The sequence below is a fragment of the Oryza brachyantha genome, chromosome 5 (assembly GCF_000231095.2).
Source record: "Oryza brachyantha chromosome 5, ObraRS2, whole genome shotgun sequence".
NCBI lineage: Eukaryota > Viridiplantae > Streptophyta > Magnoliopsida > Poales > Poaceae > Oryza > Oryza brachyantha.
Genome location: NC_023167.2, coordinates 12,095,907 through 12,158,436, shown reverse-complemented (window position 1 = coordinate 12,158,436; position 62,530 = coordinate 12,095,907). Strand labels below are relative to the sequence as shown.

The 62,530-nt window shown below is 38.6% G+C and overlaps 5 protein-coding genes and 1 long non-coding RNA gene across 9 annotated transcripts; 1 reads left to right on the top strand and 5 right to left on the bottom strand.

Moving 5' to 3' along the window:
* Nucleotides 1-4,776: 4,776 nt before the first annotated feature.
* Nucleotides 4,777-5,691, bottom strand: LOC107304267. The gene is made up of 3 exons (XR_001550294.2): nucleotides 5,484-5,691; nucleotides 5,302-5,402; nucleotides 4,777-4,995 (listed from the first exon to the last, which is right to left on the bottom strand). It is a non-coding gene; the product is annotated as an uncharacterized LOC107304267 (long non-coding RNA).
* Nucleotides 5,692-5,783: 92 nt separating this feature from the next.
* On the bottom strand, nucleotides 5,784-12,474 carry LOC102705257 (SNF2 domain-containing protein CLASSY 4-like). 3 transcript variants are annotated; one of them, XM_015837825.2, is made up of 5 exons: nucleotides 10,276-12,474; nucleotides 9,546-9,698; nucleotides 7,436-9,456; nucleotides 6,452-6,565; nucleotides 5,784-6,323 (listed from the first exon to the last, which is right to left on the bottom strand). In XM_015837825.2, the coding sequence occupies exons 1-3, from the start codon at nucleotides 12,436-12,438 to the stop codon at nucleotides 7,519-7,521; spliced, it is 4,254 nt and encodes a 1,417-aa protein (XP_015693311.2). In that variant the 5' UTR covers nucleotides 12,439-12,474; the 3' UTR covers nucleotides 5,784-6,323; nucleotides 6,452-6,565; nucleotides 7,436-7,518. The 3 variants fall into 3 exon arrangements, with proteins under 3 accessions (XP_015693311.2, XP_015693312.2, XP_040380038.1); XM_015837826.2 differs by having other exon boundaries at nucleotides 5,784-6,339; nucleotides 7,485-9,456; XM_040524104.1 differs by having other exon boundaries at nucleotides 7,485-9,456.
* Nucleotides 12,475-15,531: 3,057 nt separating this feature from the next.
* LOC102704982 (cyclin-dependent kinase D-1) lies at nucleotides 15,532-21,501 on the bottom strand. Its single transcript, XM_006655222.3, has 7 exons — nucleotides 21,090-21,501; nucleotides 20,034-20,332; nucleotides 19,862-19,970; nucleotides 18,998-19,123; nucleotides 16,677-16,912; nucleotides 16,262-16,582; nucleotides 15,532-16,108 (listed from the first exon to the last, which is right to left on the bottom strand). The coding sequence occupies exons 1-7, from the start codon at nucleotides 21,219-21,221 to the stop codon at nucleotides 16,045-16,047; spliced, it is 1,287 nt and encodes a 428-aa protein (XP_006655285.2). The 5' UTR covers nucleotides 21,222-21,501; the 3' UTR covers nucleotides 15,532-16,044.
* Nucleotides 21,502-22,649: 1,148 nt separating this feature from the next.
* LOC107304225 (EEF1A lysine methyltransferase 4) lies at nucleotides 22,650-26,012 on the bottom strand. 2 transcript variants are annotated; one of them, XM_040524295.1, is made up of 8 exons: nucleotides 25,633-26,012; nucleotides 24,133-24,246; nucleotides 23,980-24,048; nucleotides 23,847-23,866; nucleotides 23,699-23,751; nucleotides 23,572-23,602; nucleotides 23,407-23,488; nucleotides 22,650-23,214 (listed from the first exon to the last, which is right to left on the bottom strand). In XM_040524295.1, exons 1-8 carry the CDS (start codon nucleotides 25,838-25,840, stop codon nucleotides 23,000-23,002), a joined length of 792 nt encoding a protein of 263 aa, XP_040380229.1. In that variant the 5' UTR covers nucleotides 25,841-26,012; the 3' UTR covers nucleotides 22,650-22,999. The 2 variants fall into 2 exon arrangements, with proteins under 2 accessions (XP_040380229.1, XP_040380230.1); XM_040524296.1 differs by having other exon boundaries at nucleotides 23,980-24,040; nucleotides 24,209-24,246.
* Nucleotides 26,013-29,383: 3,371 nt separating this feature from the next.
* LOC102704706 (NAD-capped RNA hydrolase DXO1) lies at nucleotides 29,384-37,099 on the bottom strand. Its single transcript, XM_015837101.2, has 13 exons — nucleotides 36,478-37,099; nucleotides 35,205-35,434; nucleotides 35,061-35,126; nucleotides 34,851-34,929; nucleotides 34,152-34,231; nucleotides 34,046-34,069; nucleotides 33,609-33,730; nucleotides 32,930-33,137; nucleotides 32,795-32,848; nucleotides 31,230-31,276; nucleotides 30,196-30,280; nucleotides 29,823-29,886; nucleotides 29,384-29,688 (listed from the first exon to the last, which is right to left on the bottom strand). The coding sequence occupies exons 1-13, from the start codon at nucleotides 36,893-36,895 to the stop codon at nucleotides 29,567-29,569; spliced, it is 1,599 nt and encodes a 532-aa protein (XP_015692587.2). The 5' UTR covers nucleotides 36,896-37,099; the 3' UTR covers nucleotides 29,384-29,566.
* A 3,739-nt stretch (nucleotides 37,100-40,838) lies between these two features.
* On the top strand, nucleotides 40,839-52,976 carry LOC102704424 (E3 ubiquitin-protein ligase KEG). Its single transcript, XM_006655220.3, has 15 exons — nucleotides 40,839-41,720; nucleotides 43,605-43,955; nucleotides 44,032-44,262; nucleotides 44,506-44,631; nucleotides 44,706-45,039; nucleotides 45,112-45,269; nucleotides 45,455-45,612; nucleotides 45,946-46,067; nucleotides 46,220-46,354; nucleotides 47,523-47,647; nucleotides 48,470-48,574; nucleotides 48,713-48,946; nucleotides 49,710-50,043; nucleotides 50,795-50,983; nucleotides 51,081-52,976. The coding sequence occupies exons 1-15, from the start codon at nucleotides 40,981-40,983 to the stop codon at nucleotides 52,641-52,643; spliced, it is 4,905 nt and encodes a 1,634-aa protein (XP_006655283.2). The 5' UTR covers nucleotides 40,839-40,980; the 3' UTR covers nucleotides 52,644-52,976.
* The last annotated feature ends 9,554 nt before the right edge of the window (nucleotides 52,977-62,530 follow it).

The window sequence follows — 62,530 nt, the reverse complement described above, 5'->3', positions numbered from 1 at the left end:
ATAATAAATAAATCTATTTTCAATTTTTTAATATCATATTTCTCGTTTTGCATTAGGCCAATCGGCTAATTCTAAGTTTCTCACCTCTGAAAAAGAACGCACCCACTAAGGCCGCGTTTGTCCCAATAAGCCCTATTATTTTTCACACGCACGCTTTCTAAAGTGCTAAACGGTGTATTTTTTGCAAAAATTTTCTATAGAAAAGTTGTTTTAAAAAATCATATTAATCTATTTTATATTTTTTAATAATTAATTAATCATGTACTAATCTATTACTATGTTTTCCATGCTAGGATAAGTTAACTTACCTTACCCATGCCGAACGCGACCTTAAGTTTTCTTTGCCTCGACCATATTCATAGCATTTCTAATTATGTATCAATATCTATATTTTAGAGAGAGAAAAGTGTAATTCGGTTTTAATAAAAAAAAGTAAGTGAAATCCTGCTCGTTGTCCCAAGAAATTTACAAGACAAAATACTAAACATGATGTGCAAGTCATCTTGTTTTCTAAAGCCAAGGTAGCTTGCCTTTGGATCTCTATGCAATTTGTGTACAAGTAATCATGACGGCATCTTGGGAGAATTGGAGGTTAGCAATAACCCTTGGAAGTTATTTGAGAAGGAGGGAGAATGTGACAGAGAATGAAAATGACATGATAAATACAATTTAATTTGGTTGTTGCTAGAAAAATTAGGCACCGCACACCTTAAACAAAGTCCAAAAAGAAGTCCCTAACCCATAATGTCATATGACTAAATGCATGACTAGCTAGTAGCCACCATGGTTGTGACAAACCAAATAGATACTCGGAAAACTATGGGAACCGAGTGTTGCTCGGTTGGCTAGCGTAGCCGTCATACACAGAGTCACCCGGGTCACCGGGTTTGATTCTAAGTGGATCACAAATTTAATTTGGTATCCTACCAGTGACTGTGTGTATATATGCACATCACACATTCACATATGCACGTAGTTAAAATACCAAATCACTCGGTCAATCATACTCCAAATCAAATAACCAAAATATAAGTTATAACACAAGTAGAGAAGTGCTCGGGAGATTCTCGTTACAATATAGTCTAGCTAGGGTGAGTCGCGATGGTTTGTGAGTTAGGTTCCAAAAACATATCAAATTATCTATAAATTTTGATTTATATGGCTCAATAGATTCTTTATATCAAAATCTTATAGCACGAAAAAAATTTCTATTTTAAAGATTTTTTGGTATTTGTTTTAGATTTTTAAAATATATATATAGCAAAACTAATATGTACACCCTCTAGAATAAGCTATTATATGCCCCTCATATGGCCTAAACCCACCTATCATCCCCAATCCCCTTTTAAGGCCCCAAAACCTCTTTCCTGGCCTGGTCAAAGCTCTCCCCCGCCGGTCAAACCCGGCCTTTGACCTTCCTACACACCCCACCTTTATCTAGTCCCGTCTATCTGAAAAGTGCAGTAGCACGAAGACAAAAATACAGTAACATGCCTTATAAAATACAGTAACAACATAGATATTTCTTAAGATTTCAAATTTTAAACAACTTTATCTCTCATCTCATATATTACTTTTTAAAAATGTTTGTAACACATTGTTAGAAAAAATGCTTTTAAAAAGTAGATCCCTCATGGGTATGTTTCGACGTTATTACTGTAAATTAGTTATCGTGTTACTGTATTTTTGCAGAATTCCTGTGAAACGAGAAGTGAGCTTAGATAGGCATAAAAAAAAGCCCATAAAAGGTTGACCTACGGGGAAACCCTTTGGCCAACCTTTTAAATGAGGTAGAAGTGATTTTTAGAACTTGAAAAGAGAGGTGGAACGTGGGATGAATCTTGGGAGGCCTGGAAAGTGAGGGGTATAGAATAATTTATAACTAAGCCTAAGCGGGTGTGCATATTAGTGCTGCTCATTTAGAGTAACTTATGCTAAGCGGGGTGCTAATGCATCCTCATATAATATATATATATATATATATATATATATATATATATATATATATATTTGATTGTCTATTTCTGCTTAAACATATACTACTAAATAATAATCTTACATCCGCATTTCGAGTAAGAAAATGTCTGAGGAACTTCGAGAACATGATGAGCTCCTGCATATGCTACTTTGTCGAGGGGCAGACCCTGACCAACCAGCCTATCTAAGGATGCATTAGAACCCACTCTTCCATCTAATACTATACTTACACTGTTTACAAATATAAGCATTTCTTTTTTTTAAAATTTATTTTATAATATAAGTATTTTAAAAAACTATTTGTGGTACTGTTGGTTACATTAATAACTTTATATTTAAATTCATTTCCACTCATGTCTATTCATTTCATATTTATTGAGAGACAGAGGCTTAATATCTATTAAAAAATCTAAAAGTATTTATATTTTGAAATGTAGTATGACATATTTTGACTACCCAGAAGCAAGTTTTGATAGTAATTTTTTTCTTGCACTGTTTTATATAGTGTCTAAAAGATAATTATGAGAAAGTACTTTTGAACATGACCCGACAATACCATTGTCTATGACAAAATCTTAATATTATTGGATTAATAATTGAACAAAGCTCATAAGCTCAAAATTGGATAATGAAACTATGTCCTATGTGGGCAAAGGGTCGGCGCCAACTTAATGGACTTTTGTCTTGGTCAGGATATCATCGCCGAACGTCCCTAAATCTTAATATATTTTGGCCGACTACTTGGTCGGCCCAGCCAAAAAAAAAAAAAAACATCGCCGAATGTTTCTACTGCCATTTTCCTCATGGTCACCTTGGGTTGGATTATTACAAGTCCTTTTAGAACTCTTAGCATAAGTCTAATATATATGTTATATTAGATTAGATGATTAGACGAAGGAGAGAAGAAGAGAGAAGTCACCTCTTATATATCGCCAATCTCTACCTAAATTCAAAAAAGATATAAATAAAGAGTAATGGATTATGTGCCAATGGATAAAATAAATAGTTATGGTACATTGGGACTGATGTATTATAGGTGTTGCATTGTATATTGGAGTATGTGTTAATATTTAATTTGTAAGTAGTAAATTATACGAATTAAATGAGAGACATCAATCGCCTCTGCCGTTAGACTTGCATTCCGAGTGTCGAAGAGCAAGGACAGATGTGTGAGTTCCCCTGCTACCCACAATGTTTACGTCTTTAGGAGTATCAACTGTTTATTTTTGTCACCCGAAGTCCAAAGATTCGATTGACGATCGTTATGAGCGCAAGTGGTACTATTTGGGTTTTTTTAAAAAAAAGTCAAATAATATATTTGTAAATATAAAATAATTTATAAATAAATTTTTATATATGTGTTCTTATCAATCTAATAGCTAAGACTAAAAAATAAATTACGATAAAAAACAATAAAATCAAATCTAAATTTAAATTTAAAATTAAAATTTTGGCTTAAGCAAAAGTGAGAAGATAGGAATAAAAGTTGAGGATGGTAGAGACTCTCACGAGCTAATTCACTTTTATTTTTTAGTTGAGGAGGAAATATAGATGGTATAAAAGGGCACTATAGGAACCAATGCACCGCTTATTTCAAGACCTTCGTTCGTCGTCGGTGCAGCCTCGACCATATCTGAGATTAACATATTGTCATATTCAATTACTGAATCTGCTTAGCTATCTCGTCGATGATGTGTTATCGATCTTACCCCGACGAAAACAAATAAGCTCTTCCATTTCTTTAAAAAAAAAAAAACTCCAGGTTGCCTACCAGCGTTGTCCGTTTAGACCAATCACCAATGTGTAAAGCTGTCTACGAAATAATTCTTGTGCAGGTACAATACCGTTCATTTTTTTTTCCCGATTACATGAAAAGCATATCACAAATCATCCGTAGTGCACCCCATAACACACGCTTAAAGATAAAACACCTTGCATATCATTTTTACGTACATAGTACATATGCCATACACGTGCAGACGTACACCCCTAACACATTTAGAGATACATATGCCATCCACAAATCTCTATCGTCGTTAAATTTTCTATTAAAAGAGCACATGTGTAATAATTATGGCCACCAAGATTTAAATCATAATAAGTAAAGTCATGTGCCCACAAGGCAACAAATCTACCCCAGCACCACCGCGCCACCCAAAAATTATAATTTAGGTGGTGTTTAGTTTGCAAAATTTTTTTTACAAAAACATCACATCAAGTTTTCGGATACATATTTGAAGTATTAAACGTAGTTTAATTACAAAACAAATTTCAGATTCCGGCTGAAAACCGCGAGACGAATTTTTTAAGTCTAATTAATCCGTCATTAGCACGTGTTGGTTACTGTAACACTTATGGCTAATTACTTTCTAATTAGGCTCAAAAGATTCATCTCAAGATTTCTTCCGTAGCTGTGCAATTAGTTTTTTGGTTTATCTATGTTTAATGTTTTATTTAGGTGTCCAAAGATTAGATATGATGTTTTTGGAAAAAAAATTGAAAACTAAACAACTAAACAAGGCCTTACTGTTTCATCTCAAAATAAACGAATTTAAGAGTTTTCTGTATCGAGCGCTTGACTATCCGTCTTATTTAAAAAATATTAAAAATTAAAAAATAGTCATACGTAAAGTACTATTTTGTATCATGTAATAACACTAAAAATATTAATCATAAAAAATTTCAGATAAAACAAAGAGTCAAAAATTCTATCAAAAACTCGTAAATTCGTTTATTTTAGGACGGGGTTTGTACCATCTACAAACCTCTAGTTGAAGATTGTGAAACGCATTGCCATTGTCCTGTTTGCATCATGATACCAAGTTTGAGCGTCGATTTGCCAGAATAATCCAACATTTTAAATATCATTGTTTGCGTAGTAGACATAGAAATTTCGAAAGAAGACACTAATGACCTGCAATTATGGCCAGATAAGGTCGTATTTGGAATAACGAATTTTTTTAAGATCATATCGGAATTGAGCCATCTCCTGTAAAATTCATGTGTCTCCCTGCACTCCTGCAGACGATTGAACAGAAGCTCTGCGATTATAAATCAAGGATATTGCCAACTGCAGGTTAGAAAAGTTGAGGTGCCACAGGCCCACAGCTATCTCCCATCTGATCTAGATTGCGATTTCTAGTATTCTTCCCAGTCTTCACAGCGGTCAGTAAGCCTCAATATCTTAGAGATCTCCATAATCAGGTGGACAATACATTAAGCTTGAGGTTGTTTAAATAAGCGCACACAAAGCAAGGAGATTCTCTATTTGATAAGTCTAGTTTTAGTGGTTTTATTTTCAAATGAACTGTCTAAAGAAGTTACCTTGGTTTGAAGATAGCCTCACTTTAATTAAATCATCACCATCAACTTAGCTGCACAGGTGAGCATCTGACAACAACATAACCTGTCATGTCCGAATTGATCTGCACGTAATACAGCATCATAAGGTATGGTAAAATGTAGAGCAAATAATCGTCTGACAGTGTGAAGTGATGCATTATAACCTGATTGGACCATATGATGGCCAGATAGAAATACAAGAGAATCTTGAATCTTTGCCATCTAGCACCTTGCTTTTACACCTTTCTGACAGTCTGATGGTTTTCTCATTGTATAATGATAAGTTAGCTTAATATCCAGGTTCCATAGGTTGACACCACTTGGTATCCTCCAGTTGGACCCTCTACATAAAGCATTTTGCTGTTGCAACAAAAAATCTATATGACTACGCTTCAAAAGAGCTAAATAAAGAAAAAAAGTTAGGTGAGAATCTGATCACCTAAACATAATAAATGCTCCTCTCCTGGCAATGAGGACTACACTGGTCCATATTTATGGCAGGATAACACTGGTCCATAAATAAACATCTCTATTGCATAGATTTAAAATTTAAAACTACAAACGCATAAATTTACCTCTCAATAAGCAGCAATGCACAACCAAATTTCAATTATACCCACATAAATATGTAAGCAAATTGCCACTCTTATTGCATGGACAAGAAGAGACAGCATCAGTCACACCAAGTATAGCTTAAACTAGTCTGTTTATTATTCATATTAAGATTGTCTTTTATTTCAAGAAATATATTGGACCACCTGAAATGAACCAATAGCATTATTATACATCGCATCTTGAGAACATTATACACAAGAAGATTTCTCAGCCTGTGACCTTGTGTCCATTCTGAGCTCATTGACGCTTCTTTCTTTGCCCACCCCATTATGTAAGAATTGACTGTTGTCCTATTTGATCATGCGTGACCTTAATGCAATCACAGATCCATTATTTGATGAAGTATAAGGACACTACAGTCTGCTGCATCAGGAATTCCGCTGTATGTCCTACAGAAACACATATCTGTCCATTAGAAAAACAAAGAAAAAGGATCAGCAAGCATCTGACTACTAATTGAATGGAAGTCAACTAAATAAAACCGAGTAAAATAATGAGGTCAGTGGAACAAACTTACAATCAACTTGGAACTTTTTTACTCAGGAGCACGGATGCCTTAGCAATAGCATATTATTATGTGTTTCAAGTGCGATTACACCAAGAGTTCCCCTTATAATCAATGAATCACCATCTGCAATAAAAACAGCTGAAAAAATTATGGCGTACTTCCTCTATCCCAAAATATAACAACTTCTACCATTCAAAATTTGCCCAAAATATAACTTATACACTTGTATTCTCTTTTCAACAAATCAGAAGCTTCCGCCACTAAAGTTTCCACTTACTTCCTTCTTAACCAACCATAACTTTTCCCCATTTAATTCCATCAATTTTCATAATACCCATGTCAAGCTCTAAAACTTTTCATATTCTGGGATGAAGGGAGTATTAGGTCTCATTTGTAACCATGAAACTGTATCCTGTGCTACACAAGGACTCCTGAAGAGCATTCGCCATAAAAGAGAATACACATGCACATTGTGTTACATCAATATCTGATCATTCTAGAACTAGCCATGGCAGCGATGCTTACATAAATTGACAAAATGCTTCAAGCACAGGCAGTGCATTGCACAGAATCATCGCAGTTCACAATATACACTCACACTATCCTCATATGTAGACACAAAGCCTACCTTGTATCAACTATAATAAGGAATTTCAGGAATCATGGTAGCGTAAAGAGTCTGCTTTGATTCACTTTCAGTAGGCGCACTAGGATAGAACCCTGAATTTTATTTTAACAAGCATGCAAAAAAGTACATGATCACTAAAAAAATCACTGTAAGACATGAGACGGTTATTGCTTATGCTATCACACAAAACAAAAGAAAATTTCAAGTAAATAGTAATTGACGGATGACAATATAATTAATTTTCTCAGACCTCACAATCAAGCATGCTACAAAGAACCAAGAGAACTCATGTAAACAGAACAGAGGGACACACCAATAACAGTTAACACTATGTAAACAGAACCAACAGAGGGCAACATCAATACCAGTGAGACACTTCAAGTATATGAAGTCAAAAGTTTGAGAGCGCCACACCTTAAAGAATAAATCCATCTTACGTCAGTCGTTATCAACTTAACTCAGGAGCAATCTGGTTGTAAGTAAAAACAATGTTTGACTCAGTTGGTGGATAATGAATCTTTAAAAACATGCCTTTCAGCTGATCATGGGAAGTCATTTCCTCAAGAACCTTATCCTCAGATATCAGCTTAGAACAATGCTCCATTTCAGCTTTTGATAGCATGTTCCTAACATTATTGAACTCATCTTCTGTAGAGAAGACCAATTTGGACAGGTGATCCTTTTCTGCTTGCCTATCATATTTGTCACCTTCACCTGTTCCATAAGTTATTAAATTGTATGTATATACAAATTTCTTCTGTCCTATCCTAAATGCTCTGCTGATAGCTTGCCTTCCGACAGCTGGATTCCAAACAACATCTAGAAGAACAACTCTCGAAGCCCCTGTTAGACTAATCCCTTCACAACAAGCTCTTGTAGATGCAAGTAACACCCTCGCCTCACTATCTGGATTATTGAAAACCTCAATTGAATTCTGACGATATCTTGGAAGGATCTTACCATCCATTTGGAGAATCTCCTTTCCTTCTCTCCATTTGAAAAACTTACGAAGATGTTCCTTTATCAGTTCCAATGGCTGAATAAATTGACTAAAAATCAATACTTTTTCTTTCAGCGCTTCACATAGACGAACAACTTCCATTACAAACCTTGTTTTTACCCCTTCATAAGGATTAGACCTTAATCTTCCAAGCATTGGTTTATCGATAAGTGAAGCTTCCTCTTCAGACATGTTGATAGCAGTTACAAGTGAAGGATGTGTGGAAGCTAAAGAAATAACGTATTCATGTTCAAAATTGTTACCAGATCCAATGTTTTCCACCTTTCTAATGATACTCTTTTGAAGTGGTAGAGGTTTCAGAACAATCACACACTCTCTAAGCCCCGGAAGAGTTCGAAGAATAGTCCCATTATGAATATGAACGAATGGCTTCAATATTGATCTTACCTTTTCTGCATTATCATCAGTTACATTACTAGTTAAGGATGCCCAAACTCCTTTCTCATATTTATCAGAAAATTTATCCCGTTGCTTCTTAGAGACATGATGCCTTCGACCCACTCTTGTTTTAGTCAAAAACATTTCACCAAACCTGGGCCTCACCAAACAGAGAATATTGTAAAGCTCAAGAAAATTATTTTGGAAAGGAGTTCCAGATAGAATTATACGCTTCTCAGTTGTAACTTTTCCTAGTGTCTTCCAGATGACACTGCGTTCATTCCTAGGTGTGTGCCCTTCATCAAGAACAAGCAAACCAGGGTTCTCAAGAAGAATGCTTCTCACTTTGTTTTCTCCAGTGCAGCCAGACTTTTCAGATGTTAGTTTCATATATAGACCATAACTTATTCCAAGAACACCGTGACCCTTGTTCCATGAAAACAGTTTTACAAGCCGAGTCAATTTTTCAGTCCGATGCTCTTTCTTTATTAACCTACATATGTCTCTGTCTTCCTTCCCAGAGTAATCAGTGGTGTTCATTATATGAAAAGGAACATTGACATTCCATTTCTTGAACTCTTGTTCCCAAGCAAACAACATCCCACGAGGTGCAATAATCACTGGTCGGCAATCTGGGAATACCTTCATATATGTCTCGATAAACACAATAGCCAAACGGGTCTTTCCTGTGCCTGGGGCGTGACAGATCACACATCCTCCAACAACATCAGCCTTAGCGCCATGCTTTATTTCATTAAGCCTAATATCACCAACTAGATTTGTCCACATAAACTCAAATGCCTCACGTTGATGCTGATACATACTAGTAATGACCCCAGGAATGAGATCCCACACAGTCCCGTTTATATGAAAATCTTGAGATTGTCCATCACCAGCCCCTGTTTGCTCATAAAGATCAGGACACATTAATGCAGTCTTCAAACAAGAGCTATTTCGCCATGCAGGTTTCTCTGCGAAATTGGAGGCCTGGAATGAAAGAACAAGATAAGCAACAGAACTCATCAACTTGTGTTGTGGGAAGTAAATCATAAGTTTTGAGAAAATACTGAACTCACCAGTAATGGTAAAATAAATCTGATTTCCAGATTTACCAAGGAGCAGTATTTGCATCTGATTCCTATTTGCTCGTCGATAATGAATTCGTGCTTCCCTCTAGAACAAGGTGTAATAGGAGCAAGCGCAAGATCTAGCAGACTGCTCTGTTGACCCTACAAAGCAACAGAAGCTAATCATTTCAATTTGGTTGCCTCAACTAGATGACACCAAATATGGAAGCATCCAATTTGTCACACTAGAAAATTTTGGAGAAATACAGAATATAATACAGTTAAAAATTGACCAAAATCTCCTGCTGTCAACCATCAAACGGTGTTCTGTTGTCGACAACATTAAGGAATATTTAGTCTCCAAACAAATAAAGATATGTTTATTGTTAAAGAGTTCAAATATGGCAGTAGCACAATGCACGCATACAAACTTTATTGAGAACTATCTATACACTAGTGACTGTGTCAAGTTGTGCAGTAGCACAATGTTCCCAAATATTGGTACCACTAAAATAATGGTAAAATAGAATGTAGCAAATTGTGCAGCAAATGTGATGAATGATTAACAAAACCTGTCAATACCCCAGCTTATTTTCTCTGCAAAGATTAGTGCAATAAACATTTGATACCTATAGGGTGGCATGTTCCATAATCAAATCAATATCATTAACAAAAAATAGTAGAATGACAGCCATATGCCAGCAATGTCAGATAGATTCATGCAGCAAAACAAAAGTACCTCGTCATCATAATAAGTCCCAATATTCTCCGACTCTAAAGTGAAGTCTAAATCAGCCCATAGCATGTCTATTGCAGCAGCTGGCTCTGGCCTATCAGTTGGTATAGGATCGTCGTCCCCAAATGAAAAAACCAATGGATGCAAATCCTTGAAACTATACTCAATCTGGGGATTCTGGTCAAAAGGAGAAGACTTCCTATCATCATTGCTACACATCTTGTCCATCAGAAGCTTCAGGAGAGATTGTCGCTTTAGCATGCGGCTGGATTTCTTATCAGACTTTGATAATAGATTCTTCCTTTTCCTCCCAGTTCTGCGATCACCACTCCCTTGGCATCCATTTTTTTTATTCTGGCTAGAACTGGATGAGTTGGAATCGGATTCCAGGTCTCGTTCATATAAACGATGGTTCTTCATTATTCCAAGCTTCAGTTTTTTCCTCCTCTCAAGCTCCCATGTAAATCTTGATCTCTTCTGTTGCTCTGTGAAAGCCTCGCTGCCAACAGGGGCCTCACTGCCATATTTATTAAAGTTAAGTGGTCGAGTAAAATCAACCTCTGGGTAATCATCGTCCTCCCAGTCAATGCCACAATCTACAGCATCATCAATCATCTCATCATCAGATGAGTCAATCCCTTTCTTTTGCTTTCTCCTTTGAGCCTCTTCCTCTTCCTCCTTTCTTTCCTCTTCTTCCTCTTCATCACAGCTAGCACTATTGTCCTCATCGTCATCATCCTCATCATCCAATTCCACATCAGTATCCTCATCATCCTCTTTTGGCTCGTCAGACAATGTCTCAAAATATGTATTGTACGAAAACCTTTCTTCCTTCATACCCCATGATGACCGAGTTCTCCATGCAACACAAGATGGCGCAATCGGTAGCTTTGGTTGCGCTAACGACTTTCTTCTTGAGAAATTTCTTGTGTCCTTGACCACTTTGACTTCCTCATCAGAGTCAAGAATTTCTATATGCAAGCTCCCTTCATTATAACTGAGAGTTCCTTCTCCCTTCAACTCCATCTCATCCTTGAGAACCTCCTCATCCTCATGACGCCTCACTCCATCAACATTGTGGTTCACAAAATCTTGTGCTTCTATCTTTGAAAAGTCATGCATTTGTACAGATTTGTCACCTTCATCAGCATCACCCCTAGAATCATCATTGTCATCATAATCATTATCATTATCATCGTCAAATTCCATCTCATCCTCAGCTTCCCAGTCCACTCCATTCGCATCCAAATTAGCACCATTGCTGTAAGCACGAATGACATCTCCAACAAGCTTTTCCTCCAACAATTCGTCGTCATATTCATCCTCATATGGCGCCACCAACTCTTCATTGATAGAATCCACAACTGCTAACTCCGTGTTCTCACAATCCCCCGTGTCCGTCCCAGCAATGATCTCCTCGTCCGTGTCAAAACAACCATTCTGCCCACCTCCATCATGGTTCGAATTGACAACACTGACTTCCCCATTCCCGCAATGCTCCTCGGTTCGATCCCCACCAGAAACACTGCGATGTTCCTCGTCTCCTTGATCAGTGCCATCCGCATTCCAAACGCGAGCCTCGCCATAGCCATTGCGCGAAGCGTCATCGGCACGCCCGCTGCTCTCACCTCCGTCAAGTGGAGACCCCTCCACCCATCCTCCGGAGGCGAGAGCTCCCGCCTCTGCTTCGGCTTCCACTTCCGCCTCCTTGCGCTTGCGCGCCCGAACCCCGTCCGCTGATGATCCCGAGGATCGCCGCGAGCGCACGCGCCGCTTCTCCCTCGACGGCCCCGCGCTCCTGCTCCCCTCGCCGCCCGCCCCCTTCCTCCTCCTCCTCTTCCCGCTCGGCGTCGGCAGCAACAGCGGCGGCGGAGGCGGCTCCGCCACGACCGGTGTGGCTGGCGCCCGCACCATCACCATCATCGCCATCCTCCGCGATCGCGTCCGCGTCGCCACGGCCCCCACAGGCGGCGCCGCCACCGCCGCCGCTCCACCACCCACGCCCTCCTCCTCCTCCGCCTCCCCGTCGTCGATGTCGATGACGATTGGCGGCCCCGCGTCGCCGTGCCGCCCCTTGCGGCGGGGCTTCGGCACCGTCTCTCCGCCTCCGCCTCCGCCTCCGCCTCCGCCCCCGCGGCGGCGGGCGAGCCGCGCGGCGCGATCCATGCGGATGGATGGGGAAGGAAGCGAGGAGGAGGAGTAGGGGGGGTTTAGCAACGGCGCGGGGCGGAGGAGGTGGGGGAGTAGGGGGGGAGGGGTAGTTGATATATGACGAATGCGTCGCCGGCTTAGTACTGGAGGGTTTATGGCGAGGGGAGTATGACGGGTGGGCCCGGGGGAGGGGGCGGCGTGGGGCCCGGGCCCGGGGGGCGGACGACAAGGAGAGAGAAAAGCCCGCGAAACGGCGGCCGGGGCCGGCGCGGACTCCGAGAAGGACGCGCCGGATCGGATGCGGCCGCGCCGTGCTGGGGTCCTCGCTGTGGCCGTGTGTCGTCGTCGTCGTCCTAGTGCGAAGCTGCGAATCCTGTAGTGGGTTCTGATTCCCCGGTATGATAGGGGGCTCTTTTTCGGTCGAATTTTCTTCAGTCATTTTTGGGAGGAATAGCTTATTTAGAAAGCAATAGCATTAGAGAAGTATAACCAATAAAGTATCAACGATGTGTTCTTTTTTATCAGATGAATACTATATAAACGATTGTGATTTTTATGATAAGAATAATATAATTAATTACAACAAAATTAAAAATCTACTTTAAAAATATGAGATGATTACTTATATATAATTATTTTTTTGAAAATATGTTTAGTATTTTGGAACATGCGCGTGTAAAACTCAAGAAATAATCTACCCAAAAACACAGCCTAAGTCTTGCTATTTTCATTTTACAATATAAGATTTTTATATTGATGATAATGAATCTTAATATATATAAATATTATACCTTAATCAATACATGAATATGTCTAAAACATTTTATATTATAAAATAAAATAGATGGAGTACTTTTCAGATAAAAAACATAATATTCTTAAAATTATACTCTCTTCGGCTTTTTTAGTTGGCACTGTTGATTAAGTTGACTTACAGTTTTGCTTACTTGTACAAAAGTTTTGAATGTGATATACTATCACCAAAAGCCAACGATGTTAAATAAAAAAAGATGGATGAGTATTCTTAATTCATGTGGTTATTTAACCGTACGGTTGAAATGTGTTGTTCGATCCTTTCCTAAATGTCCCTTAAATATATAATTTTTATATTAGTTCTCTGTGTCAATTATAATTTCAGTGTTAACTATCTTCATGGTGCATGAGTTTGCTCCAACTTAACACCACCTACCTATGAGCATATAAAATGTATTTATAAAATTGGCTCTATATCGATTCTCTATACCTCAGCAGCTAGGTCTCTCTATATAATTTTTAATAGAGGATTAAATTTTTCAGGGATGGAGAGTTAGGTTGGATTGTCAAATTTGACCTCTCGATTTATAGATTTAATAAGTTAGATGGCACAACCATCTTAAAACGTTGCTATCGAAATAAGCCCATTGTTATCTTTTTCTTTATCCTAAATAAATTTATTTTTAAGCAATCATTACATCTGAGTTGTACATGTAGGGAATAAATACATTGGAATCAAATAAAGTACAAGATGATTGCCTTGGCATTTAAAAATTGAAGACAGTATGGTCACTTGGTATACGTAAGATAAGTAAAAGATAAAGTTATTTTAGGACGGATGAAGTTATATGTTGTGATATCATGTTTTGTTTATCTTTTTATAAAGAGTGTAGATGCTCTGAGATTTATTTGACGTCGATCACATGTAAGTTTACTGTATTTTGTTCGGCAAGACCCCTTCAATAAAATGTCATTGGTAAGATTCAACGATAGTACGTTGTGAAGCTTTTGGTAATAATTATGCGGAGAACTAATCTAGTTAAAAGATGTTTATGCGTAAGACTTTAAATTTGACATAAAGGAATATTTTAAAAGATGTTCCTTTTTTAAACAACAGGTTTTTTAGCTCAAATTCTTAATTACGGCATTGGCCAATTCTTTTCCTGCTCATAAGGACTAAGAGCATGTAGCAAGCACTCCCCCACCCCCTCCTTCCGTAATATGACCATATCTTTATTGAATTTGTAATATCCTTATTCGGATATACAAATGATTCTATCTTTTATTATGCAAATAATATTATAATAGATCAATTGTTGGTCCAAACGTTATGTAAACTAAACAAAATAGCGTTTTTTCAAATTGCAGTTATGTTTAACACTTAAAATTTATTCCAAAATATAGCTAGTCCTCCAACTAATTTCTAATCACAAACAATCATAATCATCTTATTTTAATTTATCTACCTACTTTTTATTTCAACCAATTACAACTTTTCCCGTTTATTTTACTTTTTTCTTAATTACTCAAAAATATTTAAAGACAAATTAGCAGAATCATCTTTTTTCATTAGATGGGTATGATTGTAGCATTAATTTATAATTACATATTATAATATAAATAATTATTTTTATCGTTATAATAATACATATGGATTCAAGTACATGTCACGTTTTAATAAATAGATAAGGAAATATGGATTCAAGTACACGTCACATGATGTGCTATTTTATCAGATTCATTTAGTATCACAAGTTCACATGCATATACTGCACACATTATTTATTACATTATTTATTATAGCAGTTGTAAAGTTAGCAAAAGTATCCACTTCACATGGCAACTTGTCCTATAGTGTATGGACTTTTCCATATGACATACCTCGGAACCCATCTCCTATGCACCGTCATTTCTAATTTGTTTGTGCCATCACTTCCGACGCCCGAGTAAACATTATTGCTCGTCTAAACATGGTTGATGTTGGGAGGTAGCAAGCCAGTTAACGCTGATATATTTCAGAGCCTCGGAAGAAAATACTAATGCTCAATGCATTTTGAATCCTGGCTTTAAACATGAATCATTTGCAAATTGGAGCTACTACGTCTTTACGAACGTTGCTTGTATTGGCATTTTGGCAGAGACGCAGAGACTGACATCCACATAACTTCTGCCAGCTTGCCAAGCTGGAAATATGAAGGCCAACTCTGAAGCAAGCATTTAGTTATATTTACCACCCCACATGCAAGAAATTTCTTCAGGGGTGGAAGACATTTTGGGCATCCTTTTGAATTGTCGATAATATATTGCTCGCATTAGGAAGTCCTAGATATCGTAATCACATGATAATTCATCATAAAAAAAAAACTTGCTCTTATTTTTCCTTTTTTTCTTTTTCCACCCATGCATTGTTACACCGTCTTGCAGGAAGACGTGTCAGATACTCGAGATAATATAAGCCGCTCCTGGTTACAAGAATTACTGTACCTAAGATGACCGACTAGACAACAATCAAAATTCAATGTTCATACATTAACTGAATGAAAATTGACACCAGAACTTGAGAACGGGATACTTCATCACAATCTTTGGGAACACTCGAAGGCACATGCTCACACAAGTAAACTCATCTATGCAATAAAGATTACAGATTTTTGTATGCCCGCCAATTGAAATGGCATGTGCACGTCCCGTTGTAAATAATCATAAGTCTTCAGTTTCCTCTTCCTGCGCCGGCTGGGCAGTAAAAAGCGATAACAGGAAACAGTTCTCTTTTGTTAGAAGATAGTGGAACTATGTTCCCAAAGAATATTTTAAAAATCAACAAGCCAGTATGGGAAAAAAAAATGGTGCATGTAAAACTTCTTTCTTTTAATCTGTGTATCCAAATTCTGGATCCATGTCAAGTTTCCGTTTTAAACGAGACTTGTCGGCACTGCAAAATATAGGAAATAAGTATGTTCAGTTATTCCAAAAAATGAGAGCTCAGCACACCCAATTCTAAATGCATTGTATAAGGTGCATTGTCTATTTAGACAAGGGCAGGAGTTTCAAACTTCCATTCATCAATATCTATAGTATTGTTTACCTGTTTAACGTTGGTCTAGGAACAGGTCGTGTGCCAAAAACAGCTCCAACATCAACTGACATTGGTATCCTAGCACTCTGGCCGGACATGTCATCCATGTGCCTCGGCCCAGAAGGATGTTCTTCCATTCTGTCCGCTCGATGCATATGAACATCAATCCCTTCATGGGCAGTCACCCTGCGCAACTTTCTTGGAGGAGACAACACAACAGGGCCATCCTGCAGGTTCAAGTCTGGTATCTTGTTACTCCCTGAATCTCCTTTCGGTGGTGGCCTTGGAAGCTGTGATGGTTTTGTTGGCACTGGTACTGATGAAAAGTACCTAATAGGAAACATAAACATTGTTTTAATTTAAATGGCATGGTTTACTAAGAGGTTGATATCAGAGATTTTATTGACCCGTAACATAGGCATACCTGTGTTCAAGAGCCTGCTGAGCTGTAATTCTTGCTTTTGGATCATAGGTAAACATTTTTGATAGAAGATCCAAAGCATCATCACTGGCCATTGGAAATAATGAGCGAAGTGGAGGCGCAGAGACAAATTGGTATTCGACATAATCCGGAAGATAAACCATGTCTGGCCATTGAGAAGACTTTGGAGTTCCAAATGCTGCAAAGATCTTCCCGAGTTGATCGATATCACTAGAACCCTGCAGCATTAATTTTTTTAATGACTTGGGTGCCCATTGAAGTTCCTTAGATACAACTACCAAATGAAAATGTGCTGCCTATCGGATTAAATATCGTATCAAATGCTCCAAACCTATCTTAGTAGCACACATGCAAAAAGATCAGGCATATTGATGATTAACACAGAGAAATATAGCAGTAATGATTTAAGAAAAATGATGCTTATCAAATCCATATGAACCAATGCTATCCAGGGTTATAAACCCGAACTTTACAAAACACTTGATTGTAAGAAATGAAGAATTTGCAAAGGTAGAGTACTTAAGCTGCAGAGAGATCTGATCCTAAAGTAGATAAGTTGACTATTGAAAATCAAATAGAGAAGAGAACCATAGTTAGACATGGACCAATGGATATTTTCAACCACTGCAGCTTCTCACAAAGGAAACAGCGGACAATGACATGAAAATCCTTTCATATATAATGAAAAAAAAAAACTTCTGATGAGCATCTGAAATTGCTTACAAGATGAACATTAATGCATGTAAGAACTTGATAAGTTTGGTAGAGAGAAAATAAAACTATAGTGAATAAGCATGTAATGAGTAGCACATATATATTCCAAAAGAATGTTCCGTTCCAGGATTCTATATTTTTGGACAATACACAAGACAAAATGTCAGGAAACTCAGGAGGGCCTGAAGCAACATAAGAAACAAAAGCAAACTAATACAGGTGGCCTTAATAAAAAGCCTCAGTTGGGTGAAAAAAAATTATGAACATTTAGATCAGCACATGTTCATATGAGCATTCATTCATCTAGCCTCTCATGTGCATTATTATTTTTCCTGGGTCAAATCCACAATTTTTTAAATAGAAGTAAAAAATAACAAGGACTTACAGTTTGAATTGTCAATGCTAAAAATGCCCCACCAGTAATCACAACGGTATAGTTTCACTAACCTGAAACCCCTTCTTCAGCCAAAATATGTATGACCAGAAGAAGTAGCAGGGATACCCAAATCTTAGGCACTAAGCTCTATATATTGGACCACCAAAAAACATGTACATACCCGTCAGCAAAGTAACAAGAGCCTAGTAGTGTACATCATATACTACTGCAGAGAAGAATAACGCTAGTTCTACTTAAAACATAAAGAATGGTGGCATATCCTTTCAAACACAAAGTCTTAATAAAGCAACATTCACATAATATTTCATTTTAGCTTTAACCATTTTGAGACAAAGGGAGAAAATTTACAATACTGAATTATATCCAGTAGACCAGTGTAACCAAGTACTGGCAATTTCTGTCATTGAACCAGCCGATAGCATGACTCATCAGTTCGCTGGTCTAATCGATATTCTAGATAACATTACTGTCAAGGTGAACACTGCCATGTGGCTCAGTTAGGGGACTCTCAGGAATTGATTAGAGAGAACCCTGCCTGGCAGGACTCTCTATATAGGACAGGCCCAGACCAAATAGGAAACAAACCACCAAATCCTAATCTTAAGGAAACAAACCAACTAACAACGGAAATACTATAATCCAATGGAAACAAATGGACTAAAGTGGAAATAATCTAGCAAAATAGGAAATAGCTAATGAAAGGATAACGTGCTCATAAAGTTGTGGAGGAGCCGGGTAACAGCTGTCTGCAGGCAGCTGTACGTGAAGACCAACATGACATACATAATTTTGTCATATAAAGTCTAAATCTTGAGCCAGGCTTAATTTGTGTGAACCATCCGGCACTATACTATAATATGTTTGTTAAACACATCTGACATCAACCATGTGCGCAGAGGAACTAGCTTCTCCCATTAAAACAGTTAGTCAAATTTAAACCACTTGCAAGTTCAAAGCAGTCTGCTCACAGGTTCAATCCAATCACCTCAACAGGGCCTGACCATTTCCAGTTTTCCCAGTTGAACTAGTCTGACTAAAAATAGCATTTTGCGGTAACAGTTCCCATGCAAACACAGAGAAACAACAAATTTCACCATGCACATTACACTCTCAGAGCATAAAAATTGCCTAGTTACAAATAGATTGAAATTTCTCATAACTCCATTCATAAAATTACAAGAGTCAGTTAAACCTGGAGAAACGGTCGCCTAAGCAGCAGTTCAGCAAAAATACAACCAGCAGCCCAAATATCAACAGCAGATCCATACTGCTTGGTGCCAAACAATAATTCTGGTGCTCGGTACCATCGGGCAAAGACCTATATATGGAGAATAAAATTCAAAATTGAAGTGCCCAGCAGCATCAGGATAAAATGATTCTAGTGAAACAAATAAAATAAAAAACAGTAGAACACACATTGCAGCAAAGCATGCAGCATTGCTGTAATAGTGTAGAATTAATACTTGACTACATAATACTCATCAGCATAACTGATAGAAGATGGATTAACAGAAACTCCAGATATGATGGTGAATGAAAATCAGGACAGATGACTCAGCATGAAACTGTAGTTCCAATGTTATTAATATTCTAACAGGCAAATGGTTATTGAGCATATACTACCAAAATCAGTAATCCGTGAAGTTTGTTCTAAATCCAATATTCTAACAGGCAAATGGTTATTGAGCATATACTACCAAAATCAGTAATCCGTGAAGTTTGTTCTAAATCCAAGTCTGGCAAATCAATATCCAGGAAGTATCACAAGAACTTCCCCCACATGTATATATTTCATTCCATCCATAAAGATTTAAGCTTTTTACTTCCTAAGTGCCTATCATTGTCACAAAGAGGGTAGGGATAAGGCATAAAATATTCATAGCTATATTCAATGTTACATTTTGATTAACAGAAAAGCAAAGCCCATAAACAGCAATGTCGACACAGTTCAAATAGATAGAAAAGAACAATCAATATACTCAAAGAAATTTCCGTTGCATATATTGTTTCTGCAACAAGCTACTGGCGTCAATCCATATAAATTCACAAATATAACCTGATGAGTGAAGTTCCGCTCTGGACTCCCAAATATACGTGCCAGACCAAAGTCAGCAAGCTTAAGGTGTCCATCAGCGCCAATGAGTAAATTATTTGGTTTCATATCCCTACAGCACAGATTGTGTCAAAGACTACCCTCTTTAAAAGAAAAATAGCAAGATAGTAGCTACCTGTGCAGCACCCATTTCTTATGGCAGAAGGCTAAACCTTTTAACATCATCTGAATATAAGATTTTGTGTCAGCTGGAGACAATACAATGTTCCTATCTCGTATGACAGCTTCCAAGTCAGTCTCCATGAACTCAAATACAAGATGCAAGTTTCCCTTATAAGGGAAAGCATCGATTAGCTCAATAATATTAGGATCTTTCAACTCCTTAAGAAGTTTAATTTCCCTTAATGCAGTGAAATTGACACCTTCCTTGTATTTTCCTAGCCGGATTTTCTTGATTGCAACTGTATTTCCAGTCTGAAAACGAGGAACACGTAAAAGTTCAATAACAGTAACATTAGCTCAAACAAAGCGAAGCACATATATGAAACATCAACAGAAGTTAACAAAAGGAAGAAGTAAAATGCGATGGCAATAGATTCCAAACCGCAGATATAGTAAACTTAAAACCTAAAAGCACTGAGAGCACATCCAAAATCTGTAGAGTGAAAGCCTGGCACCCTATGGCCAGAATACAAATATACAAACCCTGCTATCCCACAGATCAGATCCCATCAAAGGGATAACCTGTGGTTTGCTTAATAAGATATGGTAAAACCAGCACCATCTCAAGCACCCATCACAATGTCAACACCTCCCACTCAATCACTGCACCGGTGAACAAAAAACCATGTGAATTGCGCTATATGTCAACAACTCCAGCTCAATCACTGCGCCGGTGAACAAAACCAGGTGAATTGTGTTCATATGGCTCAACCATGGGTCACAGATGACCCAACCTAGACTGCCCCCGCAGAAGGACAGCTCAAACCAATCCACGGGAAGCCATCCATTTCACTGACGCGATTTCGCAAGCTGCCGCGGACCAAACCCCTTAAAGCACAATCACTCCGCCACCCGCCTTCTTCACCGAGCAGGCGGATCGAGCTGGAGGACCGAACTAGCTGGCCGGTGACTAAATTTCTAGAGGCGGCGGCAGATCAGCGCCTCCCCGCGCGGACGATGTGCACCGGGGAGGGTTTTAGGAGCGGGAGAAGGAGTGTGGGGGGACGACCTTGGTGTCGACGGCCTTGAAGACGACGCCGTACGTTCCCTCTCCCAGGACCTCCCGCTTCAGGTAGCGGTCCGCCACGCGCTTCACGCCCGCTTCATCGTCGCCGCCGCCGCCGCCGCCGCCGCTCGCCATAGGGCAGGCCTCCACCACCCTCCCCAAAGGAGGAGGAGGAGGAAGAGCCGAAGAGGCGGGGGTGGGGGGGGGCGACTGGGAGGCGGGGGTGGATTCGCGGCGGAGGAAAGAGAGGACGGAGGAGGTCGGCGCGGCGCCGGCGGCGAGGGTGGTGCTCTTCCTCGGCTGCGATGCGTCGCGGCCGCTTGGCACCGGGGGAGTGCGCGTGCGTTTTCCCTTTTTCGTTTTTTTTTTCTTTTCCTCCTCTCTTTAAAATGGAAGGCCTTGTTGTTCGATTCCCGAATTGCCTTCCTCTGTGTTTTTTTTTTTTTCCCGTTCTTTTCGACCGTTCGAGTTCGACGCTAGTTTTGGGCTTTGTGGGGGTGGGGGTATGTGAGGACCTCAGTACAAAAATAAGACCTCACGTTATGGCTATGTTTCTTTTGGGATAGAATATGAAATATGAAATTTTATTTTATTTTAAAGATATTTAAGGGTATAAATGATGAAATTAACTAGTACAAAGTTAAAATTCTATTTTAGAAAAGTGAGATGATGAATTTATATATAGAAACTTTTAAAAAAACATGTTGTTTAGCTGTTTGGAAAACATATACGTAAAAGAAGTGAGAGAAACCTGAAAATAATCTATACTTTATTAGCGGGGAAAAACAATTTATGGATAAACTTTTATAAACTTATCTTTCATGATTTTAAGCAAATGGTGGAAATGAAGATGAAAAAAATCAACTGCTTAATTAAGTATTAAAATTTAATTTTCGGCATATTAAGTATTAAAATTTAATTTTCGGCATAGGCTTATGAGCTTTAGTGCAAATGATGATATTTGTGAGGACACATGTTTATTTGAACTTACCATCAATTCACTATAATCCAGTTGCATTTCGGCATTTGGAGGGTTTTGTATGGTCATGCACCTAACCGTGAAGATCGGCAATTCTATTAATAGATCTTCACGGAAGGTGCGAAACACATATACGTCAGCCCAAACAGAGCATTGGGATGGTTTTAAACCTCATAAAATTTATGTAAAAAATGAAACTCGCTTCTTTTGCAACTGAGAGCAATAGCCAATTGGGATGGTTTGTAACACTCTGATAGTCAACAGTGTTCATCACCCCCACCGAGACTCGGTCCCCCTTCAAATGCATACCATGATGAACTTTGTTTTCTATAACTAGTGGAGAAATATATAATGGGGGAATGTCTCATTGACCATATATGTCAGCCCAGGAGGTTCAGTCGTTGTTCTACACTGCATTGCGGGGTTCCATCTCAGAATAATCAGATCATATCAAAATCACCCTGATCTCATGGCTGTCAATATTATCTCCTCCATTTCACATTTTAAAACTTTCTGGTTCTAACTAGATTTATTTGTATGCTAATAAATCTAAACACATATACAAAAGCATATACATTGATACATGCACGAATCTAGACAAATCTAAAAAGTCTTATAATATGGAACGGATGGAGTAGTTAGTACAGACTTGCGTGCAAAAAGAGGAATTCGGTCATTTTAAACGGACTTTAACACAATTCAGAGTTTGCCCCCTTCCAACAACATATCAAAATACATCTGAATTCTGCGTCAGATCTTTCCAAGTTCCGTGAACAAATATCGAGCACAGATTGGCAACCCTCAGGGCCCATATGGCTAAGGAGGGTCGTGGTTTTCACACAATAGTAACAGCTGACACGGTTTGTGAGCACTTGGTACACGAGGGCTCGCTCATCAGCAACCCAAAACAAATGCAAACTAAGGATACAGAAGATCATTTTGAAGCTGTGGTTTCCCCTTCATTAGCAACCACAGAATTAGTGCCATTAGCGGCATCAGACTTTTGGCAAACATAAATAAAATGCGACTCTGGATCTTTGAGAACACAGTCAGGTGGTAATTGACCGTCCTCTGTCAGTGAAACTTCCTGTATGATAGGTTGTGCAAGTGAAGCATTTTTGCTCCATTTCGATTGGTATCCAGGTGTGGCTGCAAATGATAATAGTAAATAGTATATTTAACGCCAGGGTCTAGGTAACAAACAAAATCACAGCGGCAAATTATTTTTTTAAGATTTCCATTAGAATAGTCAATCTTTAGAACCAGTGTTTCCTTCTAGAATTTCAAATAAGCACAGCTCCATGAATCAAGAAATAGAAGAAAAAGGTACTCTGTACTTACGCATAATGTATAGTTCAATCTTCCTGTGGAATCCAGCTTGATACAAAAGCTGCAGTCGTTCCTTAGGAGTACCATACGTTATCTGCAGAAGAACATGATCGCTTCCATAAAATCATCCAACATCGCATTTGATTACATGATATTGTTTAGGTTTAGAGGATGTACCAACATGTAGATCCCACCAGGCCTAAGAAGCCTGCAAGGGACAAAATAGTTCAATATGAACATAGTGAATCATTAAAGAGAAACTAGTTTGGAATGAGTGAAATGGAGAAACTTTCATGCCAGACACCTTGCCACTTCTGCTAGCATTTTGGAAGCGCCAAGAGGAGCATCATCACCACACTAAGATAGTATAACAACATCAATACAGGCCATATGATTCACTTCATGCCTGATCAGAAAGCTAAAATATATTTTGTGCAACAGGCAAAGCTTACCATCATGGCGTCCAATGTACCTTCAGAAATTTCCATCAGAACACGGAGTTGTCGTGGTGAAAAATAAACAAATGCCATAAAAAAATATTCCACAAGGGTATTAACAATGGTAAATAGAATGATTAAGGTATACCTTTATCAAGGACACAATCAAATGTTTCGTCACCAAAGTAACTCATGTCTCTAGCATCCATCTGGAAATCTTAAAGCACAACATACCAAGTAAATAGACATAGAAACCATAATCCACAAACTATGAATATGAAATTTATAAAGAAAACACTACATGTAAGCTGTGGAATATCCACGTGTTTCTCCCTCATCTGTTCAATGACTACAGATGAAATGTCTACGTTTACTACCTCCTCGTAGCCATCCTTCACCATGTCCTCTGACAAAACTGCCAAATAAGATCAAACAGGATCATTCAAAGGATAGAAGTGACTATATAACAGTTCCAAGTTTTCAACTACCGAAATAGAGTAGCTAGTTTAAAAACAAGCAGAATATCTTAGACAGAACATATTCTGAATTGCAGTATTGCACCGCCCAAGAAGCGCCTAGTTAGCAAGCAAACTGTGTGACATGGAACCCAATCAAGAGTTCAGGGGTGATTGTTTGGCTTTTGCAGAGAAAAAACAAACAATATATGTAACACCTCAGACCGTTTTAAGCCTGTTAATAGTGTGTGTTTAGCCCATGTGATCTAGAAGTGTGTTAGTAGTGTGTGTTTAGCCCATGTGATCTAGAAGTGAAAGTGTAGTGGTGGTTTAGTACCAACTTAGAAGTTTAGGTGGGTGAGAGCCTACTTATAAGCCTTGGTGCTCCAACTATGGTATCCCCGGGTTAACCCTTTTACACGAAGCGAGGATGAAAGTGGAGCAGAATATCATGCGAACGTGGGTCCGCTCAATGTTTAGAGCGGACTAACACCAAAGCATAAAACTCCGTTGTATAATGCATGTGTGTTGGGCCATGGTCTCCACCAGAGGGGGAGCCTCTACCATGTAAACGGTGACGTCCTTAAGGGGTGAATGTAACACCCCAGCCCATTTGAAAGGGCGTGAATGTAACACCCCGGCCTGTTTGAAGTCTGGTTTTGGGCCTTTGCCGTATAAACGGCGACGCCCTTAAGGGGGTGAATGTAACACCCCAGCTCATTTGAAGTCTATTAGTAGTGTGTGTTTGCCCCATATGACTCAGAAATGAAAGTGCAGTGGTGGTTTAGTACCACTTTGGAAGTAGGTGGGTGAGGGCCCGGTGCTCCAACCATGGTATCCTCAGGTTAATCTTTTTACACGAAGCGAGGACGAAAGTATAAGCGCAAACGTGGGTCAATGTGTAAAACACATCAAGCGGGCTAATGCGGATTTTAGAGGCAGGGTGTTGCAATGTATTTATAAATAAAAAATAATTTAAAAATAAGATATATATATATGGTATTAAACATATAGAAGCTAATGCTGAAAAATAAATAACAATAAACTAATGCTGAAAAATAAACCCAACTAAAAACCCCTAAAATTTAATTTAAGATTAAAATTTTAAATTTTAATTTATAAGTATAAGCAGCAGCAAAAAAAAATAGGGCCGGAGAGCACCGAACAAGCATGTCTTAAAATCAGAAATGCACTGGCAGTTGGGGATGAACTATTACGGGCTTTAAGATCGAGCAGCGCGAGATTCTGGAGCACGTGACCTACTAACGTACATTTCCAGAGATATGTGGCACGAGCAAACGAATTAGCAGCGAAATCTTTAAATTCAAGTACGCAGATAGACGTACGGGAGTTGCCGCACCCGAGCATGAGGACCCGGGAGGAGGTTGGGAGGCGGGCGCGCAGCAGCGGCCGTAGCGCCTCGTACGTCTGGTACCATTCGAAGAACTCGACGCCGCCTCCTCCTCCGCCGGAGGAGGAGGAGGAGGAGGAGTAGCGGGCGTCCCAGTAGGCCGCGGCGCCGTAGTCGTTGGTCCTGCACTCGCCGCCGCCCATCTTCCTCGCGTGCTCGCGCTCTCACTTTTCTTTCCGTGCGTGCTGTGCTGGCTCTCTCTCTGGGGAAAGAGGAAACGGCAGGCCTCGAGAAGAGCGCGTGCTGGGGGAGGCGGCGGCGAGCCGGCCGTGTCTGTTTGGGTGCGGCGGCGAATCGAATGACTGCTTTTTCCCCCCTTTTTCTTCTGCTCAGTGTTGTGGAAATCCAGATCGGCAGAGTTCCAGTACACTTGTACTGTCACAGTGTCACCCTTGTCTGTTCGCTACTTCATAGCGTAATCACAGTAAAAGTCCTCTAAATTCATTCATAAATATGTATATATATATATATAATTTATATATATGTCTATATTAATTAGTATCCAAAGCTAAAGTCTTATACTATGAAACGGGAGGCGTCCACAATATTAGCCAATACCGATCTTTATAATTTTATACAAACTATTTTATTACTATTAAAAAGACGTTAGGGAATAAAATAGGATGAGCTACATTTACCTATATGGATTATCCATAGATTAAAATATATTATTTATTCCCTTTTCTTCTCTCTTACGAGAGAGCTAGATGTGATTTTTATCTTACCTTATGTGTAGTATATAAATTAAAATAGCAAAAGATCATGTATGGATCCCATGGACCGAGTAGTCATATATAGAGAGGGGATGACCTAAGTCAAAATTTGACTTTCAACCTTAGATTTGGAGTTATTTTAGGGGTTTTTTATCGATGTTTATTTTCCAATCTTGTTTTTAGATCGCTGGGAATATATATATATATATATATATATATATATATATATATATATAATTTTTATTCATAAATTATTTTTGTTGGTAAATATGGCATTTGGCATTTTCCATTAAACATCCAAACAATCACCCTAGATCGTAGCCACACCCTCGGTATTGTGATTTACTATGGGATACACACATGTCTTTTCGCTTGTACATATGCTTATATGTAGGGTTCAAAGTGGATCGGATAATTTCCATACTACTGGACCATCCTTCGGATTTAGAAAGTTTCAGTTGAAAATTTTCGACTTTGAAATAGAATTTGAATTTTTTTTCTTTGGATACAAAAACAAATACATTAAGGATAATATCCACTGGAATTGAAAAATGATTAAATACCGATTTTTTTGGATATTCGGATTAATGCATCATTCATTCGATCCAATCAGCTTGACTGCCTTTAAATAGTCCAGGCCTCCACGGCAAGACGCGAGTATGCCCCCATGGCCCCACAGCCACCGCGGGTGTTTCTTGCTATGATATTATTATATTACTTATATTTAGAAAGGTAGATGAGTTATATATTTACGTAGAAAAATATTAACAAGTTATATTTCTTCAATGATTTGTGAAGCTTAGTTTAAGAGATTTTTTATGTTTTGATTAATACTCGTCATTCTATCCGTTTCAATTCATATTCACTTTATATCTATATTCGATATTATTCGATATTGTTTTTGTTTCTGGTTTCCGATTCTGATTTCGATTCGGAAAAATATGAAAACAAATATGATAGATTGATCTGCTTTCATCCCTACTTATAAGCTAATTTTTAAATTTTTAACAATTTTGGTTTTTTTATCTTAGTTTATTTTTTCAACTATATTTTTAGATCGTTATCAAAGATTTATTTATAAATTACTTTTCGTTTACGTGTTCTTTAGTTTTTTCTTAAAAAAGTCAAACAATCACCCTAAAGTCATGACTGAATATTTCCTCGTTCTGTGGGATCTAAAATGTTTCTAGGTGAAATAATTAGATCTATGTGTTTTTTTAGATTTTGTTGAAATTTGAAATTGTAATGTTTCCTGTGAAACCATGAGATTTACGTGGTATATATAGGACATATTTGGGCAAGCTTCTAGCAACGTCAGCTTATCACATAATCTTCGGCTTCTTGAACAGTACAAATCCCATCTAAATTTTGATAATATGCAATTGTAGAATTTAGAAAATAAAATAGTTAACAAAAGATGTAAACCCAGTTTTTCCTGACTATAAGAAGTCGGTTTCTTATCATCTACTTCTCAGAGTGCTTCTTAGAATGTTAAGCTTCCCCGACGAAACCATAAAATAATCCATGACATGTTTTGCGTCGAACATGCCGATGTAAGATCCAAGTGTTAGGGAACGGTATTGTAGGGGCTGTATTGCATGCAACATATGTCTTTTTCTTGTCAAATTATGAAATATTTTTCATCTCCTACTAAACCAAAACATTACAGCAAAAATATATGTGACTAAATAGTATTCCTATGAAGCCAGGGCTGAGTTTGAATGTGGGTGTTCGAATAGCTTAGGATGATCACACAAAATAAGGTATTTCATTATGGAATAATTAATTAAGTATTTCCTATCACAAAACTTTAAAAATAGATTAATATAATTTGTAAAGAAACTTTTAGATAATCTTTTATATAAAAGATATACCGTTTGTCAATTTAGAAAATATCTGCATGCAAAATAGTACACACCCAAACGAAGAGTCCATTGGATTGAAGGATTCCTGAAGGAAAAACAAAATTCCATTTTCTATAGGAAATGGTACTACTACCGCATTCGACAACCCCTCCTTCATCACATATATATTTTTTTTATTTCCTATGCGCATGTTTCCGAGCTGCTAGGCGGAGCAGGTTTTGCAAAAAAAAAAATCTATACTAAAGTTGTTCTAAAAATTCATAAACATCAATCTATTTTATGTATTTTATAGCTATTAATTAATTATTAATTCACCGGTACGTTTTCCCTGCGGCTTACCGAGCTGCTAGGCGGAGTAGATTTTGCAAAAAATTTCTATACCAAAGTTGTTCTAAAAATTCATAAAAAAGATCCATATCAATCTATTTTTATGTGTTTATATAGCTATTAATTGATTAATTATTAATTTGTTGGTACATTTTCTGTGTGGGTTACCGAACTGCTAGGCGGAGCAGGTTTTGCAAAAAAATTATATACTAAAGTTGTTCTAAAAATTCATAAAAATCTCATATCAATCTATTTTTATGTGTTTTTATAGCTATTAATTAATTAATAATTCGCTGGTACGTTTTTCCCGTGGGTTACCCTACGGCCGAACACGGCATAAGAAGGATTTGTGTATGAATAACGGAGGGAACTTTTCTACTATGCTGGTTCATCCAAACATCTATTTTCTATTCCTACAAAATTCATGGGTTTTCAATTCATCCATTTTGTATATACATTCCTATCGTATTTTTTTCGATCCTCCCATCTCAAGGATACAAGGTATCTTAACCCAGAAGGCCAGAACCGTATGATTTGATTGCTATCTTCGGGAAGTGGTTGGGAACAGATGAATTTCTCATCTCTCAGCAATTTAATACTCTTACCAGCTCATAACATTTCAACATATACATGTCAGTTTAGGAGACTATCATTCATAATATTGGTATTTGGTAGTGTTACATCATTGGTGCCTCGGTTGCCTGCATACATGAGTCTGAAACACACAGGCAGCAGTAGCATTGCCCCATAGCTCTTCCTTTGACTAATTTATAACTTAACCTTACTGGAGAATCATAATGTTTTTGATATTTTTCAAAATCTCTTTGGCAATTCAAAGAGCAAACCATTAAAGTCGTCTCCCTATGTCACTTGGCTAAGCTCGTCAGCTCAACCATTGTAATTGCCGAAAGTTCTGTTTAAGACTACACCCTCTTAATTGTCGAAATTCTGTCTACGAACTAATCTAGCCTGTTGTACCAGAGAGCTGTTCCACATGCTGAGTGATGGCATCGGGACAGGGAGATTGAGCACGTAGAAGTTCCAAGCGATTGAATGGGTGTACAAATTGCAGGGTGTAGTCCTCGTCTGGAAGAGATGAGAAAAGCAATGTCAGGCGTACAGAGAGTACCATATGATTACGAGTGCCAATAAGTATATTTTTTAAAAGAGAGAGAGGGAGAGAGAGAATGCAGCTAGTTAGGAATTCAAAATGTTCTTACTCTCTCTAACAGTGCCATACAGCCAGCATAAAACCTCATCAGCGAAGGCCAAGCAGACACCTCCCTGAGGCACAGATAGATATTGTTGTTATTTACAATATAAGCACAATGCATTTTTATATTTGAAGTTGCAGGAAATTGTTTGAAACTACTAGTTATTTAGAGAATCTAGTCACATGTATTAGTAGTATACAAGAAAGGGAGAAGTTACTAGAGATTATAGTAAGCATGCCCTAATTTCCCTATTATAGATTAGAGATTGTTCACATTTCAAATTATTTAACTTGCAGATAGGCTTATGTTTCTACTTTTCTACCTAGAAGTGTTATATGTGTGATTCCTTTAATATTGCCAGGGGAAATATTTTAATTACCTGCCAGTAGTTCTTTGCTTTTACTTTTTGTGTTATATCTTTGGTTCTTAGCCTCTCAGTCCGTACAAGTACACCAGCATCATTCCTGCAGGTAAAAATCGATGATTGAAACTTGTTATTAATACCAAATACCATATTTGCCCTGTTATATTAGAAGGAAAATGCCAAGGGGCACTTTCAAATTTGAGTTACAAAAACAGGTCAGTAGAATCAATGAAAAATCTTAAATATCACAGGACAAAGTCGAACTAAAATGCAAAATCCATTAATTTTCCTAATTCTGTGAAACTTTTTGCCAATGTGAAAAGGATTATGATTTGGAAGCCTTTCTGGTTGAAAACCTCATGTATTAGAACATTGAGCAAAATACCATACAAAGTCAGAATATGTATCAAAAAATAAGAATGAGATTTTATCAAAGTACATGTGATGTGATCAAACAAATAGACTCAAGAAACTAGAAATTCAAATACATGTGTTGAAGTTATTAAGCCTATTACAATCGATAAATAGACATATCAGTATATCACCGGAAATAGTGCATGAACCTATAGTTTACTACAAAGATGAAATTGTGTGATGTAATTATTTGGACAACGTTAACTCAAAATGTGCATGTGGGAAAAACATAACTTACTATCAATTATTTGGACAGTTGTTTATTGTAACAAGATATTCAGAATATCCATGAGGAACCACTGAATGGTACATATATGGGTTTGCTCATTACACAATTGATGGCAGAAAGCATAATTGAAATTACTCTTGCCCCTTATTTAAAAAAAAAAGCCATACTGGCATGCTGATTTGTGATAACCAACATGTCAATCTCCTGGCTAAGCAGATATTTTGAAAGGCTCAATATTTTCACTGCAAGGTGTTTTTACATGTAATCATAGCAACAATGTTTTATATCACGACAATCATTTTTCATTGAAAAAATGTCAGCTGTCAGGTGAAAGAAAGTTGATTACAATAAAATAACTACAAAAACTGTGATTGCATAGGAGAAAACAATGCAGAATGAATAGTACCTGAATCCAACAACAACATAAGGAACACCAGCAAGGAATGATTGAATCTGCAATATTAGTTAAGTAAATAAGTTTAAGTTAAAGTTCAAAGATGCATAGGGTTATAGTTTCTGATAGAAAATAAAAACAAGGAACACCAATCTGCAATATAAGTTAAAAGTAAAAAAGGTAATGATAAAGTTTAAAGATGCATAGAGGTTATAGCTTCTGAATAATAAAAGGCAGCCAAATAATCATGGGTACCCACCAGCCAAAGCTAGCTCATTTGGTTAGGGATGGAAGTGGGTTGGTTCCAGGGTTGGCGAAACCATGGAATTCGCGAAAACCACGGTATCGCGCACCCGCGGATCCCGCACGGATACCGCCAAAACCGCGAAAACCGCAACAAATTTGAATCTAAAAATTTTGAATTTAAAATCCGCGGTTACCGCGCGGTTTTGGGTCAAAACCACGCGGTTTCGGGTCAAAACAGCGCGTTATCGGCCAAAAACCGCGGCTAGTGTAATCCGACAATTAGGTGCAAATTAATTTTGAAAAAACTGTAAAAAAAAAAAGAAAAATAGAAAACTAGTACATAGCTATATTTATGATATTTAGGACATGCTATATGGGAAAAAAAAGAAAATTTTAACATATTTTTTTCTAAATTCTTGACAAATTTTGGCATTACAAGTATACTTACAATCAAATATTACGTATAAAACTAATACATGTTTACAAATATGTGACTACATCAGTACATATATAATTTACCTTAGCTTGGGTACTGGAAATTAACAAAAAGCCTACAACAAAATATTACTAACTATCTACATCACGAATAGCTAACGCAATAAAAAATATGCCTCATGTATCAAGTATCAACTGCATAGTCAACTAAGTGCTGCAAACATTCAAATATGTGTCTCATGTATCAAATACATACTTAACTAGGTGCTATGAAGTGTGAACAATACCGGTTTTTTATTTTACCTAACCATTTTTTGGTATTGAATTTTTATTCATTCGTAAATTTAGTTTTTTCATCAATTTTTTTCACCAAACATCATTACATGTCAATCTCTACATCATATATTTTTTTTCACAAATTTCCTTAAATTTTTAAATTTGGATCAAATTTGCGGACGGTTACCGCGGTATACCGAAGCCGTGCCCCGGCGGAGAGCGCGGTTACCGCGGTAACCGTCGTGGTTTTCGTGGTTTCGCGAACCCTGGTTGGTTCCATGGGTACCCATCAGCCAATGCTAGTTCATTTGGTTTACAATTTTATAACTACTATAACTCTGTAGCATTTAAGAAGTGTAAGTTTTAGTTGGATTGATTGGGCCAATGGTTACTCATTGGCCAACACATATGCATCTCTACCCTCAATCCCCTGCTTTACAATGCAAGGAGAAAACTGTTATCAATGCTTACCAAAAGCAAATGACAGTGTTAGAGATTGATTAATAAATCAGTTCTCTACGAGCATGAACCACAATAAATAATGCTTGTGAAACCGATATTGAATTGAATGGATAAATATGGAAACACTATAAATTAACACAGCAGGACTAAAACTTTACCCAGAATCTAAGCAACTTCTCTTTCTCAAATTTTTCCACCGTATTGTACTCCAGCTGTTACACATCACGTCCAACGAATGAGTATTTCAAACAAATGTGGCATCAGAACTAAAGAAAATCATGGAAAATAATAACCTCTCTGCTGGTTTTCAACTCCACGTAGAACCTCCTACCATCATCAGTTGCATCACAGCAGTCCATCTCAGCGCCCATGATAATGCGATGTGCACCCAATTTTGTTTTTATTACAGAACAAAACTCTACGTTTGCATCAATACCTCTTCCATCCTCATCAATGGAATTCTCAGTGGCAAGATTTTCAAAAGAATATCCCCAGTAACATCTGAGAATCAAATATAGAGATAAAGAAAAGATACAATAAAGAAATAGTACGGTATGATTAATTGATTATATACATCAAATTTTAACATGGGAAAGAATAAACATATAGTTATTCTCTCGTTTTCAAACTTTGAATCTAACAGTTAGGCATATCTCGTTACATCAGTTTGCCGAAGATGACGGTGAACTAAAACACCATAAAAAAAGTGAAATTGGACAAAATAACCCTTTGTGTTATAGATTAATAGAGGATAAACAGAACATTCTTCAAAACAGAATCCCTGTGTTATTTTCCTTGCGAAAGTAGAATTACATAGGACCATTACTGTACGAACTAGGCCATTAATATATCATTTATCATACCAAATATCATTTTTTTATCCATCAATATTAATGTTTTCAATGAGCATCTCTAATGGCGTATCATCACGTCTACATCAGCTTAATGCATCATTGAGATAAAGAGAATCACCTTCGGCGTTCAATCTCACTTTTTGGTCTTTCAGGGAGCTTATGGACGTCAAGGTATACAACACCATTTCTTTTGTGGACACCCATCTTCCATGGTTCTCTTAGATAAGCCGTGGCCAATATCTAGTAATGATATTAGTTGATTAATCTATAAAATAGAAGGTTCCATCGACTAATAACAAAACAGATAAAAGAGTTTTTTTTTTTTTTTTGTAGTTGATCCCCAACCAACACTCCAGATCCATCCTGCACTGTGCTATACTCCTATGTCCTCACCGATCCACCATTCCCCAATCCACAACAACAACCACCCCCACCCAAAGGCTCCCCATCGGCTCAGCAACATGGACAAAAGAAAAGTGATATAGGGATATAGGCTACAAAAAAAGAGGGGAAGGAAAAGTTTGGTTCAGACAGTTCAAGCTGGAAGGGCCATACCTTGTTAAGATTGTTGCGGTACGTCTGCAAGAAGAGAATACATCGTCAGAATTCATGCATAAGGTAGTAGAATAGCACATGGAAGGTTGACATCAGTGCATTTTACCACAAAATGTATGTTCTGAAGAGGTATAGTTGAGCCTCTTATGCATGCAAGAAGATCACCAAATCCATCAGAACCCAAATCTGGCATTGAAAATTGAATATCATTTGTCATGAAGCAGCGCCCTCAAATGAAAACAACTCAAAAGGAAAAACACCTTCCAAATAATGAAATTGTTGTCTATGGATTCACACATAGGATTCAACTTATTCAAGAAAGGAACTTCTTGATTAATTAGTTTCTATAATTTATTTCCTTTCCCCTTTGGCTCTAAGAAATAATTAGTACCTTAAATACTAAATTTTGTGTTCTCTTTGATGCCCTTTTTTAAGAATAAATTGACCGCTTTATCCAAAGGTACAACTGGAGCATCCATGCTGGAATAGTATGTATTCAATAAACTCATTGTAAAAAATACATGTCTCTCTAGATGCCTTGAGAAGTGGTCCCTCCAAGGATAACCAAGACCCAGGTTCAATGTGACATACAAACACGATTCGACCATATAAATTAGTGGAAAGGGGCGAGCTGTCATGACCTTTCTATAAATGTGGGCAAGTTAATCAGTTATGATTGAAACAGAAGTTTGCAAGGCATACCCAGGGTAATTGTCTCTAAATTTAACAGTTTCTACATTTACCACTGCTGTATAAATCAAATAGAACATAAAAACGAAAAGGCATGAGTTTTGGATGGAGTTACCTCTTTTCTCTATAAAAGATTCAAATCCTTTATTGAGATTTACACCCACATAGTCGCAAATGTTGCGTTTAAAGAGCCTCTAAAAGAACAAGTATGTAAGTACAGCAGATTTATAGCAATACCTTTTTGTAATACCACATAGACAGACTTTAAGCATACGATGAATTAAAGGGAAAGTGAAATTGAGCATGGGCAATTATGTAATCTTACCAAGCTGCGGTCATCAAAATATACATCCCCACCTTCAACACGGCTGTAGCATGCGATCTCACAAGGCTGCATGAATAGGAAAGGATTTGACTACACAAAAACCAAAGATGACAAATGAACATAAAAAAAAATGGTATCACACACCTCCTGAAAAGCAACAGCTTTCCTAGATAAAGTTTCTTCACTCTTATTAAGCTTCATTTCTGAAACAAAACCTTCAACATTGCGTCCATTACCATGTGAAAACCTCCCATATCCAAAGTTATGCCGTCCTGGATGGCCTCCTGGTCTTGGAAGAAGAGGTGGGCCTCTGCCATTTCGGCCCCCAAATCCTCCCCGAGAATGATTGTTGGTGCTCCTTATTGAGGGTAGCACTATAGGGAAAGGATGCAATGAAATATAGTGCTAAAGCTCGACCTTCCCTCCTAGATAATTCAAACATTTTAAAGTGTTCTCTTCCCTAAGCCCACCCCGAACATATCAAGCATCCACCATCCAGCCCAGTAAAATAATCCAGCATTGATCTTTGCCACAGGCATAGCAGTATAACCACTAATGGAGACCTAGTAGATTGAAATGTACACTAACAATGGATATCAAGTTGTTACACATAGCACATGAGCATAAGCCCCACTGTACTGATAGTGCAGTGAATTTAGGGAGTTTCCTATCACAAAGATGCCACAGCATATATTGAAGGTTGTCAATAAAGTATATATTACAATTCTATTGTCAACTTGATCATTCAAACCTCTATGTTTTAGTGAGATGGTAGTGCGAACAGGATGCGATAAATTTTGTTCTATGGATATAATCAGATTAGACACGTAGCATAATTTTTTTTTTGAATAAGAATATAATTGTAATCTACTAAAAAATTATGTTCAACCTTCAGTGCTTTGCAGATTGATGTTATCTAACTGTTGCCTGCTTCATCAAAATAGTAAACTAGCCGCGCACTGCAACGTAACTGCCAGTAAAGCAATTTTAGCTCAATAGCCCCTTCCCCTATATGCTTAGACAGTGTTCCTTGGAGATTTGGTGTACGGTCCAACAGTTATGCATGATAGTTCTTGCGATTTTAAGAGAAACTTGCAGCCAGAAGACAGCAGCTCTATTTAGTGATATGCCGCGTTTTGTCCATCATGTGTCTACTGAAAGTAATAGCAATTTCCCCAAAAGTTCAGAACAAGAATAATTCATCACGCATCGATGTGAAACACGCAATAGTCTACATGCTCACTGGATGTCCTAAAGCCTATGGTCAGCTTACCCCAACCAAAAAAACTGGATTGGATTTTGTAAAAAAAAAGTTATGGATAATTTTACTAAATATACATGCCTGGAGGCTGATCATTGGCACCCAAATGTGCACAGTACGAGTAGTTATTCAGCAAAATATACAAACGGGGCGGACCTGGGACTAGGTAGTTGCTACGCGCGGGGGTCTTGACGTATTCATCGTTGTCCGAGCCGAACAAATCCCTCTCCTCCTCCTCATCTTCCTCCTCCGCATATTCCTCCCCCCTCTCCTCGTCCCCGTACCCGGCGGCGGCCTTCGCGGGCACGGCGTCGAACGGGTCGTCGTCGTACTCCCCCGCGACGGCCCCCTGGTCGACCCCTTCCTCGTCCTCGCCTCCACCCCCGCCGCCGCCGCCGCTGCTGCTGCGGCTGGACGCGCCGCCGCTGGAGGAGGAGGACGACCCGGCGGCGGATGACGAAGAGGACGAGGACGGGGACGAGGAGCCGGACGAGGCGCCGCCGCCGCCGTCCCCGCCCCCGTCGGCCTCGTAGTCCTCGCCGAAGACGTCGACGTCCTGCTCCGAGAAGTCCATGGCGGGCCGGCGCGCCGCCGACGAAAGGTTTCTTCGCTTTCCGGTCGGAGGAAAGACAGAGAGAAGAAGGGTTTGTGGTGCGGTGCGGTGCGGTGCGATTCGAGTGTTCGACACGGCGAAGAAGAAGAAGAGGCGCACCAGAACAAACAGGGGCGAGCTGGCCTCACTAGAGGGCTTCTTTTTTTTTGTGCAAATCAGAGGGCTTTTTGGTTGAGGGCTTTTTGGTTGATCGGCTTTTTATTAGATCCAAAGGAGGCAAACGAGTCGGTATCGTGTGGAAGTGGAACCGTGGATTCTGAGTACTCCTTTCTTTTTGTCGTTGAGAACTTGAGATGCTTCGCTTGAAATCAGATAGCCAGACATCTACTTAAAAAAAGTACTCCTGCGTGATACGAGCAGAAAATAACAAAGATGAATAAAAATGTTCCATAAAAATATTTGGCATCTTTCGGTGACATATTCCACTCGACTGAGCTACACATGCTAAACCATATCTAGTTATAAAATCCAGAGAATCACTGAGTTTATCACATGTCTAAAAATATACCACTGACTTTGTCATGTTCAATAATTTGCCGTTGTGTTTTACTTAACTTCTGCAGTATATCCCCGATGTTCATTTAGTCTCCATTACTATTGTATAGTTTTATTCTAGTGACCAAGATGCCCCCTTAGGACAAAAATATAAAATTTGGGCAAAAAAATCTAAAACATCATACTTTAAATTTTGGCCAAATTTTGGATATTTACATTTTGTTAGAATTTTTATTCAAATTTGGAAGTTTTTTTTCCGGTGGTATTTTGGTCATTAGCAAAAAAATATGGTATTAGCGAAGACTTAACGGAGGGAGATGGTATATTGTATAAGTTAAGCAAAATATGATGGTAAATTATAGATGTGACAAATTCAGGGATATATTGTAGATCGGTTTCTAACTCAGTGACACACACAATTGATTCTCTCTATAAAATTTAGAGTTTATCTTCATAGTTAAGTTAAGAGTGAATGTCGTCGATCATTAAACTTGAACCAGGGTGTCACCTAGGGTCATAATAATTTAAACGAGCATTTAGCATTGTAATAATGGTTTTCTATACCAATCATGGTCCAAATCGTTGTTAAGTCCTTCTACCCATCAACGTGTTTATCCATATTGGTCGTGCGTTTGCATTTTGTCCCCACCACAACACATATTGGCACAAAATTGCATATACCACCAACCACCTCCCTTCGTGCACAAGACCATCCACAATATTTATATGACTCGGCGAGTCATCTGGTAATGTTTTAGACAATGATAGTAGTAGCGTTAATGGAGGGTAAGAACACATCAACGTGTGGCTTGAACGCCATAGCTCACACTAAGTAGCTGGTCATCTTCCAGCCACCAGACTAGGGCCACGTTCGCCTGTGGGGGTGATAAGTTAACTTACCAGTGCGGAAAACGTAGTAATAGATTAGTACATGATTAATTAATTATTAAAAATATAAAAAATATTAATGTGATTTTTTAAAACAACTTTCTTGTAAATTTTTTTGCACGAAATACACTGTTTAGTAGTTCGGGAAGCATGCACGCGGAAAACGAGGGAGGTTAGTTAACTTGTGCCCATAGGCGAACGCGGCCTAGGATGTTGGTTTATCTTCTCCATGTAGGTTGAGATTCATTAACTACTTTCTCGACTACAATGGCGCCACACTAAACTCGTGGGATCCTTTATTCCGCATATGCCATTTTTATCAACTCCAAGAACCTGTCGTCTCAGCGATGATGGTTCCCTCCCCACCATCTTGATTGTTAGTTTGTCTTTATCTCCTGAGCTGGTCGATTGGGGACGATACTGCGCATGGCTGGAGGGGGTATATGCAAATTTTTGTTGATGTAGTATGTAGGGGTGAAATGAAAATAAACAATCAACATGGACATCCATGTCGACAATTAAAATGAATAAATTGCGATTTGGACCTTGTTTGCTGGTATAGTAAATCATGATTACAAAGATACACACTCGTTTTTGCGAGATTATGGTCCTAGGTGACACTATGGTACAAGTTTAAGGATCGACAGTGGACTTTACTCTTAATCTAGAGTATCTCGTTGCTTTGGTCGCTCAACCCTTATCGCCAACGTGTAAAATTATAAATGCTTCACACTAAATTATTTTCTTGTTGATATATATGTCTTCTGCTTGTATGATGTAGAAAAATGCCTTATAGTTAGAAAAATGTGGATTATTTATAAAATATTTATACTCTGCCTTATCTTGGCGTATATTTTTGTTGAATATATACAACACAAGTAGCAAAAGGCAAATATGCCTTTTTATGCAGATGCAATAGCATTGTTCCAAAAAATGGTGGGGTGTACCATATACTCTTTTCATAATAGAAAAACCACAAGAGTTATGGTATAATGTTTATATTTTCTTAAAAAGGACATAGGGACTCACCCACTAAGTTTCCAGAACAACCCGAAGAAACTCAAATGAATAAAATCCTAACAAGTAAGATCGTGAGAAAATCCTGCCTCTCCCCTCCACCGTAGCGTCATACATGGAACTCTGTAATAAAGTGATAATTATCATGTTGGCTCACGTAGAGGACCCATGTGCTTTTGCATATATGATTGTGGATACCACAATTGACAGGATTAGGGCTTAAGCATGCATATAGTAAATTTAATAGGTACTAATATACACTGGAACACGAGGTATGGTAATACTATACCACAAAAAAGATATTTTTATCGTTCAAGTTGACACGTCCAATTTACCGCTATCGATAATCCTATCTTGACGCATGATATGCCAAACTTATGTATATCGCAACGTCTCACGTAAAACAAAATGATGTCCAATCAACTTATAGCGTATGATGCATGTCGACTACATCTAAGCTCACTATTCTAACAAAAACAAACATGTAAAATACTCGCTTAATATAATATCTATACGCACGTAATATTCTAACACCACCACCAATGATCCCTCTTGGTATTACTTGGAACTACCTAACAATATTATAATCATTTATAAACACACCCACACACAAAAACGCAAACCATGATATTGCATATTCTAAGGGGTTGTTTAGATAGGGCTAAACTTTTTAGCCCCATGTCACATCGGATGTTTGGATACTAATTTGAAGTATTAAACATAGAGCAATAAAAAACTAATTTCATAAATAAGAGCTAATCCGCAAGACAAATTTTTTAAGCCTAATTAATCCATAATTAACAAATGTTTACTGTAGCATCACATAGGCTAATCATGGATTAATTAGGCTCATTAGATTCATCTCGCGAATTAGTCCAAGATTAGATATGCGTTTTAATAATAGTGTACGTCTACTATTTATAATAAGTGTCTAAACATCCGATGTGATTTTAGTCCCTAGTAACAAAAACCCCTTAACAACAAGGCATAACTATTACTTTGTGATCAAATTATCATATAAATATACACCAAAAACTATATACAACGTACGCCAATACTTTAGAGAAGTATATTTACAACCACAAAGATCCAAAAGCGGTCAGGCCTGATCGGTGCCATGGTTTGCTTGCAACAAATGCCCATAAATAAAACAGTCATCCATTCATCGCACGAGTAAAAACCCAAGACCACGGGGGGAAGGGGAGGGGGAGCTAACTTCAACCTCGCCCAGAGGCCCCAGACGCCACCAAGCCAACCGGAAACGGGAAGTGGAAACGGCCAGCACACCCCCCGCGCCGCGCGCACGCCCCCAATTCCCCAAAAGACCACGGAAAAGGTGGGCGTGGCAGCGAAAGAGAAGCGAAGCGAAACGCAGACGCAGCCGCAGGGAGGCGCTCGCTCGTCGTCCTCCCTCCCTCGCAGTCGCAGGCTCCCGCCGCATCATCATCACCAACCCCCGCCCACCCGCACCAAAAAAAAAAAAAAAAATCCCATTTCCTAAACTCATCACCTCTCTCCCCCAAACCCCCCCCCCCTCCCTCCCCACCGCCCAGATCTACTACCCCTCAGGCCCCCAGCGGCCGCGCCCTAGAGGGGGCGGCAGGTCGGTTCCGGCGGGGAGGCGGTGGCGCGGGAGCGGGAGCGCGATGCGGGTGCCGTGCTGCTCGCTGTGCCACGTGCGGTACGACGAGGAGGAGCGCGCGCCGCTGCTCCTCCACTGCGGCCATGGCTTCTGCCGCGCGTGCCTGGCCCGCATGCTGGCCAACGCGGCGGGCGCCGTGCTGGCCTGCCCGCGGTGCCGCCACCCCACCGCCGTCGGCAACTCCGTCTCCGCGCTGCGGAAGAACTTCCCCATCCTCTCGCTCCTCTCCTCCTCCCCGTCGTCGCCCTCCTTCCTCCACTCGGAGTCCGGCTCCTCCTCCGAGGGCTCCGGCGACGACGACGACTTCTTCGGCCGCCCCAGCCGCCGATCCTCCGCGGCGCCGCCGTCATCGCTGCAGCCGGCGGGCTGCACCTCGTTCGACCTCGCCTCGCATCCGGACCTCAAGCTCGCCCGTCGCATGGGGAGTGGGCCGCCGGGGCCCGCGGGGCAGGAGGTGTGGTCCGGTACGCTGTCCCGTGGCGGCGGGGGCGGTGGGGCGAAGAGGTGTAAGCATCCCGTGGCGGTGAAGAGGGTGCCTGTACAAGCGGGGGACGGGCTTGAGGGTGTTCAGGAGGAGGTAGAACGGCTGAGGCGGGCCGCAACATGGTGCCGGAATGTTAGCACGTTCCATGGTGCTGTCAGGGTCGGTGGGCACCTCTGCTTCGTGATGGATCGGTACGTGGGCTCTGTGCAGACAGAAATGCGGCAGAATGGTGGACGCCTCACGTTGGAGCAGATCCTCAGGTGTGGCATTGCATCTAAAAATGGATACACTAAGTAGTATTGTGTGGTTATAATTGCTGCTGTTGTGCGATAGTTGTAGTTGCTGCTGTCGATGATCGCTGAAAACAATAACTAACCCTAAAAATACAGTTGAGCTGGTGGTGCTATACGACGAGTTGTATGCTAACTACACGTGCTCAAATGCATGAGGTTTCAATTGTGCTTCACTATGCTGCATGTCTAGCTAGAAGGATCATAAAAGGGCGTGTCTCACTGACGTGGAAGACGGTTTCTGTGATCAGTGGCGCCATTTAATTTAATCTCAATGATTTTGTAGTATTTGTACGTGTCCGGCAATGTCTGGATGATTTTTGGCAGCCTTGTTATCCCATCTGTCATATATCTTTTGTCGTGTTGTATCATAGTTCTTAGGTCCATGTTTAAAGATTATCACACATTCACACTTAGGGCTTGAAAGAACGAAAGATCACTCCTTGTACTATAAATAAAATCGTTGTACTATGATTAAAATTCAATCTGTGCTGCTCAGGAAGTTCAGTCTCCAGTGAATAACATAGTTTTTGTTTGCAATGGGTGGGGTATAGCCATCAATCGTTCTAGATGCGGAGCTTGAGTTCTCTTTAATTTGTGAACAGAGTGATGTATGTGCTTTGAATTTGTACTATACAACATGCAACCATCCATGGCCATAAGTCTAATTCCTAGAACATTGTGCGTTTGTGACAGCAACAAATGAAATCCTGATTATTTCTGGTTCATATTGGAACATTTGGCGCTCAAAATATTTCTCCATAGAAAATAGAACTTATATGATGTTAGAATGGAGGGATTGGAGCAAACATGGTTGTTCATGCTAAATTAAGTCTGTTCCTATCGACTCAAGCTTTACATTACAATGATCCGTGGAATACTTATGCGCAGAGGACTGCACTCTCATCTCTTCGCTTCTGCTTATAAGTCAGAATTTGAATTTTCATTTGGAGTTGATTTTGGGTTTTCTTATTGTAGTTTATCTTCCAGTCTTTTCTTTTAGATCGCTAAGAACACGCATATAAAAGTTTATTTACAACTTTCTTTGTTTGCAAATATGTCGTTTTGCTTTCCCCCTAACAAAGCCAACAATGACCCCCTTGTGTGAGCCACTCTTTTTTTTTTTGCCTGATGTAGAATTTCTTACTATAATAGAACAACCATTGTGTACTGCAATGGGTATTGAAATAACTATACTATTAGTTCATGTGTTAAAAAAGTAAGAAATGATTATCCTGTGATCTAAACAATTTGATACATATCTTTACTCCTTTAAAGCAGGGAGTTTGGTGCCACTTAAGTTAATGACCGAATCGGGTTAAGTAAGACTTAGTAACAGGAAACAATTTGTCTCAACACACTCTGGCAGCGTTTAATGTGTTTGCCAAAACAAATATGGGTCACAGTTCACCATCAAATTTTCAAACTAACCATGCAAATTAAATTCTGAGCATTCTGTATTACTGTGATACTTCCGGTGGAGTTTTGCAAACTGTAGTTGTCCAATAGAAAGTGATGTATGACTACAAGTGTCCATGATTCATAATTCATAAAATTCTGAACTAAGAAACTCTTTTGTCTGGCAGTGCCCAGGGCAAATTGCTTTCGTGCTAAGTGCATGAATCGTGATACATGGGAGAAAAATTCTTTTGCCAGCGCGTCAATTTCTTTACTTATTTTTTCCATTGTAGAAGTTGCCACCCCATTTACCAGTTAGTATGCTACTGTTCTCATTCTTGAGCACATCAAAAGAATTTAGTTTTCTCATCAGTCTACTTATGTTTGAGAGTTCCTCTTGTTTGTTCAAGTCTGTATACCTTCTGAATATTTTTTTTCTGAGCCTGAGTTTTGCAGATATGGAGCAGATATCGCTCGTGGAGTAGCAGAACTCCATGCAGCTGGTATTGTTTGTATGAGTATAAAGCCATCAAATATCCTTTTAGATACAAATGGCCATGCAGTCGTTTCTGACTATGGTCTTTCGGCCATTCTTAAGAACCTCACTAGTCGGAGAGTGTCTGATGATTCCAACATGGTTGGCTTGGATGCTACACTTCTTAGCCCCAATTATACAGCTCCTGAGGCTTGGGGGCCATTGAAGAAGTCAATGAATCTGTTTTGGGATAGTGCAAATGGAATATTACCAGAGTCAGATGCATGGAGTTTTGGATGTACACTTGTGGAAATGTGTACTGGTGCTGTTCCGTAAGTAGTCTGATTGTTTCATTTGTGTTTCTTAATGCTCCCCGAATGTTGTGATTAGATGCTAATTGAAATGCAGATGGGCTGGGCTAAGTGCAGAGGAAATTTGTAAATCTGTTGTAAAAGAGAAGAAGCCACCCCCTCAATATTCAAGGGTAGTTGGTGTAGGACTTCCTGGGGAACTGTGGAAGATGATTGGTGATTGTTTGCAGTTCCGAGCTTCAAGAAGACCATCTTTCCAAGACATGCTAAAAACTTTTCTGAGGCATCTTCTTGATATACCAAGGAGCCCACCTGCAAGCCCTGAAAAGTAATCTCCTTATCTTTTTTTGTTTTAGTTTATTACAAATACTTCATAAATGAAACTAAAAGTTTATAGAAATTTAGCTGAAAGTTTAGCAAAAAAATATTGAATTATATTTGAGTTAACCTGGTTTACAAAAATGTCAACTGCAGTAAGGCGCATCTGCACATGTTTTTTCCCCAATTTATTCTTTTGAAGTACACAAGCTTGCTGATACAAAGGATTCTAATGCGCTACTTGCTTAAGCAGTGATTTCACAAATGCAAGCTTGCCCAATGGCATGGATGCGCCGCCAGCCTCAATTCTGGACATGGTCCATGATAATCCAAATGCTCTGCACCATCTTGTATGTGAAGGAGATATTGCTGCTGTTAGGTTAGTCTTTGACAACTTTTTGTTGGCTGCATTTTATAGCCTATACTGTCTGACACAACCTCTTCCCTTGCCAGGAATCTTCTCGCAGAAGCTGCCTCAGATAGAAATAGCCGTTTAATTCCTTCACTATTAGAGACACAGAATGCAGATGGATATACTGCCCTACATTTAGCATGCCGAAGAGGCTCAGCAGAAATCGTTGAAGCTATTGTGGCATACCAAGAGAATGTAGACTTATTAGATAAGACTGGAGATCCTCCAATAATATTTGCTATGGCTGCTGGCTCTCCACAATGTGTTCGCATACTTGTAAGGAGATCTTCTGATGTTAATTCAAGGCTTAGAGAAGGTCTTGGTCCTACTCTTGCTCATGTTTGTGCTCATCATGGTCAACCGGAGTGCATGCGGGTTTGTTATGATGCTCACCTTTCATGATTTCATCTGGCAAGCTCCTGGATTTAAATTGTCCGTGTCATGCAGGAATTGCTCATGGCTGGAGCTGATCCTAATGCAGTAGACGGAGAAGGTGAATCTATCCTGCATATTGCTGTGGCCAAGAGATATACTGATTGTGCTATCGTCATATTGGAAAATGGAGGTTGCAGGTCTATGGGCATATCAAATTCTCAGAATAAGACGTAAGAATGGTTATTTGTTGGAAATGGCAAGCTGTTAAATTGGCTTCTATTCATGTGGTTTTCTTTATGTTGTTGGTACCCTTCTATTTGTTGATTTATGATGTGGAATCATGAAATCTTTTCCTTTTGGATCCATTACCTACCCAATTCATCTAGTGATATTTCATTCATGTCATGGTGTGTAGGCCATTGCATTTGTGTATTGAAACATGGAATGCGGATGTGGTGAAAAGATGGGTTGAAGTTGCATCTGCAGAGGAGATAGCTGAAGCAATTGATGTACCTAGCCCTGTTGGGACAGCTTTGTGCATGGCAGCTGCTCTTAAAAAAGAGCATGAGAAAGGTAATTGCCAACTTACCTCATGTCACACTCACACCTTTCGGTTCATCACAAGTTCACAATCAGTACATTGTTATAGAAGAAGCTATCATGTTAGAGAAGAGGAAAACATTTCTATTCACAACTGGGCATCTTATTCCACTAACAAGAGTTGTATTTAAATATGAGCCACATGGGCCTTCTAGAAACAAATTATATTTATCTCGTTCACACTTAGAACAAGCAGCCTTACATATTTTAGTTAACTAAGTATAGTGGCAGCACTATATTCTTTTATCTTTCGAAAAATGTGTTCATTCTAATATTAATATTGGCATGTATATATCTATGTGACAGAGGGTCGAGAGTTGGTACGAATACTGCTTTCTGCTGGTGCTGATCCTACAGCACAAGATGACCCACACTGTCGAACTGCACTGCATACTGCAGCAATGATCAATGATGCAGAATTGGTTAAGGTAGAGGTTATGTAGTTATCAAAACTTTTCCTTTGCTTTTTCGTTCTTGTTTGATGTTTAGAATTTTTCCTTCATTTTTCAGCTGTTTCTACTATAATTGATATGAAAATATTCCTTATTCTTTATTCCTTTTGTTATATTTTCAATGACAGATTATTCTGGATGCTGGAGTTGATGTAAATATAAGAAATGCTCAAAACACAACACCACTTCTTGTTGCACTGAACAGAGGTGCAAACTCTTGTGTTGGTTTGCTCCTATCTGCTGGAGCAAGCTGCAATCTACAGGTATTGTGGCTTACTTAACTTCATTGATCATTTTTAAAAATATCAGTGAGTCAGTCTGAAAGCTGAGTTCAGTAGCATGATCTCTTGTACAACTGGATATTAGGAATTGTAAAGTGTAAACTGTCATTCTGTCAGATCCTGTTATCCTTCCCAATTCTGATTCACTTCTTTACTAGTAATTTATATCTGTTTTGTACTTGGTGGGGATTTATGCAATTTTCATCATCAGTTCTTGACGATGTATAGCAAGTTCTTCGTGAAGCATAAAAATAAAATAATGTGATGTTTGAATAATGTTTATGATTCCAGCTTTCATATTTTTTTTCTCAATATCCATTTATAATATGTTTTCTCCTGTTCCTGTGGTGTGCACAAATCCTAGAAGTCATCATGATATCAATTTGCTGTCAGGCACTATAGTTGTGCATGGATGCATGATAAGGAGTTTTATTATTGTGCTATTGAAAATTGAAACACTTAGTTTTCATTTCATGACTTGGAGACACTGTGGAGAACAGGGGGAACCTATTTAGATACCTGAAACAGAAACACTCTATGATGGATAGTAACAGAAGAATACAAGGCAGGAGGGGAAACTGAAAAAAGAAAAACACTGGGATGTATTTATCCCAGAAGAGGGAAAACTCTGTTTTGTAGTACCTCAGCTGCTCTTAACAATAGGTTATTGTACGTAAAAACCTACCAGTAGGCACTATGATATGTATTGATTTTTCTGAAACAGAATGTCAAATGTGTCAATGCCCAAGAACATGGCTTTATTTTAGTTCCCACTACCCAGTGCACCTTGAAGCTTATCAAATTCTACTGAATTATTACCATAAAGCATGAAGCTCCAGCATGCTTCTCTATATTATCTAGAAGAATAGGCGTCTCCATTAACCAAATTATTATTGTTAAGTTAAAAAACATAGGAAGATCCTTTCTGCAATTTTTCTTCTTTTTTTACTTCTAATTTTTCTAACATGGGGTGTGGTGAGGGTTTGGCTGCTGGACCTGTTTTAGGTCTGTAATAACATCGCAATAACTGAAATCCATGCATTCCTTTTGTTTTGTCATTGCTCTTATTTCCTTTTAACATTATTCAATTTCCATGTTATGTCAGGACCATGTTATGATGTGCTTAATGTTGTGCTACTTGATTATTCAGGATGACGACGGCGATAATGCTTTCCACATAGCTGCCGATGCGGCTAAAATGATACGTGAAAACCTCTCATGGATTGTTCAAATGTTACAACAGCCATCACCTGCTGTTGATGTGAGAAACCACAGGTAAGTAACTATTGAATGATATGGGATACTGCTATGCCGATACGGAGTTTTCCAAAAATTAGGACATGTCAATGCATTGAGTAACTTGGCCTTTTGCACCGGGTAAAGTGCATCTTATTTCGCTTTGCACCAGTTTTAGCACATACTTTCACTTTGCACCAGTTTTGCCATAAAAATGGAGGAAAATCTTGTAAAATTTGATTGGAACTTATGAAACTCCCTGAATTTAGACTGTTTCACGGTGCTTCATTTATGATATATAAATTTCTTGAAATTTTCTATTATTCTATAAGGTTTGATGATGTATGTGGTGTTAAGTTAAATTTATTTCAGTGCAACCTGATGCAAAGTAAAAATATGTGTTCCTAGTGCAAAGCAAAACAAGGTGTGTTCTACCAGTGCAAACAGTAATTTACTCAATTTTAAATGTTGCATGCTTCAATATATTCAGATACTTTTATATGTGTATGGGGATAGCAGTTGGCATCTGTATGGGTGATTCTTAGTTGAGGTTTGATTGAGTCATGATTATCTTAGTTGCCCCATTCTTTTGGCTAGTGTACTGTGCCAGGTTTTGCTCATTAAATTTTTTGATGGATCATTCAGTCATGAATGTTAAGAATATGATTGAATGATATCTTAGAAGGGAAAAGCAAGCAACTTTTGGTTATTATGTAATTGTTCTCTCGTTTTACTGCAAGGCTGCTTGAAACACAAACTATCTCACCCTCTCTCATGGGTTAGTTCGTGCAGTGCAAAACCTGTACCTCTCTATCTTTTATTATATGCTTACATGTTCGGTATTGTTTCTATCTACTACAGAGGCTGGACGTTGCGAGATTTTCTGGAGAGGCTCCCACGAGAATGGATTTCTGAAGAACTGATGGAAACTTTAGAAGATAAAGGAGTTCATCTCTCCCCAACCATGTAAGGACTAAGGAACTCAAGGCATAAAGTTGTCTATACTTTTTGAAATATAATTTTGGTTGTTCTGTACTTGACCTCATGCTGGGATTATGATTGCTTTGGACTTTATCTGATTAATTTACTTGATGCTGTTACCAGATATGAAGTTGCGGATTGGGTGAAATTTAGAAGAACAGTTACTGAACCAACTTTTGGCTGGCAAGGTGCAGGACCCAGAAGCATTGGTTTTGTTCAGTCTGTTGTAGACCATGACAACCTTGTTGTGTCATTTTGTTCTGGAGAAGCCCGCGTTTTGACGAGTGAAGTCATCAAAGTCATTCCATTAAATAGGGGCCAACATGTGCAGCTCAAACCTGATGTTTTGGAGCCTAGGTAATTGAAATTCAATCATCTGCGATCTCATCACTAAACCCTCTTTGTGCATCACACCTCTGTATGAAGTGGAGATTGTTATGCTTACTACATTGGTAGACAAACAACTTTGTGAATTCGAATATCTTGAACTGTTTGCATTACTGAGTCAGCCCATGTATTCTGACGTAAATACATGGTTTGCTGGATTGGATGTCTGCCTGTGCATTTATTAATACTTGCAAGTGAAAGGCCTAGATATACCACGAGCCAATAAATTCCTCTGTACATTATAGTTTATACTGTGTGCCATGCTAGGTTTTGTTTTGTGCTGATCATGATTTTTAGTTGAAGTTCAAGATCCATTGACCCAAAACCTGGGAGATGGCTTGTCCTTTCGGTGACTGTTGCAATTGCATGACTGTTAAAAATGCTATAGTTTATACTGATGTACTAGGCTGTTGTCAAAATGACGCCATTCTGGTCCTCCCAAAGAAAAGATAATTATGCCAGCTGCAAATGGTGATTTGCTTCTGAGTTCTGACCTTTGCAAAATCTGGAATTGCTCTTCTGTCTACTGCAAAAAAAAAAAAAAAATTAGGATCTGATGGTAGGAAATATGGTTCTGATGCATGTGAATGTTATTAGAAGTCCTACCATCAATTTACTAACCCAAGATTTGTGAAGAATATCTCGTGGGTAAAATAAAAATTCACTCTTCCTAGCAGGTAATCATTTGTTATGTGAAATTTGTGAATCACCATATAAAATTCTCTGTTGTCAGATTTGGATGGCGTGGTCAATCACGAGATAGTATTGGGACAGTTCTCTGTGTTGATGATGATGGAATCTTGAGGGTTGGCTTTCCAGGAGCTTCTAGGGGATGGAGAGCCGATCCTGCAGAGATTGTGAGGGTTGAAGAATATAATGTTGGTAACTGGGTTAGGATTCGTCCTTCATTAACTGTTGCTGTACATGGCATGGAGTCTATTACTCCTGGAAGTGTTGGTATTGTGTACTCAATCAGGCCAGACAGTAGTCTTCTATTGGGACTTTGCTATTTGTCTAGTCCATGGCTCTGTGAGCCAGAGGAGGTTGAGCATGTTGATCCCTTCAAGGTAGTTCTGTTTCTTTTACTCTTCTATCATCTTTTCCTCTACTAATATGTTTACTCCCCCCGTCCCCAAAAATATAAGGATTTCTGTAATTTTACATGGAGGTTAGGAAGTAGGTGAAATTAAATGGAGGATGGTTGTGATTGGTTAAGATGATAAAGTAGGTGAAAAACTAAATGAGAGATGGTTGTAATCTTTTGAGATGATTCGATGGATAAGTTGCTACATTTTAGGATAAATTTTGAACGCTAGAAGTTGGTATATTTTGGGACAGGGGAGTACCGTTAATTCTTAAGTTGGTCTTCTGCCTACTGTAAAAAGCAAAATTCAAAATATGATGGGATTTACCATTTGCATGTCAATGTTATTAGAGTTCTTACCATCAAACCCTTGCAGAGAGAGAGAGAGAGTTCTTACTATCAATATGCTGATGATTTGTGGGGAATATCTCATGTTATTATGTAAAAAGTTTTGGATCACATATAAGATCCTCTGTTCTCAGATTTGAATGGTATGGACTATGGAGCAGTCACAAGTAGCATCGGGACAGTTATCTGTTGATGATGATGTAATCTTGAGGGTTCTATTGACTTTTAGATACATTCAGTGTTCTAGCCTCTATTAACTAGAATTGGTTATTCAATTTGGTAAACTCATGTCACAGTAATTATGAACTTGTCCCTGCATTTATCTGTGCTTGTTTGCTCTTCTTTTTGGTGTTTAATGTGAAGCTTATGTTTCTGCAAATTTCCAGATTGGTGACCAAGTATGCGTGAAAAGGTCTGTTGCAGAGCCTAGATATGCCTGGGGTGGTGAAACCCATCACAGCGTGGGAAAAATAATTGACATCGAGAGTGATGGGCTACTCATAATCGATATTCCTAATCGGGCTTTACCATGGCAGGCAGATCCATCAGACATGGAAAAGATTGAAAATTTTAAGGTAAGCTTACTGGGTTCGCCATCCAAACTACCCATTTGTTCTACTGGGAGCACCAGCAAATAAATTAGTCATTTTCTATTTCCCATTTTCTTTTCAGGTCGGTGATTGGGTTAGAGTGAAAGCAACAGTACCATCCCCAAAATATGGCTGGGAGGATGTGAATCGTAGCAGTATTGGTGTGGTTCATAGTCTGGAAGAAGATGGAGATATGGGTGTTGCTTTCTGCTTCAGAAGCAAGCCTTTTTCTTGCTCAGTTGCAGATGTGGAGAAGGCACAGCCATTTGAGGTAGGAGAAAAAATTCACATGTTACCTTCAATTTCTCAGCCTCGCCTTGGATGGTCAAATGAAACTGCAGCGACCATTGGGGCCATCTCAAGGATAGACATGGATGGGACTCTAAATGTCAAGGTGTCTGGCAGAAATAGCTTGTGGAAGGTCGCTCCAGGTGACGCTGAAAGGCTTTCAGCCTTTGAGGTTGGAGACTGGGTGCGGTTGAAATCAAGTGTAGGAAGCAGGCCTACTTATGATTGGAATGGTGTTGGAAAAATAAACATTGCAGTAGTCCATAGCATTCAAGACTCTGGTTACCTAGAGTTGGCTGGTTGTTTCAGGAAGGGGAAATGGTTAACTCATAACACGGACATTGATAAAGTAGAGCCTCTCAAGATTGGTCTTCATGTTCGGTTCCGTCCTGGAATTACAGAGCCCAGATGGGGATGGAGAGATGCAAAGCCTGATTCCAGAGGCATAATTGCTGGTGTCCATGCTGATGGAGAAGTAAGAGTGGCCTTCTTTGGTGTGCCTGGGCTGTGGAAAGGTGATCCTGCAGATCTTGAGATCGAGCAAGTTTATGAGGTTGGTGAATGGGTTAGGCTGCGGAATAATGCAGATGATTGGAAGTCGCTCAAACCTGGTAGCATTGGCGTGGTACATGGGATTGGATACGAAGATGATGTCTGGGATGGAACCATTCATGTGGCATTTTGTGGTGAGCAAGAAAGGTGGATAGGGCCTTCCAGCCAACTAGAAGGAGTCAGCAAGTTTGTTGTTGGGCAGCGTGTGCGGGTCAAACTCTGTATCCGACAGCCAAGATTTGGCTGGTCTAATCATAATCATTCAAGCATAGGGACCATCTCATCTATTGATGCTGATGGGAAGCTTAGGATTCATACACCCGCTGGTGCGAGGGCTTGGTTAATAGACCCGGCTGAGGTTGAGAAAGTGGAGGAAGAGGAGGAAGTCTGTGTCGGGGATTGGGTGAAGGTTAAGGATTCTATTGCAACCCCCACATATCAGTGGGGTGATGTGAACCATAATAGCATAGGGGTAGTCCACCGGGCTGAGGATGGTGAACTTTGGGTTGCTTTCTGTTTCTGTGATAGGCTATGGTTGTGCAAAAGGTCGGAGGTGGAGAAGGTGAGGCCATTCCGACTAGGGGACAGAGTACGGATACGACCAGGCCTTGTAACCCCACGTTGGGGATGGGGGGTGGAGACATACGAGAGTAAAGGTGAGGTTGTAGGTGTTGATGCAAATGGGAAACTTAGGATCAAGTTCAGGTGGAGGGATGGACTTTGGATTGGAGATCCTGCTGATATCATTCTTGATGATATCCCATCATTGAAGGAGACGGAGGCTTCTAATGGCTATTGTTCATAGTCTTGCGGTATTCTTTTGACCCATACCTGATTTCTTGCACCCTTCCATTGTGCAGTATTTCAAATTTAATAGGGTCTCAATCATGCAATGGAGTTGCAAGTTGCACATAGGTACCATCGCGTAGGCATGGTGGGCTGTATTTCGTGTTGATAAGCAGTGGGGAAAAGAATGAAATGAAGGCTGAAAAAAAAAGAACTCGAAATAGACATGATAACCACCACCTAGGTTTTTACATGTATAATTATGGGCCTGACTCCTTTTGTATCATATTACCCGTGTACAGGTTTGGACCTGAACATTAATTTAATTGATAGTGTCCTTGAATCTTTTACTCTTCTCTGGCGGCTGTGCTAATTGGGTTTTCATGCTCTGACCTAGTGTGTGATTGAGAGTGTGAACTGTGGAGTGCCAAGCCGTGCTCCTGTCCAGGAAGTGCCTTGCGTCTACATCCGATGTGCATTCAGATCAGATGCTGTTCAGAGCTGTGGCATCCGATGTGCAGTTCTGATAGTTCACCGGTCATGGTGCAACCTGTAAAATGCTATGCAATGCATGGCAAGATTAGTGAAACTAGTGAGTTCGGTTGCCAAGAGACAGAGTAGTCCAGTTCCTTGTTACCTGTCCAAAATAGAGTGGTTACCAGTTCTCAGAACCCGGTTTGCTCTCGTAGCGCACCAATGTGGCGGCAGTAGTTTTCTGGCTTTGTGGCGGATTACTTCGCAGGTTGGATGGCCATAAGCTGAAGTGCTGTGCGCTGTGCCTCTGAACAGGTAAGGCAACGGACGCCATTTCTTAGTTTCTCTCATCATCAGATTTTGCCAAGGAAAATGAAGAAAGGTGAAAATAGTAGTAATTGGGAACTGATATGCTAGATTTATTTGACACGCAACTAGTAAAAAGTATGGTCCAAGTAGGCGGTGTTCTTCCAGAAGTAGCTTAGTGATCCTAGGAGCATTGTGCATGCTAGACCTGGTAAAGGTGCGACTTGTTCTTGGCCACACCATATGGGCCGATAAGGTGCGACTTGCTCTTGACCACACTATGTGGAATTGTAGACCTATTGTATTCGTCCTATGCATGATTGGCTCATGATTTCATACATGCATTGAAGAAGGGGTTACAATTCATCTTCAAGCGACCTTTTGACCTGAAAATAAGAGCCCCTAACTGGCTCACTTTCATGCAGATATGTATGCATGATCCCATTTATTAAAATTGATGCTAATGTGAGTCATGTCACCCTTAGGAGTTATGGCTTGTCAATTTGTTTTAGTTTTAAGACGAAACTCTATTCATGACAATACACTTTTTTTTTGGGTTTAAAGACCACGTTATCTCCTTTTTGTGATTCAAGAGGAGAAGAAATGGAATTCTTCTTTTTATCACCTGAAACGAATTGAGATACACCTTGACAAGTGACTAGTTGAATTATCCTGAGTCACTATTGTTTCAAGTTGACGCCAAAATGATTCGTGGGTGACATCACCTCCAATTAACTACCAAGGCTGGGGAAGACGCATATCATGCATCCTATGCTAGGCCACATCAAGTGCACATCAGTTGGCCTGCCACAAATTGCATAGGCCGGCTTGAGTACCACTTACACAATCTTATCACCCCTTTTTGTCTTGAAGACCTCAACCTTATCATCTTCGTCGCCAAATTCTTGAGCTCAAAAAGGGACAAGAGCATCTAACCGATGGCATCCTTCTCCATACAGCCACAGGCTCATCATCGTCACAACTAAACCCTACTAGTGCTCGCTTAAGTAATGGAAGAGCGGATAAGATCAACTGATTGCTACTGTTGCTATTTTTTTGTTTCGGTTTTCTCACGGTTGTTGGTTGAAAGCTGCTCACAGTGCGACTATCTTTTCTTTTTATATATAAAAAGGCTAATATGTGGTGTTTCAATCAATACCTCACATCGCCACATGCTAACAAATGTACAGATCATTTACAGAAGAGTGACATGGACCTCTAAAACTCCCAGACAAAGTTATATCTTGTTCAAACTTCAAACACATAAAAGGGGAAAAATATTTCTATAGAATTGAAATATCACAATATTGCAAAACAGAATGATATGGTTGGCATTTTCAATACTAGCTGAATGCCCATACTTTGGTATGGATAAGGAAAATATATTATTGCTAAAATAAATAAAATATATTTTACATAAAATGTGCTATCCATCTTTTTTCTATTGGGAATATTCACCTTATTTTGATTTTATATGTGATTATTCATTTAGATTTGATTGTTTTTTAATATTAAGAAGTTTAAAAGTAATTTACAAAAATCAGAGCACATGTATATATGGTGGTGATAGATTCATTGCTTTAAAGTACTTATCACGAAGCCTATAAGGACACATATAAAGACATTTATTAGCTTACCCTTTTCATCATCATGTAAGAAAATATGATAATGGGATGAGAAATAGAAAAACTATTGTTATACATTGTAGCGGCTCAGAGTTGACTCTAAGTATTTATTAAAAGATTTTTTCCATGAGGTAGATAAAAAAGGAAAGAAGATAATAAACAAATATTTTATTGTATTGATTAAAAGATCATTATTGACTCTATATTTGTATATGCCTCTCTAAGATAGGGTTTTTTTTGACATGGATTATGCAAGAGTCGTCTGTATCTTTAAACATGAACTAATATGGTTAATGCGTGGTTTTTGTTTTTATGGAAGTAATGAAATTAGGTGAGGAAAATCTTTATTAATTAGTTAGTTGTTATGTCTGCTCTAAGAGCAAAGCTAATAATATAGTCAACAAGCTGGCTATAAGACTTTTTATAGTCTTTTCTTAGCCCATCTATATAGTAGTTAGATCTTCATCATTAATACATGACCCACATGTCACCCTCACAGAGTTTTTTGGTTCCTGTGCCTGAGTTGGCTACAAGCTTACATGCCGCTTACTCTCTCTCACATTCTCTCTGCTCCACATAAGCATTAGCCAGCTTATAACCTAGTATTATACTCGCTCTAAGAAGAGACAAAAATGCAGGCTACCAACTATCCATCCATCCATCGGTGACTAGTAGTTCAGAAGAAGGAATCAAATATGAAAACTAAGCCAAGTTTGGTGTTACGCCGGCCATCAATCCCCTGTCTGTATCCATACGCAATTTTTATTTCTCTCTCTCAAACAAAGATGCATTTCTCATTCGTAGGGACAGATTAGTTTTTGCTGCCGTTTTAATGATTACAAGTCCATATAAAATAGTCCGCCAGCGAACAATCGACGGAACTAATTAACTAAACTAAGTAGTCATTAGCCACAGAGACGTGCTACACCGCTAAGCTATGCTACAGTTGACTGCATCTATTTGATAATTCTATTGCTGCTACTACTTCTATTATTATGCACGTGAAATTCCTAGGTTCATCAAGCAATCCATCTGCTTCGATCATGACTTGATTTGTCCGGCTCATCGCTTAATTTCGGGGGTGAGGTGGCACGGCTACACTTTGTCAATTGCACCTGCCACTTCTTTGGTAAACAAAACATATCATTTTAGACGACGACACCATCACTAAAATTTAACTGTAACTTAACCACTAATTTGTACCGTAGTATTTCTGAAACCTAACAAACTAATATTTCTTTAGGCCATAAATATTTAACGTTTAGAATAAGTTTTAGTCAAAATTTTAAAATCACAGAAAATAATTTTATACAAATACAAGCTTTATGGTATTACGATGGTATATTTTGAAGTGTGTGTGTATATATAATTTATCAGAATTTAACAAAAATGACAAATTATATTATACATCAAATTATTATTTTTGACCAGATGGAGGAATATGCGAGTAACTTCTATGAAAAATCAAAATATCTCATAGAGCTACTAAAACTACGTTGGGGGAAAAATTAAAAATCTGAGCAATAATGTTTTTCAAAAAATTACTTTGTCAATAATTTACCTGTTTTCACGAACCAAGTTAAGGTGCAACTGAGTGCAAGTAGCATTAACTAAAGCAACCATGCCATCCAAATCCAGGGGGTAGCTTGCGTGTACATGTCATTCCTCTGTCTAAACGAGGGGTCACATACATGCAAGTAGAACATAACATGCTGGCAATTTCCACAGTGTGTGCGCTAATGCAACCACAAGAATGATTAGAGGTTCCTAACAAACCTGGGCCATACCCCCCAAACCGACCCCCTTGATTTAATTAATTAAATTAACTAAAAAAATGATCTGTTGCATGTTGATAATCATCTGGGCTTTCTTGGTTTATTTATTTAATCCTCTGCTTACCCCTTTTAATTAATTATGTACTCTTTTTGTAATTAATTGGCTTTCTTCCACCTTTGCATTTGTTTTCTATGTATTTTCTCTGTACCTGATGCGGTTATAGCACATGCATAAGTGGATGATGGAGTACCTTGTACAGCAACCAAATGCACTGGAATAGCATATAACAGGGTGTGATTCCTAGGGTTGACGGACAGAACTACAACAGACTGTACAGAACTGTCCATGTGTTCTGTTCTGCCTGTTCTTTGGACATGTGTTTGCTTCTTGTAGCTAGTGCTGTGTCCTGTATATCCAAATTGGATGATCATGCTTGTGTTGCTATATATCCAACTTGATAGCTGTGTTATATATACATTGTGGGGTTCCATAGAGTAAGATCATCGCATCAATTATCCGTTGCAAATTAGAAACAGGATTGGATTATATGCCAGTGAGGATTTCATGGGTGTTAATCTTCATATGAAATACAAGAAAAAAAAGGCAAAATGAGTGGAATTTGAGATACTTGTACACTTGATAATCATTAATCAGTAGACCTCACAAATCACCAGGTTGGTTACTTTTCCTGATGACAATAATGATAGTAAACACTCAGCAAGTTGTATGTGGAGGGGGAATTAAAGAGGAGAGGGAGAGAAATTAATAAAAGGTCGTCTAGCTCTTCATTAACAAATACAGTAGCTAGCTTATATAAGTAGTGGTGTATTTATTGTGCAGTCTATCTCTAAAGACAATGCAAATATTGTGTTTATAGTGTTTGTGATCTCTACAGCTGTCTTTAAAAGGTATAGCAAGATTGTCTCACATTTATACATGTCCTTTTATATATATATATATATATATATATATATATATATATATATATATATATATATGTGTGTGTGTGTGTGTGTGTTTAACTGGTTAGATACGTAATTGACATTAATTTGTCTCATTGTCTGTTTTTCTTTCTGTTTTTTTTTGGCCTTTTGATAAATCTCTCTCACCTACAACAAGAGGATCTTAGTTTGTTACCTCAAAAAGGTCTGCATTCCTACTCCACTACATAATAAATTCCTAATCTGCTTCGATCGAATCTGTTCTTTCTCGTAGTTGGTAAGCCCTGAAAACTACCCATCCAATTATTGCTCCTAATTTAACTTTGAATCCGTTTCCCTTTTGCCATTCATTTCTTTCGTTGATCGACCGACCATAATCTAAATTATATTGTACTTATGTTTGTCTTGACCTGCGTGTTAGCTTACCAACTTTTTCTCATCGAGGTTGATTCCTAATTAAAGGCAGGTGTGGACCGTGTGTGGTTAATCATAACATTGAAGAACATGACAAAGGATACGAAAGACTTTTAACGAAATTTGGGTTCTTTCATTGGTGCTCAATTAGATTCTTCATATTGTTCACACACATCTACTAGTTTTGATCTCTTAGTTTTTTGTTCTTTCAGTGGTGCTTTGTTTTATATATTGGCTGCTTCAATGGAGTTGGTCTGCAACAATTTGGACAAGGACATATGGGTGCACTGGTCATCTTAAGCTAGGCCAGTTAATCAACAATCTAAAGATAGATCACACGGGTTCAGCTCCAGGAAAATACACTCATAAATATAGCCTAGGCAACGTATGCTTGGTGGTAATAAGTGGTAACTGAACCATGTGCACAAGTGCATAGCAATGAGAATCGTACTTGGCCTTGTGTCCACAGGTAGCACTGGACTACTGGTATGTATAAATTAAATGACACGTGGTTAATACTTAATTACGGCCACCCAATCACAATTCGAACTTAACATCCCAAGCTAGCCGTGCACATCTCACTTCTAACACATCCAATCACAATTCGAACTTAAACATATATCCATGAGATTTGCTCCAGTCCAATAAAAAGTACGTTGAAATACCGGTATCTCACGGTACCAAATTGTTTTTGGTCATTGGATCTAACGATGCCCATCCTGCTCAGCTAGATCCAATGGTGAAAAATGATTTAGTACCGTGAGATAAATGATATCTCGAGGTACTTTTTGTTGGACCGAAGCAAATCCTATATCCAGGGTTTAACAGACTGTTCATCCACAGGAAGCTACCAAGCAGCTGGCACTGAATTAATCAATCAAGCTCCGGATCGATCGATATGGTCCAACACGCTAATATCAATACACATAAATGCACCATTGATTACGGAATTCCACTTAACCAATTATTGCCGAGCAATTCCCTTGGGCCCTTTCGGTCGATCGTACGTACGTACTGCCCCTGCAGCAGGTACATGCAGGAAGGCTACAAATCCCAGGGGCAGCATGCAGCTGATCGATGTGTGCGTGTACGTGTTCATGTGACAAGCTAGCAGCGCCAGCCCAAAACCTCCACGGAGAAACGTACAAATTAGCTAGCTATTTAGCGATCGATACATGCAGCTACCGATGCCTACAGCGCAGCAAACGCATGCACCCGTGCAAACTATCTCTGTTTCGGATTACAATATATTATATACTAATAAATCTACACATATATACAAAACATATATTGATTTTACAAATAAATTTAAGAAAAACCAGAACATATGTATTATGGACCGAAACACAGAGATGTACGAGAATTATGGTACATGAATACATGATAGCCCTGATACGTATGTGTGTCGTACGTACGTAGGAGTCGTTGTCGATCGCCATCCATGCACGCATGGATCGATGTGGGTGGCCCGTGGCCCGTGGCCTGATGACAGGCTCCCGCTCATCCGACGCACGGCCCCGCGCGGCCACGGTGGCGACATTCGCATGCAGAGATCGATCTCGACGTCGATCCGCCGAGCGAGCGTTGATTCGATCACCGTATAGCTAGGGCCCGGGGGCGGCATCAAGTGTAGGGCGGCAGGGCTTAAGCCCTATGCTTTGCTCTATAATCTCACTTATATCTTATTAATTTACCATATAAATTCTAAAAATAATGAAGCATAAAGTTAGTTTAGCTCTACACGTGATTAGTTTTTCCGTCACTGCTAGGGCCCATGTGTACGCGCCTGCCGGGGGAGGAGCACGACGGCTCACCGGTGGCCGTCGGAGGGAGACTACTCTTCGGCCGGCGTGCGTGCCCGCCTGGCGCCTGCGTTGGGTAGCGGGCTGGAAAGGCAGAGGTTTGTGCACTGAGCAGAGTACCAGGCCAGACGAAGTGAACACTATGTTGCGTTTTTGTGGGGGTGAAAAACCATGGTGTGTGTGTTTTTTCTAAAGAATATATATGTTGGGTTGTGGGTTATTTTTTTAAAGGGATATGAGTATTTATACGGTTCTCGAGAAGTAATGAGATAAACCTTTTTCCTTCTAAAACTATAAATTTTTGAACCGTTAGATTATATTAAGATTCATACGAGAAGAGGGGAGCTAATTTTGCCCTGCATACACCAGGCAGGGATCAAACCTGGGACCTCAGTAGCAAATATGTGCATAACTTTGTGTTGTGCTCATAAGTTAGAATATAATTATACTATTGGTTAGAATATAATTATACTATTGGTTACAACATAATTACAATCTAGTTATATTATAGTTATATTTGAAAGATTTTTATCTAGAAAGGGTACGTAGCTACTAGCTAGTCCCATTTATGAATTATGATACCTCAACAAGAGCATGTTGCTGCCAAGTAATTCTCGTGTAGGAGTATTTGCCGGCTTCATACTTTGATAGTAGACTTTTAGGAGCATGGTCCACATGGATATGTATTTTTAAAGTTTAGGAATTTCAGATAAGATATCAACACAATATCACTAATGTATATATTTTACTCTTCAAATTTAATATTTTTTTCTAACTTGATCGAATTATTAAGCAATTTGTCAATATATCGTAAACTTTAGGATTGTACGAAAACTTAAGCTAGATAATATTATACGACTATCTTTGCTTAAGAAAACCAGTAAAAAATCTCAAAAAAAAAGGTAACATCGTATGGTTCAGGAAAAAGAAATAACGACTATTTTCTCGGATATATAAAAATGTATCCTATTTATTATTTATCTGGTAACAATTTTCACTTACATATACCGCTAGGCACCAATTGTAACTTAACATAAAAGGTCAAATCACAGAGTTGCGTAATTTACAGTTTCTAGAGGAATGCACACGAGACTATCATGTCCAATGTTTGAAGAAGGTCTGAACACTTAGGTCTGGTTGTGTTCTTTTAACTGTACTAGTATCAGTTGTTTCTCTTTTTTACGAGTATGCTTTTCAAAAAGATAGTTTTATAAAAAAAATTAAAGTTTATCGTCTCATATTTCTACAGCAGATGTTTACCTTTATAGAAGTTAATTTAATCGTTTATTAAATATTTATAAAATAATATATCTATTTAATAGTATAAATTAAACGATGAAATAGTTATAAAGTTAAATTTATTTTAGAAAAATGAGATAACGGACTTCGTTATAGAAACTTTATGTAAAAGAATACAACGTTTAATATTTCAGAAAAAAATATATAAAAGCTAACAATAATATGACAAAATAATGTAGCCTTGCCTTAATATACGATCCTTTGAATTCGTCTTCCAATTAGTGCCCCCGGTATTTTTCTCCCCCTATGGCGACTTGATGTTCAGATGCCCAACTTTCTCTCTGTTTAGGTATACAATGACGTACGGTTTGACGAATTCGAATTGTTTACGATGGGATTAGCCGTGAAATTGACATAGTGTGGGACCATGCAATACTTAGCGGTGACAATTAATGGAACTGACCTATTCTAACAGGCATCTCAAACTTTACTGAACGTAGGGTTTTAAGCCAATCAAGTCAAGTGAAGCGTAACACTTTTTCTTGCAGACTTGTCAAAGCGGCTTACTCTATCAATCTCATGTTCACCCCCATCTTTTCGTTTCTATTTATACTTATAAGCTAAAATTTAAATTTTTAACCTTTAATTTGGAGTTGATTTTGAGTTTTTTTCATCGAAGTTTATTTTTCATCATTTTCTTTAAATAACCGAGAATACATATATAAAAGTTTTATTCATAAATTATTTTTTGTTTGCAAATATACCGTTTGATTTTTTTCATGAAAAACTCAAACAATCACCCCATTGTAAGTCATTTTAAATTTATTTTAAACTAAACATCTTTATTTTTTTATCAAATTTATAGAAAAATACAGCTACATTTTTAACATAAAATCATTGGGAAAAACTATAGGATGGTGTCTTGTCCCCACTGCTTGGAACAGGGTACTGTCAGTTTCCATTGAAAAGTTAACTATGCACACCCCCCTCAAGACCCAATATGTTAATTGTGCTATCCGCGGTGCATCTTAGACTGATTTGATTAGTCAAGCAGACAACTAGTGTCATATGACCATGTTTTAGTTTTTTTTATTTTTCTTTATAAGTTAAATTGAAAAAACTAGAATACATATCATTTTTCAATTTATTTCTTCACTAGAATTTATATTTGAAGATATCATTTATATTTTAGAGTATTATTCTTGTACTGATGAGTATTATTGGTACTGTTTTGGTATGAGTCGTTACTAACAGTATATCAGCTATTACTATTCTAGTATCAGTTGGTACTAACAAAGTATTAGCTATTATCATTCTGGTATCAGGGGT

What these genes read in the sequence shown, in the direction of transcription:
- LOC102705257 (XM_015837825.2), bottom strand. Translation starts at nt 12,438, where the DNA reads ATGGATCGCGCCGCGCGGCTCGCCCGCCGCCGCGGGGGCGGAGGCGGA. An exon ending in GGACTTATTATGATGACGAG is followed by an intron (nt 9,699 to 10,275) that starts GTACTTTTGTTT and finishes GTTGCTTTGTAG; the next exon opens with GGTCAACAGAGCAGTCTGCT. An exon ending in GATTTATTTTACCATTACTG is followed by an intron (nt 9,457 to 9,545) that starts GTGAGTTCAGTA and finishes CTTTCATTCCAG; the next exon opens with GCCTCCAATTTCGCAGAGAA.
- LOC102704982 (XM_006655222.3), bottom strand. Translation starts at nt 21,221, where the DNA reads ATGGCGAGCGGCGGCGGCGGCGGCGGCGGCGACGATGAAGCGGGCGTG. An exon ending in TCAAGGCCGTCGACACCAAG is followed by an intron (nt 20,333 to 21,089) that starts GTCGTCCCCCCA and finishes CCTCGTTTTCAG; the next exon opens with ACTGGAAATACAGTTGCAAT. An exon ending in AGCGGAACTTCACTCATCAG is followed by an intron (nt 19,124 to 19,861) that starts GTTATATTTGTG and finishes CTCCATATATAG; the next exon opens with GTCTTTGCCCGATGGTACCG.
- LOC107304225 (XM_040524295.1), bottom strand. Translation starts at nt 25,840, where the DNA reads ATGGGCGGCGGCGAGTGCAGGACCAACGACTACGGCGCCGCGGCCTAC. An exon ending in ATGCTAGCAGAAGTGGCAAG is followed by an intron (nt 23,603 to 23,698) that starts GTGTCTGGCATG and finishes TGTCCCTTGCAG; the next exon opens with GCTTCTTAGGCCTGGTGGGA. An exon ending in GATTGAACTATACATTATGC is followed by an intron (nt 23,215 to 23,406) that starts GTAAGTACAGAG and finishes TATCATTTGCAG; the next exon opens with CCACACCTGGATACCAATCG.
- LOC102704706 (XM_015837101.2), bottom strand. Translation starts at nt 36,895, where the DNA reads ATGGACTTCTCGGAGCAGGACGTCGACGTCTTCGGCGAGGACTACGAG. An exon ending in TAGCAACTACCTAGTCCCAG is followed by an intron (nt 35,435 to 36,477) that starts GTCCGCCCCGTT and finishes CTTTCCCTATAG; the next exon opens with TGCTACCCTCAATAAGGAGC. An exon ending in ATTTTGATGACCGCAGCTTG is followed by an intron (nt 34,930 to 35,060) that starts GTAAGATTACAT and finishes TTGTTCTTTTAG; the next exon opens with AGGCTCTTTAAACGCAACAT.
- LOC102704424 (XM_006655220.3), top strand. Translation starts at nt 40,981, where the DNA reads ATGCGGGTGCCGTGCTGCTCGCTGTGCCACGTGCGGTACGACGAGGAG. An exon ending in GAGCAAGCTGCAATCTACAG is followed by an intron (nt 46,355 to 47,522) that starts GTATTGTGGCTT and finishes TTGATTATTCAG; the next exon opens with GATGACGACGGCGATAATGC. An exon ending in AAAAGATTGAAAATTTTAAG is followed by an intron (nt 50,984 to 51,080) that starts GTAAGCTTACTG and finishes TTTTCTTTTCAG; the next exon opens with GTCGGTGATTGGGTTAGAGT.